This window comes from Coregonus lavaretus, assembly GCF_964263955.1.
Source record: "Coregonus lavaretus genome assembly, chromosome: 34".
In the NCBI taxonomy this organism is placed as follows: Eukaryota; Metazoa; Chordata; class Actinopteri; order Salmoniformes; family Salmonidae; genus Coregonus; species Coregonus lavaretus.
This window is the reverse complement of record NC_140021.1, coordinates 17,552,490-17,624,578: the sequence shown is the minus strand read 5'-3', so window position 1 is coordinate 17,624,578 and position 72,089 is coordinate 17,552,490. Positions and strand designations below refer to the sequence as shown.

At 44.7% G+C, this 72,089-nt stretch overlaps 2 protein-coding genes across 3 annotated transcripts; both read right to left on the bottom strand.

Annotated features, from left to right (window-relative positions):
• Positions 1–43,293: 43,293 nt before the first annotated feature.
• On the bottom strand, positions 43,294–49,083 carry hccsb (holocytochrome c synthase b). Of its 2 annotated transcripts, none has more exons than XM_084151786.1 (7): positions 49,007–49,083; positions 48,418–48,600; positions 47,398–47,576; positions 46,319–46,467; positions 44,756–44,875; positions 44,429–44,515; positions 43,294–44,309 (listed from the first exon to the last, which is right to left on the bottom strand). In XM_084151786.1, exons 2-7 carry the CDS (start codon positions 48,554–48,556, stop codon positions 44,111–44,113), a joined length of 873 nt encoding a protein of 290 aa, XP_084007912.1. In that variant the 5' UTR covers positions 48,557–48,600; positions 49,007–49,083; the 3' UTR covers positions 43,294–44,110. The 2 variants fall into 2 exon arrangements, with proteins under 2 accessions (XP_084007912.1, XP_084007913.1); XM_084151787.1 differs by having other exon boundaries at positions 47,398–47,573.
• Positions 49,084–58,341: 9,258 nt separating this feature from the next.
• Positions 58,342–66,011, bottom strand: tlcd4a (TLC domain containing 4a). Its single transcript, XM_084151790.1, has 7 exons — positions 65,908–66,011; positions 65,486–65,655; positions 64,207–64,296; positions 64,021–64,079; positions 63,716–63,810; positions 59,854–59,927; positions 58,342–59,133 (listed from the first exon to the last, which is right to left on the bottom strand). Exons 2-7 carry the CDS (start codon positions 65,638–65,640, stop codon positions 58,818–58,820), a joined length of 789 nt encoding a protein of 262 aa, XP_084007916.1. The 5' UTR covers positions 65,641–65,655; positions 65,908–66,011; the 3' UTR covers positions 58,342–58,817.
• Between the last annotated feature and the right edge of the window lie 6,078 nt (positions 66,012–72,089).

Sequence of the window (72,089 nt, the reverse complement as noted above, 5' to 3'; positions counted from 1 at the left end):
TGCGATTCTAAACACACAACATTTACCCAATGTCAGTTTTATCCTCAGAAGCTGAAATGACTTCCATTTCAGAGAGGGTGTGGACCAATCCTTTATTGCCTTGTCATATTTATTTGGGGGCCACCACACAGTTTGGTCTTTGATCCAGTGCTCTGGAATAACACCTACTTCCTTCTCATTTCCCATCCACACTGCTCTGGCCCACATCCTGAGATTAGAACCTGGAGAAATAGACAGACCAAATAATATAAACCATAATTGCAAACTAAACTATTCTAATAGATCTGCAACTGAGGGATCACTATGTATTGCCTATGACAGGGCATACAGCCTTGCTAATGAGGTCTTCCGGAAAATAATTTATTTTGCAGATATTTGAGATACTTGCGATGTTGTAGTCTTTGGAGGCACATGGAAGAATGTAGAAGATGCCAGTTTGAATATGGTGATTGACATCACAGACAAGGTTTCCATCATCTCATTTATTTGACAAATGCATATTTATCCTGGAGGAGGAAGCAACCATCTAGCATGTTATCTTTTATATATGGTTGGATGTTCTTGCCAATATATTTCACTTTGCTTGATTCAGACAATAGCCTCGTCACTTGTACCAATGGATTATGTGGGCTTTTGATGGCACGTTTAAGCCACTGCAAATGGTTCTCAAACAAAGCAATTAAGGTCATTGAGTGAGCAGTTGTGAAATGCAACATTTGCCATGTGAGTGAGACCATGTACATCGTACACTGTAAATGTATCAACATAGACACTCTTGCTCATCTCAACAAAGTACATCAGCAGCTGTTTGGCATAATCAAGGTAATGCCTCCTCCTGTCATCTGAATCTAGCAAAATTGACATGGCTTCACTGAGGGACATAAAGTGGTGGATCCTGGCGTCGACGAAGATGGCGGCCTCGCAACTAGCTCTTAGGAAACTTTGCGGTATTTTGTTTTTTTATGTATAACTTTTTAATTATTAGCTCCGAAAGTGTTTTGTATCATTACATACAGCCGGGAAAATCTATTAGGTATCAGAGCGACGGTAAATCACCAGCATTACGACCAGGAATACGACTTTCCCGAAGCAGATCCTTTGTTTGCTCTCCCCAGGGCAATTGAACTGATTCCAGCGGCTGACCCAAAACATGGCCGGCGGAGGAGAGGCACTCGGAGCGGCCTGCTGGTTCGACTTAGGAGGCGCGCCCAAAACTCACCATTTCCAAGTATACTACTCGCTAATGTTCAGTCTCTGGTTAACAAGGTCGACGAGCTCCGGGCAAGAATTTCTTTCCAGAGAGACATCGAGGCCTCTAACATACTTTGTTTCACAGAAACATGGCTCTCTGGGGATATTCTGTCGAAATTGGTCCTCAGATGGGTTCTCAGTTCATCGCGCAGATAGGAATAAATATCTCTCCGGGAAGCAGAAGGGCGGAGGTGTGTGTTTTGTGATTAACGACTCATGGTGTAATTGTAGTAACATACAGGAACTCAAGTCCTTTTGTTCACCTGACCTAGAATACCTCACAATCAAATGGCGACCGTATTATCTCCCAAGATAATTTTCTTTAGTTATAGTCACGGCCGTGTATATCCCCCCTCAAGTCGATACCACGACCGCCCTCAAAGAACTTCACTGGACTTTATGCAAACTGGAAACCAGTGACTGAGTTTATCAGGAAGTGTATAGGTGATGTTGTGACTATTAAAACCTACCCTAACCAGAAACCGTGGATAGATGGCAGCATTCGCGCAAAACTGAAAGCGCGAACCACCGCACTTAACCATGGCAAGGTGACTGGGAATATAGCAGAATACAAACAGTGTAGCTACTCAATCCGCAAGGCAATTAAACTGTCAAAACATCAGTATAGAGACAAAGTGGAGTTACAATTGAACGGCTCAGACATGAGACATATGTGGCAGGGTCTACAGACAATCATGGACTACAAAAGGAAAACCAGCCACGTCGCCGACACCGATGTCTCGCTTCCAGACAAGCTAAACACCTTCTTCGCCTGCTTTGAGGATAACACAGTTCCACCGACGAGGCCCACTACCAAGGACTGTGGTCTCTCCTTCTCCGTGGCCAACTTGAGTAAGACATTTAAGCATGTTAACCCCCGCAAGGCTGCCGGCCCAGACGGCATCCCTAGCCGCGTCCTCAGAGCATGCGCAGACCAGCTGGCTGGTGTGTTTACGGACATATTCAATCTCTCCCTTTCCCAGTCTGCTGTTCCCATATGCTTCAAGATGGCCACCATTGTTCCTGTACCCAAGAAAGCAAAGGTAACTGAACTAAATGACTATCGCCCCGTAGCACTCACCTCTGTCATCATGAAGTGCTTTGAGAGACAAGTCAAGGATCATATCACCTCTACCTTACCTGTCACCCTAGACCCACTTCAATTTGCTTACCGCCCAAATAGATCCACAGACGATGCAATCGCCATCACACTGCACACTGCCCTATCCCATCTGGACAAGAGGAATACCTATGTAAGAATGCTGTTCATTGACCATAGCTCAGCATTCAACACCATAGTACCCTCCAAGCTCATCATTAAGCTCGAGGCCCTGGGTCTGAACCCTGCCCTGTGCAACTGGGTCCTGGACTTCCTGACGGGCCGCCCCCAGGTGGTGAAGGTAGGAAACAACATCTACACTTCGCTGATCCTCAACACTGGGGCCCCAAAAGGGTGCGTGCTCAGCCTCCTCCTGTACTCCCTGTTCACCCATGACTGCGTGGCCAAGCACGCCTCCAACTCAATCATCAAGTTTGCAGACGACACAACAGTAGTAGGCTTGATTACCAACAATACCGAGACCGCCTACAGGGAGGAGGTGAGGGCTCTGGGAGTGTGGTGCCAGGAAAATATCCTCTCACTCAACGTCAACAAAACAAAGGAGATGTTCGTGGACTTCAGGAAACATTAGAGGTTGCACTCCCCCTGTCCACATCGACGGGACTGCAGTGGAGAAGGTGGAAAGCTTCAAGTTCCTTGGCGTACACATCACTGACAAACTGAAATGGTCCACCCACACAGACAGTGTGGTGAAGAAGGCGCAACAGAGCCTCTTCAACCTCAGGAGGCTGAAGAAATTTGGCTTGGCTTCTAAAACCCTCATAAACTTTTACAGATGCACAATTGAGAGCATCCTGTCGGGCTGTATCACCGCCTGGTATGGCAACTGCAATGCCCACAACCGCAGGGCTCTCCAAAGGGTGGTGCGGTCTGCCGAACGCATTACCGGGGGCAAACTACCCGCCCTCCAAGACACCTACTGCACCCGATGTCACAGGAAGGCCAAAAAGATCATCAAGGTCATCAACCAAACGAGCCACTGCCTGTTCACCCCGCTATCATCCAGAAGGCAAGGTCAGTACAGGTGCATCAAAGCTGGGACCGAGAGAATGAAAAACAGCTTCTATCTCAAGGCCATCAGACTGTTAAATAGCCATCACTAGCATGTTAGAGGCTGCTGCTGCCTGTTGAAATCACTGGCCACTTTAAGAAATGGAACACTAGTCACTTTAATAATGTTTACATATCTTGCACTACTCATCTCATATGTATATACTGTATTCTATCCTATAATATTCTACTGTATCTTAGTCCATGCTGCTCTGTCATTGCTTGTACATATATGTATATATTCTTAAATTCAATTCCTTACTAGATTTGTGTGTATTAGGTATATGTTGTGAAATTGTTAGATATTACTTGTTAGATATTACTGCACTATCGGAGCTTGAAGCAGGAGCATTTCACTACACCCGCAATAACATCTGCTAAACACGTGTATGTGACAAATAACATTCGATTTGATTTGATTTGGTGATAGAGATTTTTGGAAACAACATCCTTAAATACTATGTGACCCGTGTAGAGCAAAAACTGCCTGTACTCAGTGGCCTTCCATCGGTTAAGTTCTGCCAGTGACATTTTGGCAATAAGCCTCAAAAGAAGATCAGAATCTCTGACAAGGAAGACAGTCTGCATTTTCTAGGGTAGGGGTATTCAACTCTTACCCTACGAGGTCCGCAGCCTGCTGGTTTTCTGTTCTACCTGAAAATTTAAAAAAATTAACATCCTCCTCATGACACCCAAGCACACCACATGCATAAACCTGGAAATACAAGCAACTCCACCGTCTATCAATGGAGATCTACTTGATGGCTAGCTCTCAAATGCTAGGCGGCATTCTGCCTTCTCCCTACAGTTCTCAGCCATTAGCTGCCTCATGTGAACTTCAATCCCGACGCTGTGTTTTAACGTTTAGAAACGTCAATAAGTGTCGCTTGCGACAAAGCTTTCGATATGAAGGTCCTTATGCTTTCAAAACCATACCGCAAGCGATGCATGTTAATGTTCAGACCCAACGTCAGGGAACTTAACAAAACTCCCCACTACAGAAGACGCCGTTGTCCAATGACGTATGTGTAATGTAATGGAACAGAGTCATGTTCAGGAGCTATCTGATGGCTAGCCATGTACACTAACGTTCAAAAGTTTGGGGTCACTTAGAAATGTCCTTGTATTCGAAAGAAAAGCAATTTTGTTGTCCATTAAACTAACATCAAATTGATCAGAAATACAGTGTAGACATTATTAATGTTGTAAATGGCTATTGTAGCTGGAAACGGCTGATTGTTAATGGAATACAGTGGGGAAAAAAGGTATTTAGTCAACCACCAATTGTGCAAGTTCTCCCACTTAAAAAGATGAGAGAGGCCTGTAATTTTCATCATAGGTACACATCAACTATGACAGACAAAATGAGGAAAAAAAATCCAGAAAATCACATTGTAGGATTTTTAATGAATTTATTTGCAAATTATGGTGGAAAATAAGTATTTGGTCAATAACAAAAGTTTCTCAATACTTTGTTATATACCCTTTGTTGGCAATGACACAGGTCAAACGTTTTCTGTAAGTCTTCACAAGGTTTTCACACACTGTTGCTGGTATTTTGGCCCATTCCTCCATGCAGATCTCTTCTAGAGCAGTGATTTTTTGGGGCTGTCGCTGGGCAACACGGACTTTCAACTCCCTCCAAAGATTTTCTATGGGGTTGAGATCTGGAGACTGGCTAGGCCACTCCAGGACCTTGAAATGCTTCTTACGAAGCCACTCCTTCGTTGCCCGGGCGGTGTGTTTGGGATCATTGTCATGCTGAAAGACCCAGCCACGTTTCATCTTCAATGCCCTTGCTGATGGAAGGAGGTTTTCACTCAAAATCTCACGATACATGACCCCATTCATTCTTTCCTTTACACAGATCAGTCGTCCTGGTCCCTTTGCAGAAAAACAGCCCCAAAGCATGATGTTTCCACCCCCATGCTTCACAGTAGGTATGGTGTTCTTTGGATGCAACTCAGCATTCTTTGTCCACCAAACACGACGAGTTGAGTTTTTACCAAAAAGTTCTATTTTGGTTTCATCTGACCATATGATATTCTCCCAATCCTCTTCTGGATCATCTAAATGCACTCTAGCAAACTTCAGACAGGCCTGGACATGTACTGGCTTAAGCAGGGGGACACGTCTGGCACTGCAGGATTTGAGTCCCTGGCGGCGTAGTGTGTTACTGATGGTAGGCTTTGTTACTTTGGTCCCAGCTCTCTGCAGGTCATTCACTAGGTCCCCCCGTGTGGTTCTGGGATTTTTGCTCACCGTTCTTGTGATCATTTTGACCCCACGGGGTGAGATCTTGCGTGGAGCCCCAGATCGAGGGAGATTATCAGTGGTCTTGTATGTCTTCCATTTCCTAATAATTGCTCCCACAGTTGATTTCTTCAAACCAAGCTGCTTACCTATTGTAGATTCAGTCTTCCCAGCCTGGTGCAGGTCTACAATTTAGTTTCTGGTGTCCTTTGACAGCTCTTTGGTCTTGGCCATAGTGGAGTTTGGAGTGTGACTGTTTGAGGTTGTGGACAGGTGTCTTTTATACTGATAACAAGTTCAAACAGGTGCCATTAATACAGGTAACGAGTGGAGGACAGAGGAGCCTCTTAAAGAAGAAGTTACAGGTCTGTGAGAGCCAGAAATCTTGCTTGTTTGTAGGTGACCAAATACTTATTTTCCACCATTATTTGCAAATAAATTCATAAAAAATCCCACAATGTGATTTTCTGGATTTTCTCAATTTGTCTGTCATAGTTGACGTGTACCTATGATGAAAATTACAGGCCTCTCTCATCTTTTTAATTGGGAGAACTTGCACAATTGGTGGCTGACTAAATACTTTTTTCCCCCACTGTATCTACATAGGCATACAGAGGCCCATTATCAGCAACCATCAGTCCTGTGTTCCAATGGCACGTTGTGTTTGCTAATCCAAGTTTATCATTTTAAAAGGCTAATTGATCATTAGAAAACCCTTTTGCAATTATGTTAGCACAGCTGAAAACTGTTGTGCTGATTAAATAAGCAATAAAACTGGCCTTCTTGAGACTAGTTGAGTATTTGGAGCATCAGCAATTGTGGATTCAATTACAGGCTCAAAATGGCCAGAAACAAATAACTTTCTTCTGAAACTCGTCAGTCTATTCTTGTTCTGAGAAATGATGGCTATTCCATGTGAGAAATCGCCAATAAACTGAAGATCACGTGCAACGCTGTGTACTACTCCCTTCACAGAACAGCGCAAACTGGCTCTAACCAGAATAGAAAGAGGAGTGGGAGGCCCGGGTGCACAACTGAGCAAGAGGACAAATACATTAGGGTGTCTAGTTTGAGAAACAGGCGCCTCACAGGTCATCAACTGGTAGCTTCATTAAATAGTACCCGCAAAACACCAGTGTCAACGTCAACAGTGAAGAGGCGACTCCGGGATGCTGACCTTCTAGGCAGAGTTACAAAGAAAAAGCCAAATCTCAGACTGGCCAATAAAAAGAAAAGATTAAATGGGCAGTCTGAGATATAGCTTTTTCTTTGCAACTCAAGTCATTGTATTTAAGTTGAAGTTTTACCCTAATTTCAATGTTTGCAACGCTGGTTGAAATCAAATGAAAACAGTACTGGTTGATGACTTTTTGCAAATCCAAATGTGTTTCAAACGTAGATTCAACGTCACAATACGTTGACAAATTACATTGAAACAACGTTGTTCCAACCAGTTTGTGCCCAGTGGGAAGGGTGTATACTATAATTATAAGGGTGGCAGGTAGCCTAGCGGTTAAAGGAAAATTCCACCCCCAAATGTTTGTTTTATATTTGTTTCATTAGTCCATTGTTGGCATAGTCCCAAAATGTTTTGCTTATCATCTTATCAAATCTTCAAGATATTTCACTTCCAAAATACAGAAATCATCCCTGTATGATGCAATTATAATCATATGATGCAAAACTCTGCATCATATGATTGAAAACAACATCTAGCTCCAGTCCAGGGCCTGGTTTCCTGATAGCGATGGAACTTAGGCTTACGAGTGTTTTAACGATGCATCTTTCCTACAACGGCCGAAGGTGTAACATACGTTTCCCAAAACACCACGCAGAGAAAATTAACAGTGCGTTGTTGGAGCATGTGTCGATACTGATAGGATTGAGAGAAAAAAAAGGGATCACTGCTCTCAGATCAGCTTTCTCCATTAAAATCTTTCCTTAACATTAGAAGTATTTCACAATCCTGACGACGGATCTGCTCCTAAAGAGATATTGCCACCTACGGCTGAAAATACTGAGGTGGTTTATTCTAAAGCTTACCCAATAAAAATGCACTAAATCACCGATCTATTGTGCACATGTTTAGCTAGACATCATTCAATATATTGAGACAAATTAGACAGTAGCCTACAAGTAGCAAAACAGAACTCAATTGATTGAAGATTAATGTATTTCAATATGAATGAAATAGGCCTATAGCCTACTGTTTATGTTTTAACACAGTCATCTCGGTTTTCATTTAAAGCATATTTTTATATGTCACTTGTTTGTATCATTTGTAGTCAACTTTATTCTGAAGTTATCGGTGGTCACATAGAATCACATGATTTATCCATCTCTATGTTTAGCGGAGATCTTCTGTGTATAAAGTGACGCAGGAGGTTAAAAAGCATCCAACGATGCACTTAGCTGTTCTACGAGTGGTCTGAGGCAGCGTTAGACTACGAGCGTTTTCAAGTGCAACGAAAATAACGCTGGTTTTGGGAAACAGCTCGGAGATTTAACGATGCTCCTACGAAGGTTCTAACGATTAACTTAGCCTTAAGATGCTTTTGCGAAACCGGGACCAGGTTTCCATGTGAGGTACAGATGTAGGATCTTCATTTGAGCCAGTTAGCAACAGCGGGAAAATAATCCTGCAGCAACAGGAAAGTGAATTATTATGTGGATTATAATTTATGGAAATGTTTGAAGGGTATGATAGATTTGTCTGAAATTTCAAAGTGGAAATTACAAACTTCAGAAGCCTTTTTAAACCTCAAATACACTACATTTTAAATTCCCTGCAAAGTTATCTTGCAACAGGGTGATCAAATTAAGATCCTACATCTTTACTGCTGTAACACACAGTTCATAATAAGATGTTCAATGCTTCTCCACTGCTACCTATCCAGTCAGCCATGGCCTTGGGGACATGCAATTAAAAGGAGATCATCACATATATGAGAATGTAAATGATCTTGTCTACAAGGCATTTAAACTGTGTGCTCTATTGAAAATATTATTGATTGGTGAATTATTTAAATGCAGTCCTGATGGGGACTCTTTTTTACCACAGTAACACACAGACCCAATGAATTCATTAAAAACACTGGCAGACCGGGCTGGCTGGAGCATAGCATAGCGTATATCAATGTGAATGCTTTATTAGCCCCTGTCTGCATGTCAACTGAAGTGCCCGACCACCTTGTTCACAGAGAAAACTGAGCAATTCAACAAATCAAAGAGCAGCGAACAGAATAACCCATGTGGTCCAACTCACTCCGCAGGTCTGGAAATCAATATTCATCCACACACAGACCTGCTGCAAAGAGTCCTTAACTAATCAGGGAGTACAATTCACTGAGAAGAAACATGTTGGAGGCTAATTTACATGAAATAAGCGGCAGTGATTTCTATTTCACTAGTGGTATGTAGTCTTAACACTGCTCGAGATGAACGAGGAATGGAGGGATGGAGGGATGGAGTTCTAGTTTGCTCTTCTTTATCCACATTTTGTTAGGTTACAGCGTTATTCTAAAATGGATTCACTTGTTTTTCCTACACACAATACCCCATAATGACAAAGCAAAAACAGGTTTTTATAAATGTTTGCTAATTTATAAAAATAAAATATCATATTTACATAAGTATTCAGACCCTTTACTCAGTACTTTGTTGAAGCACTGTTTTGCAGCGATTACAGCCTTGAGTCTTCTTGGATATGACGCTACAAGCTTGGCACCTGTATTTCTCCCATTCTTCTCTGCAGATCCTCTCAAGCTATGTCAGGTTGGATGGGGAGCATTGCTGCACAGCTATTTTCAGGTCTCTCCAGAGACGTTTGATCGGGTTCAAGTCCGGGCTCTGGCTGGGCCACTCAAGGACATTCAGAGACTTGTCCCGAAGCCATTCCTGTGTTGTCTTGGCTGTGTGCTTAGGTTCATTGTCCAGTTGGAAGGTGAACCTTCGCCCAGTCTGAGGTCCTGAGCGCTCTGGAGCAGGTTTTCATCAAGGATCTCTCTGTACTTTGCTCCGTTCATCTTTCCCTCGATCCTGACTAGTCTCCCAGTCCCTGCTGCTGAAAAACATCCCCACAGCATGATGCTGCCACCACCATGCTTCACCATAGGGATGGTGACAGGTTTCCTCCAGACGTGACGCTTGGCATTCAGGCCAAAGAGTTCAAACTTGGTTTCATCAGACCAGAGAATCTTGTTTCTCATGGTCTGAGAGTCTTTAGGTGCCTTTTGGAAAACTCTAAGCGGGCTGTCATGTGCCTTTTACTGAGGAGTGGTTTCCGTCTGGTCACTCTACCATAAAGGCCTGATTGGTGGAGTGCTGCAGAGATGGTTGTCCTTCTGGAAGGTTCTCCCATCCCCACAGAGGAACTCTAGAGCTCTGTCAGAGTGACCATCGGGTTCTTGGTCACCTCCCTGACCAAGACCCTTCTCCCCCGATTGCTCAATTTAGCTGGTTGGCCAGCTCTAGGAAGAGTCTTGGTGGTTCCAAACTTCTTCCATTTAAGGATGATGGAGGCCACTGTGTTCTTGGGGACCTTCAATGCTGCTGAAATTTTTTGGTACCCTTCCCCAGATCTGTGCCTCGACACAATCCTGTCTCGGAGCTCTACGGACAATTCCTTCGACCTCATGGCTTGGTTTTTGCTCTGACATGCACTGTCAACTGTGGGACCTTATATAGACAGGTTTGTGCCTTTCCAAATCATGTCCAATCAATTGAATTTACCACAGGTGGACTCCAATGAAGTTGTAGAAACATCTCAAGGATGATCAATGGAAACAGGATGCACCTGACCTCAATTTCGAGTCTCATAGCAAAGGGTATAAATACTTATGTAAATAAAGTATTACTGTTTTTTTGTTTTTTTTTATACATTTGGCAAAAAAAATCTAAAAACCTGTTTTCGCGTTGCCATTATGGGGTATTGTGTGTAGATTGATGAGGATTTTTTTTGTTGTTGTCCATTTTAGAATAAGGCTGTAACGTAACAAATTGTGGAAAAGGTCAAGGGGTCTGAATACTTTCCGAAGGCACTGTATGTGATGAGTCAAAAAAGTTAGTGCAAAAAGGGTCAATGCAGACCGGGTAGCTGTTTGGGTAACTATTTAGCAGTCTTATGGCTTGGGGGTAGAAGCTGTTCAGGTTCCTGTTGGTTCCAGACTTGGTTCTTCAGTACCGCAAGAAGGCTTCAGCCTCACATAATGTCCTGGATTAGAGCTATGATTGGGTTAGCTAGTCAGGCAAGCTAAGTCAACTTGGAAGAGGTAAATAGACAGTGCCAAGTACTTATGTCAAATAAAAGCTTCACTTTCATTGAACTACAGGTAGCCTAGTTTAACAACTGACTTTGGTCAGTTTGTAGCCACTAGAGATTCACCCTTTTATTTCATATTGTATATATGTATGTGCAGTAGTAGGCTAGGACACAGGAGGAGAAAACCATGCCTTGAAAGAGCCCGCCTCTGTTGTTAAATCTCAAATGTCAGCCTGGCTCGTTTTTCAGACTATCAGGGTCACAGAGGCTATTCAGGTGGAGGGGGGAAATCTTTAAGTTTGTCATGTCTTTTCAGTTTTCATCATCCTATTATCTCCCAGGGTCAAAGGTGAGCTCCTCCTGATAGGTGCAGGAAGATTCCGTATGACAGGGGCAGTAATGACACGCGGGCTAAAGGCAACCCTGCACGCAGCAGGGAAGATGAAATTGCCAGAACAATTAACTTTTAATATCAACAATATGCCAAAAGCAAAACTAGTGGCACGGCTAGGCTATATCCTCTCTCCCTCTCTCTCTCTGTCTCGCACACAAGCACGCATGCACACACGGGCACGCACACACACACACGCTTATAATGTTTACATAGTGTTTAATGTTTGCATACTGTTTTACCCACTTCATCTGTACAGTGAGGGAAAAAAGTATTTGATCCCCTGCTGATTTTGTACGTTTGCCCACTGATAAAGACATGATCAGTCTATCATTTTAATGGTAGGTTTATTTGAACAGTGAGAGACAGAATAACAACAAAAAAATCCAGAAAAACGCATGTCAAAAATGTTAGAAATTGATTTGCATTTTAATTAGGGAAATAAGTATTTGACCCCTCTGCAAAACATGACTTAATACTTGGTGGCAAAACACTTGTTGGCATTCACAGACGTCAGACGTTTCTTGTAGTTGGCCACCAGGTTTGCACACATCTCAGGAGGCACTTTGTCCCACTCCTCTTTGCAGATCTTCTCCAAGTCATTAAGGTTTCGAGGCTAACGTTTGGCAACTCGAACCTTCAGCTCCCTCCACAGATTTTCTATGGGATTAAGGTCTGGAGACTGGCTAGGCCACTCCAGGACCTTAATGTTCTTCTTCTTGAGCCACTCCTTTGTTGCCTTGGCTGTGTGTTTTGGGTCATTGTCATGCTGGAATACCTACCCACGACCCATTTTCAATGCCCTGGATGAGGGAAGGAGGTTCTCACCCAAGATTTGACGGTACATGGCCCCGTCCATCCTCCCTTTGATGCGGTGAAGTTGTCCTGTCCCCTTAGCAGAAAAACACCCCCAAAGCATAATGTTTCCATCTCCATGTTTGACGGTGGGGATGGTGTTCTTGGGGCCTCCTCCTCCAAACACGGCGAGTTGAGTTGATGCCAAAGAGCTCGATTTTGGTCTCATCTGACCACAACACTTTCACCCAGTTCTCCTCTGAATCATTCAGATGTTCATTGGCAAACTTCAGACGGGCCTGTATATGTGCTTTCTTGAGCAGGGGGACCTTGCGGGCACTGCAGGATTTCAGTCCTTCACGGCGTAGTGTGTTACCAATTGTTTTCTTGGTGACTATGGTCCCAGCTGCCTTGAGATCATTGACAAGATCCTCCCATGTAGTTCTGGGCTGATTCTTCACCGTTCTCATGATCATTGCAACTCCACGAGGTGAGTACTTGCATGGAGCCCCAGGCCAAGGGAGATTGACAGTTCTTTTGTGTTTCTTCCATTTGCGAATAATCGCACCAACTGTTGTCACCTCACCAAGCTGCTTGGCGATGGTCTTGTAGCCCATTCCAGCCTTGTGTAGGTCTACAATTGTCACGCCCTGGCTCTGGGGACTTTTATATGTTGAGCCAGGGTGTTAGTTTCTATGTGTTAGTTTCTGGGTGTTAGGTTCTATGTTTCGTTTTCTATGTTCTTGTTCTAGTTTATGTGTTTCTATGTTGGCCGGGGTGGTTCCCAATTAGAGACAGCTGTGGCTCATTGTCTCTGATTGGGAACCATACTTAGGCAGCCTGTTGTGCACTTGTCTTTTGTGGGATCTTGTTCCGGAGAGGTTTGTGTTTGTTAACCTTAGGACTTCACGTATTCTTTTGTTGTTTTGTTATGGTTATGAAAAGTACTCATTAAAAGATGTACGCATATCACGCTGCGCCTTGGTCCGTTGCTTACGACGATCGTGACAGAAGATCACACCAAAACAGGACCAAGCAGCGTTTCCAGGAGCAAACGCCGGAGGTAACATTGGTAGATGTCCTCCTCGGTTGGGGGAGGATAACGGAGGAGGAGGCCGTCCGTTACCGGAGGGCGATGAAGGGGGAGACCCAGGCAGGAGAGGAGAAGCGGCGCCAACCGGGCCTTCGTCAGACAGGCGAGAGGCAACCCCAATACATTTTTTGGGGGGGGCACACGGCATGGACGACGGGGCTGCTGGAGGCAGCTACAGGGCGAGATTGTGGACTAGGAGAGAAGGCCACCAGGTTATGGGGGCCATTGGTCATTAGAGGGAAGGAGAGTGTAGAGGCACGGCGAGAGGTACTGGGGTGTGTTACCAGTCCGGTCCGGCCCGTTCCTGATCCCCGCACAAGGCCAGTGGTGTGTGTTCCCAGTACGGTCCGGCCTGTTCCTGCTCCCCGCACCAAGCCAGTGGTGCGCGTCGTCAGCCCGGTCCGGCCCGTCCTGCTCCCCGCACCAAGCCAGTGGTGCGCGTCGTCAGCCCGGTCCGGCCTGTTCCTGCTCCCCGCACCAAGCCAGTGGTGCGCGTCGTCAGCCCGGTCCGGCCTGTTCCTGCTCCCCGCACCAAGCCTGTGGTGCGCGTCGTCAGTCCGGCACAGCCCGTGCCTGTTTCACCGGTGCCTGGTCAGGTACCGGTCAGCTGCTCCACACCGGAGCCTAAGCAATCCGCTCCACTGATGTCCAGTCCAGCTCCAGCCAGCGGGGCCAGACCAGACCAGGGGCGCCAAGGGTGGTTAGTTAGAGGGTGGTGGTCACGCCCGGAGCCGGATCCACCTCCGAGGCGGAATGCCCACCCGGCCCCTCCCCTGTTGGGTTTAGTTGGCGCGGTCGCAGTCCGCGCCTTTGGGGGGGGGTACTCTCACGCCCTGGCTCTGGGGACTTTTATATGTTGAGCCAGGGTGTTAGTTTCTATGTGTTAGTTTCTGGGTGTTAGGTTCTATGTTTCGTTTTCTATGTTCTTGTTCTAGTTTATGTGTTTCTATGTTGGCCGGGGTGGTTCCCAATTAGAGACAGCTGTGGCTCGTTGTCTCTGATTGGGAACCATACTTAGGCAGCCTGTTGTGCACTTGTCTTTTGTGGGATCTTGTTCCGGAGAGGTTTGTGTTTGTTAACCTTAGGACTTCATTTATCGTTTTGTTATGGTTATGAAAAGTACTCATTAAAAGATGTACGCATATCACGCTGCGCCTTGGTCCGTTGCTTACGACGATCGTGACAACAATCTTGTCCCTGACATCCTTGGAGAGCTCTTTGGTCTTGGCCATGGTGGAGAGTTTGGAATCTGATTGATTGATTGCTTCTGTGGACAGGTGTCTTTTATACAGGTAACAAGCTGAGATTAGGAGCACTCCCTTTAAGAGTTACCTGTATAAAATACACCTGGGAGCCAGAAATCTTTCTGATTAAGAGGGGGTCAAATACTTATTTCCCTCATTAAAATGCAAATCAATTTATAACATTTTTGACATGCGTTTTTCTGGATTTTTTTGTTGTTATTCTGTCTCTCACTGTTCAAATAAACCTACCATAAAAATTATAGACTGATCATTTCTTTGTCAGTGGGCAAACGTACAAAATCAGCAGGGGATCAAATACTTTTTTCCCTCACTGTATATACTGTATTTTAGTCAAGGCTCATCCTATATAACTACTGTTGTACACACCTTTTCTATTCATACTGTATCATGTCCATACTGTCTATACACACCATCATATATGGACTCTGACATTGCTCGTTCTGATATTTCTTAATTCCTTTATTTAATTTTTTGGGATTTGTGTATATTGTTAGGTATTACTGCACTGTTGGAGCTAGAAACATGAGCATTTCGCTGCACCTGCGATAACATCTGAAAAAATGTGTATACGACCAATACAATTTGATTTTATTTAGTTTGTTTTACTATCCTTGTGGGGACCAAATAATTGATTCCCATTCAGAATCCTATTTTCCCTAAACCTTAATCTAACCCTGAACCTAACGCTTACCTTAACCCTAAAACTAAATCTAACCCTAACCCTAATTGTAACCCTAACCCTAATTTGAACCCTAACCCGTAAAAAAGCCTTTTTCCTTGTGGGCACTGGCAAAATGTCCCCACTTCCGAATGTTCCTTGTTTTACTATCCTTGTGAGAACTTCTGGTCTACACAAGGATAGTAAACCAAACCACACACATCTCTCTTGAAGGAGTCAAGCCAGTTCCATATAATAGTATTTTATGGCACTCACATCCTTGGTGCACAGTGTCATTGTATAGCCGAGCCATCTGTTCATCACAACCCAATCCATTCTGTATGGAAGAGACTCAATTGAGATGGAGCACAAGGCCAGTCAGGCCATTAAAAGCCATTATGTTCACTCTTGTGAACTGTTGTGTTGACTGCCACACAAACAGGAGGGATGTAGCCTTTGAGAGAGGTCATGTTGTGGCCGCGGCAAAATAAAGTTGCAGTACTCAGGTCTGTCCAGTTTGCAGGACACTGTCATAATGCTTTGCAATGATGAGCAGATTCTCCTTCGTACATTTATTCAGTATCTCCCAAGTGTGTGTGTGTGGGGGGGGGGGGGGGGGGGGGGGGGGGGTAGTGTTTATGCAACTTTCCACTGCTTCAGAATGATTTGAGCGCCTACCACAATCCTGGGACACAAGATCCCGGATGAGCCCCCATTTTGTTACGTTCCCCAATAAGAAACCAAAAATCATAGCTCAAAAGAAAACAGGAACAAATGAGCCACTGACAACTTAAAGGAAACAGGTGGGGTTTTAAAATGGGTTCTGAAAGGCATCCGTGGGGGGTGTCTACTGACTGGGTGCTGGGGTCTTAACACCCACCATGGACGCCCACTAGATTTGCCTGTTATCAGACAAATTAAAAGAAAAGAAAACCCCCACCAACTTAGGTTAGGGAGTAAAAACAAACGTGGAGCAAACTAAACAGGGGAGACCCAAGAGAAAAGGCTTTGTATTCACCAACTTAAAGCGGGAGAGCTAAACAGTGGTCTAGCTCTTCCAACATCTCTCATTCCAACAGGATTGTGTCGAGGCACAGATCTGGGGAAGGGTACCAAAAAATGTCTGCAGCATTGAAGGTCCACAAGAACACAGTGGCCTCCATCATTCTTAAATGGAATAAGTTTGGAACCACCAAGACTCTTCCTAAAGCTGGCCGCCCAGCCAAACTGAGCAATCGGGGGAGAAGAGCCTTGGTCAGGGAGGTGGGAATGGGAGAAACTTCGAGAAGGACAACCATCTCTGCAGCACTCCACCAATCAGGCCTTTATGGTAGCCAGACAGAAGCCACTCTTCAGTAAAAGGATGAGAGAAATTGATGATAAAAAGATTTTGGGGGCTGTTTTGTAGACTTCAGTGCAGCTTTTGACATTATCGATCATAGTCTGTTGCTGGCTAAAATTATGTGTTATGGCTTTATACCCCCTGCTATATTGTGGATAAAGAGTTACCTGTCTAACAGAACACAGATGGTGTTCTTTAATGGAAGCCTCTCCAACAAAATCCAGGTTGAATCAGGAATTCTCCAGGGCAGCTGTCTAGGCCCCTTTACTGTTTTTACTAACGACATGCCACTGGCTTTGAGTAAAGCCAGTGTGTCTATGTATGCGGATTACTTAACACTATACACGTCAGCTACCACAGCAACTGAAATGACAGCAACACTTAACAAAGAGCTGCAGTTAGTTTCAGAATGGGTGGGAAGGAATAAGTTAGTCCTAAATATTTCAAAAACTAAAAGCATTGTATTTGGGACAAATAATTTACTAAACCCTAAACATCAACTAAATCTTGTAATGAATAATGTGGAAATTGAGCAAGTAGAGGAGACTAAATTGCTTGGAGTAACCCTGGATTGTAAACTGTCATGGTCAAAACATATTGATACAACAGTAGCTAGGATGGGGTGAAGTCTGTCCATAATAAAGCACTGCTCTGCATTCTTAACAGCACTATCAACAAGGCAGGTCCTACAGGCCCTAGTTTTGTCGTACCTGGACGTGTGGTCAGGTGCCACAAAGAGGGACTTAGGAAAATTGCAATTTGCTCAGAACAGGGCAGCACGGCTGGCCCTTGGATGTACACAGAGAGCTAACATTAATAATGTGCATGTCAATCTCTCCTGGCTCAAAGTAGAGGAGAGATTTACTTTATCTGTGAGAGGTATTGACATGTTGAATGAACCAAGGTGTCTGTTTGAACTACTGGCACACATGCAAACCCCTAAAGTAATGCCACCAGAGGTCTCTTCACAGTCCCCAAGTCAAGAACAGACTATGGGAGGCGCACAGTACTACATAGAGCCATGACTACATGGAACTCTATTCCACATCAAGTAACCCATGCCAGCAGTAAAATTAGATTTAAAAAACAGATAAAAATACACCTAATCGAACAGCGGGGACTGTGAAGCAACACAAACATAGACACATGCATACAAACACACGATAACATACATACTATACACACATGTACACATGGATTTTGTGTTATAGATACAGTGGCATGCGAAAGTATTCACCCGCCTTGGCATTTTTCCTATTTTGTTTCCTTACAACCTGGAATTTAAATTGATTTTTTTTAGGTTTGTATCATTTGATTTACACAACATGCCTACCACTTTGAAGATGCTAAATATATTTTTTTGTGAAACAAACAAGAAATAAGACAAAAAAACTGAGAACTTGAGCGTGCATAACTATTCACCCCCCCCCAAAGTCAATACTTTGTAGAGCCACCTTTTGCAGCAATTACAGCTGCAAGTCTCTTGGGGTATGTCTCTATAAGCTTGGCACATCTAGCCACTGGGATTTTTGCCCATTCTTCAAGGCAAAACTGCTCCAGCTCCTTCAAGTTGGATGGGTTCCGCTGGGGTACAGCAATCTTTAAGTCATACCCCAGATTCTCAATTGGATTGAGGTCTGGGCTTTGAATAGGCCATTCCAAGATATTTAAATGTTTCCCCTTAAACCACTCAAGTGTTGCTTTAGCAGTATGCTTAGGGTCATTGTCTTGCTGGAAGGTGAACCTCCGTCCCAGTCTCAAATCTCTGGAAGACTGAAACAGGTTTCCCTCAAGAATTTCCCTGTATTTAGCGCCATCCATCATTCCTTGAATTCCAGTCCCTGCCGATGAAAAACATCCCCACAGCATGATGCTGCCACCACCATGCTTCACTGTGGGGATGGTGATCTCAGGGTTATGAGAGGTGTTGGGTTTGTGCCAGACATAGCGTTTTCCTTGATGGCCAAAAAGCTCAATTTTAGTCTCATCTGACCAGAGTACCTTCTTCCATATGTTTGGCGAGTCTCCCACATGGCTTTTGGCGAACACCAAACATGTTTAATTATTTATTTCTTTAAGCATTGGATTTTTTCTGGCAGCTCTTTGGAGTGTACGGCTTAAAGTGGTCCTATGGACAGATACTCCAATCTCCGCTGTGGAGCTTTGCAGCTCCTTCAGGGTTATCTTTAGTCTCTTTGTTGCCTCTCTGAATAATGCCCTCCTTGCCTGGTCCGTGAGTTTTGGTGGGCGGCCCTCTCTTGGCAGGTTTGTTGTGGTGCCATATTCTTTCCATTTTTCAATAATGGATTAAATGGAGCTCCGTGGGATGTTCAAAGTTTCTGATATTTTTTTATAACCCAACCCTTATCTGTACTTCTCCACAACTTTGTCCCTGACCTGTTTGGAGAGCTCTTTGGTCTTCATGGTGCCGCTTGATTGGTGCTGCCCCTTGCTTAGTGGTGTTGCAGACTCTGGGGCCTTTCAGAACAGGTGTATATATACTGAGATCATGTAACAGATCATGTGACACTTAGATTGCACACAGGTGGACTTTATTTAACTAATTATGTGACTTCTGAAGGTAATTGGTTGCACCAGATCTTATTTAGGGGCTTTAAAGCAAATGGGGTGAATACATATGCATGCACCACTTTTATGTTATTTATTTTTCATTTTACTTCACTAATTTGGACTATTTTGTGTATGTCCATTACATGAAATTCAAATAAAAATCCATTTAAATTACAGGATGTAATGCAACAAAATAGGAAAAACGCCAAGGGGATGAATACTTTTGCAAGGCACTGTATGTAGTAGTAGAGTAGAGGCCTGAGGGCACACACTTAATATAGTTCTGAAATCTGTTATGAAGGTATTGTAATGTTTTTAAAATGTATAACTGCCTTAATTTTGCTGGACCCCAGGAAGAGTTGCTGCTGCCTTGGCAGGGGGATCCATAATAAATACAAATACAAATACATGACCGCCCGCTTGGAATTTGCCAAAAGGCACCTAAAGGACTCTCTGTCACGACTTCCGCCGAGGCTGCCTCCCCTCCTTGTTCGGGCAGGTTTCGGCGTTCGGCGTCACCGGCTTACTAGCTACTGCCGATCCATTTATCATCACTCCATTTATCTTGTCTTCAATCACACACACCTGGTCCTTATTCCCTGATTAGTCATGGTATAAGTGTTCCCTCTGCTTCCTTGTCTGTGTGGGTGATTGTTTGTTTGTGGAGGTTAGTGAAGCTCGGTGGAGCTCGTGTATTGTGTATCGACGGGAGTATTTTTCCCGTGTGACTTGTATTTTCCAGTGCACCTGTTTTGTGCCCTGGAGTGTGTTTGACGCATTTCTGCGTAAACCTGTATTTTGCGGATTAAAGCCTGTATTCTGTGATTTACCCTCCTGCGCCTGACTCCTTCATCACCACCTCATCACAGATTCACCCACCCGCTATGGAGTCAGCGGGAGAGACGCACATGCCTGGAGTCGTGAAACGGGTCCAGGAGCATTCAACTATGCTAGCCAGCTTGGGTGAAGCGATGGGTCGGGTTCTTCAGGTCGTCCAACGCCTGGAGAGGAGAGAGCCCGATCCGTCAAGACCAGCTGGTCAACCGGATCCCGCCACCTACACCCCAGCACCCGGAGGAATCCAGATATCCCGACCAGGGGAGTTCGACGGGACAGCGGCGCTGTGCCAAGGATTCCTTCTCCAACTGGAGCTCTACTTCTCCAGCATCCGACCGGTTCCATCGGAGCGGGAGAAGGTGTCCGCCCTTGTCTCCTGCCTCTCGGGGAAAGCCCTGGAGTGGGCCAACGCGGTGTGGAACGAAGGAGGAGCCACGTTGGAGAACTACGGGGAGTTCGCTCGCCTTTTCCGGGCGGTCTTCGATCACCCGCCCGAGGGTCGAGAGGCGGGTGAGCGGCTGGTCCACCTGAGGCAGGGGACGAGGACTGCGCAGGACTTCGCATTGGAGTTTCGGACGCTGGCAGCGGGGTCCGGGTGGAACGAGCGGGCCCTGATCGACCATTTCCGGTGCCATCTGCGGGAGGACGTCCGACTGGAGCTAGCCTGCCGAGACTCCATGTTGTCCTTCAACAAACTGGTGGACATGGCCATTCGTTTGGACAACCTGCTGGCAGCCAGAGGACGTCCTGGTAGGGGTCTGTCCGTTTCCAGCCCGGACGACTCAGATCCCGAGCCAATGGAGCTGGGGTGGAGCCGCCGGCCGAGAGAGCGGAGGAGGACAGCAACAGTGCCACTCTGGTGGCATGAAGGGACAATACACCACACGTCGTAGTCAACGTTATTTTGGGCTGGGAGGCAGGCAGGGCACTCTCGCATCACCCCAGGTATCGAACACCCACACTCGTTCAGAGCCCTCTGCTGTGCACTGTAAAATACACATCTCCTTTCCTGAGCACATGGTAGTTCCCCAGTGTAAGGCGCTAGTCGATTCTGGCGCAGCTGGGAACTTTATGGACAGGGCATTTGAACACCGTATAGGCATTCCATTGATTCCCCTATCCATTCCACGCCCCATCAGAGCACTTGATAGTCGACCATTAGGGTCCGGGTTGGTTAAAGAAGTTACTGCACCAGTCACCATGATTACCCAGGAGACTCATTGTGAGCAGGTTACTTTTTCCATTATTGAGTCTCCTGCTTTCCCTGTGGTATTAGGTATCCCTTGGCTAGCACTCCACAACCCCACCTTCTCATGGCCGCAGAGGGTTCTCATGGGGTGGTCACAAGAGTGTCAGGGTAGGTGTCTAGGTGTTTCCGTTGGTGCAACCACGGTGGAAAGTCCAGACAGTACCTCCACCGTGCGCATTCCCCCTGAATACCTTGATCTTGCGCAAGCATTCTCTAAAACGCAGGCGACTAAATTACCACCTCATCGGGTCGGGGATTGCGCGATAAACCTCCGGGTAGACGCTGTACCTCCCAGGAGTCATATATACAGTGGGGCAAAAAAGTATTTAGTCAGCCACCAATTGAGCAAGTTCTCCCACTTAAAAAGATGAGAGAGGCCTGTAATTTTCATCACAGGTACACGTCAACTATGACAGACAAATTGAGAAAAAAAAATCCAGAAAATCACATTGTAGGATTTTTAATGAATTTATTTGCAAATTATGGTGGAAAATAAGTATTTGGTCACCGACAAACAAGCAAGATTTCTGGCTCTCACAGACCTGTAACTTCTTCTTTAAGAGGCTCCTCTGTCCTCCACTCGTTACCTGTATTAATGGCACCTGTTTGAACTTGTTATCAGTATAAAAGACACCTGTCCACAACCTCAAACAGTCACACTCCAAACTCCACTATGGCCAAGACCAAAGAGCTGTCAAAGGACACCAGAAACAAAATTGTAGACCTGCACCAGGCTGGGAAGACTGAATCTGCAATAGGTAAGCAGCTTGGTTTGAATAAATCAACTGTGGGAGCAATTATTAGGAAATGGAAGACATACAAGACCACTGATAATCTCCCTCGATCTGGGGCTCCACGCAAGATCACACCCCGTGGGGTCAAAATGATCACAAGAACGGTGAGCAAAAATCCCAGAACCACACGGGGGGACCTAGTGAATGACCTGCAGAGAGCTGGGACCAAAGTAACAAAGCCTACCATCAGTAACACACTACGCCGCCAGGGACTCAAATCCTGCAGTGCAAGACGTGTCCCCCTGCTTAAGCCAGTACATGTCCAGGCCCATCTGAAGTTTGCTAGAGTGCATTTGGATGATCCAGAAGAGGATTGGGAGAATGTCATATGGTCAGATGAAACCAAAATATAACTTTTTGGCAAAAACTCAACTTGTCGTGTTTGGAGGACAAAGAATGCTGAGTTGCATCCAAAGAACACCATACCTACTGTGAAGCATGGGGGTGGAAACATCATGCTTTGGGGCTGTTTTTCTGCAAAGGGACCAGGACGACTGATCCGTGTAAAGGAAAGAATGAATGGGGCCATGTATCGTAAGATTTTGAGTGAAAACCTCCTTCCATCAGCAAGGACATTGAAGATGAAACATGGCTGGGTCTTTCAGCATGACAATGATCCCAAACACACCGCCCGGGCAACGAAGGAGTGGCTTCGTAAGAAGCATTTCAAGGTCCTGGAGTGGCCTAGCCAGTCTCCAGATCTCAACCCCATAGAAAATATTTGGAGGGAGTTGAAAATCTGTGTTGCCCAGCGACAGCCCCAAAACATCACTGCTCTAGAGGAGATATGCATGGAGGAATGGGCCAAAATACCAGCAACAGTGTGTGAAAACCTTGTGAAGACTTACAGAAAACGTTTGACCTGTGTCATTGCCAACAAAGGGTATATAACAAAGTATTGAGAAACTTTTGTTATTGACCAAATACTTATTTTCCACCATAATTTGCAAATAAATTCATAAAAAATCCTACAATGTGATTTTCTGGATGTTTTTTCCTCATTTTGTCTGTCATAGTTGACGTGTACCTATGATGAAAATTACAGGCCTCTCTCATCTTTTTAAGTGGGAGAACTTGAAGAATTGGTGGCTGACTAAATACTTTTTTTCCCCACTGTACCCCCTGTCATAGGCTGAAATGGTGGCTATGGAAACATATGTCACTGAGTCCCTGCGCCAGGGGTATATACGTCCCTCCACTTCACCCGACTCCTCGAGTTTCTTCTTTGTGAAGAAGGACGGAGGTCTGCGCCCGTGCATTGATTATCGACCACTGAACAGGGAGATTTAGTTATCCTCTCCCCCTCATTCCTTCAGTGATTGAATTAATGCATGGTGCACGCTTCTTCACCAAATTAGATCTCAGGAGTGCGTACAACCTGGTGCGTATCCGAGAGGGAGATGAGTGGAAGACAGCATTCAGCACAACCATGGGGCATTATGAATACCTGGTGATGCCCTATGGTTTGATGAATGCTCCCTCAGTTTTCCAGTCCTTTGTGAACGAGGTGTTTCTGGACATGCTTGGTCATGGTGTAGTGGTCTACATCGATGACATCCTGGTGTATTCCGCTACGCGCGCCGAGCATGTGTCCCTGGTTCGCAAGGTGCTGGCCCGACTGTTGGAAAATGACCTTTATGCTAAGGCAGAGAAGTGTATGTTTTTCCAGCAGTCCATCTCCTTCCTTAGATACCGCATTTCCACCTCAGGTGTGTAGATGGAGGGAGATCGCATTTCAGCAGTGTGCGTAATTGGCCGACTCCAACCACGGTAAAGGAGGTGCAGCGCTTCCTTGGCTTTGCCAACTGCTATCGGAGGTTTATCCGGGGCTTTTGCAAGGTTGCAGCTCCCATTACCTCCCTGTTGAAGGGTGGGCCGTCCCGGCTCCGCTGGTCTGCTGAGGCTAACCTGGCCTTCAGCAAACTGCGGGGTCTGTTCACCTTAGCCCCCGTACTGGCCCACCCCGATTCATCACTACCGTTCGTAGTTGAGGTGGATGCGTCCGAGGTTGGGATAGGAGATGTCCTGTCTCAACGCTTGGGTACGCCACCCAAGCTCTGCCCCTGTGCGTTCTTCTCGAAGAAGCTCAGCCCGGCGGAGCAGAACTACGGCGTTGGTGATCGGGAGCTGTTGGCTGTTGTCTGAGCCTTGACCGTGTGGAGGCATTGGCTCGAGGGGGCAAAACACCCTTTCCTCGTCTGGACGGACCACCGTAACCTGGAGTACCTCCGGGCAGCGAGGAGGCTGAATCCTCGCCAGGCCAGGTGGGCCCTATTCTTCACCTGGTTTGATTTCACTCTATCATACATCCCGGGTATGAAGAACGTGAAGGCAGATGCGCTGTCCCGGCTGTATGACACAGAGGAGACAACACTCCCATTCTGCCGGCCTCCTGCATTGTGGCGCCGGTAGTATGGGCGATGGACGCGGATATAGAGCAGGCATTATGCACGGATCCCTCTCCACCTCAGTGTCCAGATGGGCTACAGTACGTGCCTGCTCTTATCCGTGATCGTCTGATCTACTGGGCACACACGTCACCCTCCTCTGGTCACCCAGGTATCGGACGTACAGTGCGCTGCCTGACCGGAAAATACTGGTGGCCTACCATGGCTAAGGACGTGAGGGTGTATGTCTCCTCCTGCTCAGTGTGCGCCCAGAATAAGGCACCTAGGCACCTCCCAGCTGGTAAGTTACAACCTTTACCCGTTCCACAACGACCATGGTCTCACCTAAGTGTTGATTTTCTAACTGATCTTCCCCTCTCCCAAGGTAACACCACCATCCTGGTCGTTGTGGACTGCTTTTCTAAAGCCTGCCGCCTCCTTCCTCTGCCCGGTCTCCCCATGGCTCTGCAAACTGCGGAGGCCCTGTTTACACACGTCTTCCGGCACTACGGGGTACCCGAGGATATAGTGTCTGACCAAGGTCCCCAGTTCACATCCAAGGTCTGGAAGGCTTTCATGGAACGTCTGGGGGTCTCGGTCAGCCTGGCAGGTGGAACGGGTAAATCAGGACGTGGGTAGGTTCCTGGGGGGGGGAGTGGTCGGTGTTCTTGCCATGGGCAGAATATGCCCAGAACTCTCTCCGCCACTCCTCCACTAACCTAATGCCTTTCCAGTGTATTCTAGGTTACCAACCGGTTCTGGCACCGTGGCACCAGAGCCAGACCGAGGCTCCTGTGGTGGATGACTGGTTTCGGCGCGCAGAGGAGACGTGGGATGCTGCCCACGTTCACCTCCAACGCGCCGTGTGTCGTCAGAAGGCCAACGCTGACCGCCACCGAAATGAGGCCCCCGTCTTTGTATCGGGGGATCGGGTCTGGCTCTCGACCCGGAATCTGCCCCTCCGCCTGCCCTGCCGGAAGCTGAGCCCGCGGTTTGTGGGGCCGTTCAAAGTCCAGAGGAGAGTCAACGAGGTCACTTATAGGTTATTACTTCCCCCGATTACCGTATTAACCCCTTGTTTCATGTGTCTCTCCTCAGGCCGGTGGTAGCTGGTCCACTCCAGGAGGCTAAGGTGCAGGAAGTCCCTCCACCTCCTCTGGACATTGAGGGGGCCCCGGTGTACTCTGTCCGTTCCATCCTGGATTCGAGGCGTCGGGTGGGGGGCCTTCAGTACCTCGTGGAGTGGGAGGGGTACGGTCCGGAGGAACGGTGCTGGGTCCCGGTGAGGGATATCCTCGATCCCTCCATCCGGCTCGCCCTGCTCCGCGTCCTCCTGGCTGTCCGTGAGGCCAGGGTCGGCGCGCAGCTGGAGCCGCGCGTCAAGGGGGGGGTATTGTCACGACTTCCGCCGAGGCTGCCTCCCCTCCTTGTTCGGGCAGGTTTCGGCGTTCGGCGTCACCAGCTTACTAGATACTGCCGATCCATTTATCATCACTCCATTTATCTTGTCTTCAATCACACACACCTGGTCCTTATTCCCTCATTAGTCATGGTATAAGTGTTCCCTCTGCTTCCTTGTCTGTGTGGGTGATTGTTTGTTTGTGAAGCTTAGTTAGTGGAGGTTAGTGAAGCTCGGTGGAGCTCGTGTATTGTGTATCGACGGGAGTATTTTTCCCGTGTGACTTGTATTTTCCAGGGCGCCTGTTTTGTGCCCTGGAGTGTGTTTGACGCATTTCTGCGTAAACCTGTATTTTGCGGATTAAAGCCTGTTATTCTGTGATTTACCCTCCTGCGCCTGACTCCTTCATCACCACCTCATCACACTCTCAGACCATGAAAAACAAGATTCTCTGGTCTGATGAAACCAAGATTGAACTCTTTGGCCTGAATGCCATGCGTCACGTCTGGAAGAAACCTTGCACCAACCCTACAGTTGTCACGCCCTGACTCAGGGGACTCTTATATGTTGAGTCATGGTGTGTATATTCCTTGTTGTTCTTTTTCTATGTGTGGGATCTAGTATGTATAGTTCTATGTTGGCCGGTGTGGTTCCCAATCAGAGGCAGCTGTCGCTCGTTGTCTCTGATTGGGGGCTATACTTAGGCAGCCTATTGGCACTGTCTAGTTGTGGGATCTTGTTCCGGTTAAGGTTTGTTGTATCTACCTTGGACTTGAAACCTTGCACGTTTCGTTTGTTGTTTTGTCGTTGTGTTGATAAGTTAATAAACATGTACGCATATCACGCTGCGCCTTGGTCTGACCCGTCCTTCAACGAACGTGACTGAAGATCCCACCAAACAAGGACCAAGCAGCGTGCCGAGAAGGAGCAAACGCCTGGGACTCAACAGGAGGTAACATTAGTAGATGTCCTCCTCGGTTGGGGGAGAATTACAGAGGAGGAGGCTGTCCTTTATCGGAAGGCGATGAAGGAGGAAGCCCGGGTAGGAGAGGAGAAACGGCACCAACAGTGCCGACAACGGAGACCCGAGAGGCAACCCCAAGAAAATTTAGGGGGGGGGGGGGGGGGGCACACGGTGTGGACGACGAGGCAGCAGGAGGCCGTGAAAATGCGGATCTGCAGGTTAGGAGGCCACCATGTTACGGGGGCTGTTGGCTCAGAGGGAGCAGGAGTTATTCGGAGGGAGGCGCTACAGGAGGCTAAAAGGGAGAAGGAAAAAGTAGAGGCACGACGAGAGGAGCTGGTTAGGCAGCAGAAGGAGCGGGGGTTAATAAAGGAACCCAGTCCTGCTCCTCGCACCAAGCAAGTGGTGCGTGTCGCCAGTCCGGTCCGGCCCATTCCTGCTCCCCGCACCGAGCCAGTGGTGTGCGTCGCCAGTCCGGCCCGGCCTGTTCCTGCTCCTCGCACCAAGCCAGTGGTGCGCGTCGCCAGTCCGGCCCGGCCTGTTCCTGCTCCTCGCACCAAGCCAGTGGTGCGCGTCGCCAGTCTGGCCTGGCCTGTTCCTGCTCCTCGCACCAAGCTAGTGATGCGCGTCGCCAGTCCGGCCCGGCCTGTTCCTGCTCCTCGCACCAAGCTAGTGGTGCGTATGTCCAGTCCGGCACGGCACGTGCCCGTTCCACCGGTGCCTGGTCCGGTACCGGTCTGCGGCTCCACTCCGGAGCCAGAGTAGTCCGCTCCACCGGGGTCCAGTCCAGCTCCGGCCAGTGGTTCCACTCCGGAGCCAGAGCTGTCCGCTCCACCGGTGCCTGATCCAGCTCCGGTCAACTGCTCCACTCCGGAGCCAGAGCAGTCTGCTCCACCGGTGCCTGATCCAGCTCCGGTCAGCTGCGCCACTTCGGAGCCAGAGCAGTCCGCTCCACCGGAGTCAAGTCCATCCCCGGTCAGCGGCTCCAGTCCAGACCATGACGTCAGCCCCTCTCCAGGTTCGGGGTCTCCCACACCAGGGTCCAGACAGGGCCTGGCATATCGTGGGAGGAAGGAAAGGGGAAGCAGCGCGCCGAGGTCCAGACCAGACCAGGGGCGCAACAGGGAGGCGGAGAGTGAGATGTCGTCACGCCCCGAGCCGGATCCGCCTCCGAGGCGGAATGCCCACCCAGCCCCTACCCTGTTATGTTTATGTTGTGCGGTCGGAGTCCGCACCTTTGGGGGGGGGGGGGGGGGGGGTACTGTCACGTCCTGACTCAAGGGACTCTTAAATGTTGAGTCAGGGTGTGTATATTCCTTGTTGTGCTTTTTCTATGTGTGGGATCTAGTATGTATAGTTCTATGTTGGCCGGTGTGGTTCCCAATCAGAGGCAGCTGTCGCTCGTTGTCTCTGATTGGGGACTATACTTAGGCAGCCTATTGGCACTGTCTAGTTGTGGGATCTTGTTCCGGTTAAGGTTTGTTGTATCTACCTTGGACTTCACGTTTCATTTGTTGTTTTGTCGTTGTGTTGATAAGTTAATAAACATGTACACATATCACGCTGCGCCTTGGTCTGACCCGTCCTTCAACGAACGTGACAACGGTGAAGCATGGTGGTGGCAGCATCATGCTGGGACTGGGAAACTACTCGGGATCGAGGGAAAGATGAACGGAGCAAAGTACAGATGAAAACCTGCTCCAGAGCGCTCAGGACCTCAGACTGGGGCGAAGGTTCACCTTCCAACAGGACAACGACCCTAACCACACAGCCAAGACAACGCAGGAGTGGCTTCGGGACAAGTCTCTGAGTGGCCCAGCCAGAGCCCGGACTTGAACCTGATCGAACATCTCTGGAGAGACCTGAAAATAGCTGTGCAGTGACGCTCCCCATACAAGCTGACAGAGCTTGAGAGGATATGCAGAGAAGAATGTGAGAAACTCCCCAAATACAGGTGTGCCAAGCTTGTAGCGTCATACCCAAGAAGACTCTAGGCTGTAATCGCTGCCAAAGGTGCTTCAACAAAGTACTGAGTAAAGGGTCTGAATACTTATGTAAATGTGATATTTCAGTTTTTTATTTGTAATACATTTGCAAACATTTCTAAAAACCAGTTTTTGCTTTGTCATTATGGGGTATTGTGTGTAGATTGATGAGGGGGAAAAAACGATATAATCGATTTTAGAATAAGGCTGTAACGTAACAAAATGTGGAAAAAGTCAAGGGGTCCGAATACTTTCGAATGCACTGTAAATAGAACCGAAACTGAAAACCAAAACCTTTTAACAGTGTGTCAGTGTTCATATGTGTGTGGGTTCATATGTAGCTCAGCTGGTAGAGCACGGCGCTTGGAACGCCAAGGTAGTGGGTTCGATCCCCGGGACCACCCATACACAAAAATAAAATGTATGCACGCATGACTGTAAGTCGCTTTGGATTAAAGCGTCTGCTAAATGGCATATTATATTATATTATATATATGTATGTGCACTCGTGTGATAATAGTCAGGCCATGAAATAGAAGGATGTATTGTAAAAGGAAATAGTAAAATGGTACTGGGAAAGATGGGTTAGTCTGGGGACATCTGAGGGTTTGAATTAAGATTGGAGTGATTGATTGATTGGCCGATACAGTCCAGTGCGATTAGAAAATAAACGTTATATATATGAACAGCACTGTGTATGGCGCCTTCTCCTACCACTGAGGAGGCAGTGGGCTCCTTAGAAGTCTAAATGCCCAGGCTAGACACTGGACCCAGGTGCTAGGGCACTAGAGACAGGAGCTAGAGCACTGGATCTAGGGCACTAGAGACTGGAGCTAGGGCACTAGAGACAGGAGTTAGGGCACTGGAGCTAGGGCACTAGAGGCTGGAGCTAGGGCACTAGAGACAGGAGTTAGGGCACTGGAGCTAGGGCACTAGAGGCTGGAGCTAGAGACAGGAGCTAGGGCACTAGAGACTGGAGCTAGAGACACGAGCTAGGGCACTAGAGACTGGAGCTATGGCACTAGAGACTGGAGCTAGGGCACTAGAGACTGGAGTTAGGGCACTGGAGCTAGGGCACTAGAGGCTGGAGCTAGGGCACTAGAGACTGGATCTAGGGCACTAGAGACTGGAGCTAGAGACAGGAGCTAGAGCACGAGCTAGGGCACTAGAGACTGGAGCTATGGCACTAGAGACTGGAGCTAGGGCACTAGAGACTGGAGTTAGGGCACTGGAGCTAGGGCACTAGAGGCTGGAGCTAGGGCACTAGAGACTGGAGCTAGGGCACTAGAGACTGGAGCTAGGGCACTAGAGACTGGAGCTAGGGCACTAGAGACAGGAGCTGTCTCCCAAATAGCACCCTATGTAGTACACTACTTTTGACGAGGGCCCATAGGGAATAAGGTGCCATTTGGGACACAATTAGGAGGCAAGGAGCAGCAGCCAGCAGGCAGGTGGGGGCCACAGGCTGAGTGCTATTCAGCCTGGCAAAAACCTGGCTCCCCAAAGCCTGCTTTCACAAACGGCCTGTGTGTGCTTTCAGAAATAGCTTATAATACTTTGCGTCGGAAATTGAAAAAGTGCTGTAATCCCCTACTACACCCCTTTCTGGCACTGTGTTGGGCACACACACACACACACACGCACACACACGCACAGAGAAGAAAAGGGAAAGGACTATGCTATGGAGTAATCCACATCCCCCAAATACACACATGCTATACACTGTACACACATCTGAAAATGGAAGTGTGTAAACAGTCAGGAGATCCTTGTGCGAGATGACCTGCTAGTTAGGAGCAGGGAGATGGAAATCATCCCCCATCCCCTGATCAGTCTGTTTGGCAGGCTTATAATAAGAGGAGTGAATTCCAAACCATCCCTGGTTCCTTGTTCATCTGATTCTCTCCCGGCCCTGAGCCAGCGCCAGCCCCAATTTCAGCCTCAGACTCCCTGTCTGTCCCAAATGGCACACTATTCCCTCTATAGTGCACTATGAGCCCTGGTCATAAGTAGTGCACTATATAGGGAATAGGGTGCCATTTGAGACGCATCCCCAGACTGCACAGTGCATGGAACACTAATCTGTGTGGAAGGAGGTGTTTAGTCCAGTCACCCTCAGAGACCACAGAGAGTCCATCGGCACAGGACGGACCAGATATCACTTAGCCCCACCTGTCATATCAAACACTGACTAATGGTGTTGGTTAGGGATTCAAACAGCACAACTCAGTCTCCAGACAGACCACTACACTGAATGGAACTAGAGAGCATTTTATTCACTCTAATGGTGGAAAGCTGTGTTGTTGTGCACTGTAAAAAGAAATCCTGTTATTTTTACAGTAACTTACTGGCAGCCAGTTACCTGTAATTACAAAAAAAACTAAAAAGACAATAGAGTATGGTACTGTAAATTTTGTACTTTTTTTTTTACAGTAACTTACAGGTAACTGGCTGCAAGTAAGTTACCATAAAAACAACAGGATCTTTTTTTTTTACAATGTGGCCAATTTCCCTGGTCAGGTTGGGGTTGTTCTAATGGTATGATGGTAGGATGTTTGTAGGATTCGCTAAGTCTGGGGTGATTCAAGTTTAGCCAGAGACTGCATGGTCCACACACAGGTGTTACAATATGGTATATTCAAGGAGTGCTTCAAGGTATGGAAAAATTATATTCTACTAAAGATATGACACATTTCTCTAAAGTGATTTACCGTACAAATGTTATAAAATGCATGAATTGATTCCAGCTGTGCTGACAACATATTCATTTTCTCCCCCACCTCAGTTTCAAAATGTATGCAAATAGCTGCATTGCATAGGAAATGTATATGGTAAATGATATTCACATGAATATTCAGATACATCCCATGTTTTCTATTGTCTGTTTGCATTATACAGTATCTAGAGAGATCCCCAGTTTCTCACACACACACACACACACACACACACACGTCACACTGCAGTATGTCAGAGTGAGACTTGCAATTTAGGCTTGCAATTTCAACTCAAGGGTTTTCCTGTAATTTGGGGTCAGAATGGATTCAATCCTATTCCCCATTGACAAAAAAATAAGAATAGGAGAGTGCCTTTTCGCCATGCACAGTATATGTTGTGAAATTGGTTGTTTTACTGAGCTGGGATAGTAGTGGTTTTATTTACATGTAAATGTTTCGTTGCATCGTTGGTGGTATCACTGTTTGCTTTTCTGTACGACATGATTTGCTGTGGTAGAGTACTGCCTATTGTGTTGTGACAATCATTCCATGTCATGTTCAGCTACGTGCGTCATGCTGTGGAACATTGCTCTGAAGAATTTTGTTATGATCAGGCACTTGTTGTGTGTGGTTGTAAAGGGAAGCGGTGGGAAGTGGGAAAGGAAGTGGTGTTGTGTTGTGGGTTTGTCCTCTCCATGGCCCCAGTACCGCTGCCTCCCCTCCCATCTATGATTGAGCTAGCATAGTGCCCCCAGCACCACCTCCAGCCTTTCCCTGGTCAGGCCCACTGCGTGGGGGGCTAGGCTGTATAATCACCAGGCTCTGGTGGGTGGAGAGGAGAGCGGTACGTAGAGCTCTTTGTGTGAGCAGAGCGACCTCTCAGAGTTACAGCCCAGCCGGGCCCAGTCTCTGATTACTGCCTAAGGAGAGGGGGGAGCGGTCGGGCACACACACTGACACACACATGCACGCATACAGAGAAACGAACGCACCTACACACACACAGTTACACACTCAGAGAAATATACACTCACAGGCGAACACACACACCAAACACACACACACACACACAGCCCATAGGGGAACATATTGCTCTGCCCACTCTCTGTTTCTCTGTGTTTTATCTGTGCATCAGAAGTGGTCAGCTTGAGGGAAACTGTAAAACATTTAGGCTAGGTCTACAGACGTAGAGATAGTGTGTATTGCATGTAAGGAATCTGTTTGCTTATCTCTACAAAATGGTAATGCAGCCACAACATACAGCAATGTTCCATTCATCCAGTATATGAGTGGTATGGTTGCAAAATGTCTGTAACTTTCCCAAAATGCCCAGGTTTTCTAGAAATCCTGGTTGGAATATTCCCGGTATTTCGGTAATCTGGAATCATCCAACCAGGATTTCTGGAAAACTTGGGCATTTTGGGAAAGTTACCAGATTTTTGCAACCCTATAAGAGTGTAAAGAATTACTCTGTTTTTTTTAACATCCCATCCTCAAGGTCTACAGGTAGTGAAGTTGAGCCGTGGGAGAAGAGAAAGGTTTCAGTTTGATGGTGTATGTGCCAGGGCAGGGTCAGAATGCAAACCCTGGGAAAGATATACCTTGTTTTAATTTTAGGTTTTGACCTAGAGCTCAACAAAAGCATCGCAGGACAAGAATCAAAATGTCAACAGGCTAGGGTAGCCTCCAGATATTCACCTCTTATGCTGCATATCAACAACTTTCAACCATACTTCCAAGAAAAATCTAAACTAGACTTTTCATCTCCACATTTAAATGAGACCTCTGTAACAAGAGAGACAAACAGAGAAGTGAACTGTAGACAGAGACAGAGAAGTGAACTGTAGACAGAGAGACAGAGAAGTGAACTGTAGACGGAGAGACAGACAGAGAACTGAACTGTAGACATAGAGACAGAGAAGTGAACTGTAGATGGAGAGACAGACAGAGAACTGAACTTTAGACAGAGAGACAGAGAAGTGAGGTGCACGGGTGTGACTGCTGCAAACAGAAGCCTGTGAGGTGGAGGGGGGAGGCAAAGTTGCTGATGAAGAGATGTGTTGTTCGTTCTGGAATTAAAGATGTGCTATTCAGAATAAGCTTGTAAGCTCGATAATGTAAGGGCCAGGAAATAAAATAGTTATCCTAGTCGCTGGTGGTAATAGGAGCTATAGGACCAGTTCACAACCTGCTGGCTGATTTAATCAGACTGTGTAGTGTTATTCCTGAGACACTACCGTCTCTCTCTCTCTTTAGCTCTCTCTCTCCAGCTCTCTCTCACTTTCTTCAGCTCTCTCTCTCTCTTTCTCTCCCTCTGTCTCTCTCTCTCTTCAGTTGTCTCTCTTTCTCTCTTCAGCTCTCTCTCTCTACCTCACTTTTTTCAGCTCTCTCTCTATCTCTCCCTCTGTCTCTCTCTCTCTTCAGCTCTCTCACTCTCCCTCACTTTCTTCAGCTCTCTCTCTCTCTCTCTCCCTCACTTTCTTCAGCTCTCTATCTCTTTCTCTCCCTCTTTCTCTCTTCAGGTCTCTCTCTCTTCAGCTCTCTCTCCCTCCAGCTCTCTCACTCTCCCTCAATTTCTTCAGCTCTCTCTCTATCTCTCCCTGTCTCTCTATCTCTCCCTGTCTCTCTCTCTCTCTCTTCAGCTCTCTCTCTCTCCCTCACTTTCTTCAGCTGTCTCTCTATCTCTTTCTCTCCCTCTGTCTCTCTTTCTCTATCTCTTTCTCTCCCTCTGTCTCTCTCTCTCTTCAGCTCTCTCTCTCGCTCTTTCTTTCTCTTCCTCTCTTTCCTTAAATCTCACTCTCTGGTGCTTTGTTCTGCAAGCTGCAGGCACGATCGACAATAAACCACACCACTCAGTGTGGGGGAAGGTGGAAAGGAGCGTGCACTTTTTTGGGGAGGAGGGTGGATATTGGAGAAAGAGGGTGGATTTATTAAGCTTAGACTGCAATTCAAAGTATGCCAGAAACAAGTAATGAATCTCAAACAAGAAATAAATAACTTGTGTATTTGAGGGCGAAGGACGAAATAAGATGGGTGGGAAGTGGGAAGTGAGAGAGCAGGGTAGGGTGAAGGCAAGCTTTTTACCCGACGTTGTAATAATTCTTCAGAGTGTTTGTTTATTTTGAAGGATATACATCTCTATTGTGATGTAAATTCACACATGACGGCCCCTGCTGGGGACTTACAGGGCCAGGGCGAGTTATAGAAATGTGTAGATGTGTGTGTGTGTGTGTGTGTGTGTGAGAGTGTGTGGTTGGGCTTTTACAACAGAATACAGCAGCCATATTATGTGAAAGCTAAAAGGCTACAGTCTGGCAGTAAGGGAGAAGGGAGATAGTCAAATGAAGCTGGGCTTAATTGGATAGTCATTGATTGTTTCAAGAGCCGCTGTCCGGTTGCTGATGCATGATGGGTAAGGGCGCTGACCCCCCAGACACAGGCCATCTATCAGAGGTAATGAACGCAGGGTGTGTGTGTGTGTCCGTCAGAGGTAATGAACGCAGGTTGCTGGGGCCACATCACAGAATCCCTGTCTGTGTGAAAGCAGCTCTATTGAGTGACCAGACCAGACCAAACTAGACCATGCACGTGGCACCATTATGCCTTTTTGATGGCCATTACCACATCTGTTTGGTATTCAAAGCACATGCATGCAGGCAGCAGATTGTTCATGCCTTAAGGTGCTAGCTATGTATGCTGCCATTTTTTTTTTTACTTCTCAAAGAGATTCTAGAAGAAGAAGAAGTGGAAGAAAACCAGTGACAATCCCCCCCCCCGCAAGTTTAAAACAGCATCAGAGCAGACCTAGTATTCGTGCCTTGGCTCGTGTGGTGGAAACAGTTGGAGACATCCGAGGGAGTCTTGTGTATTCTAATGAATAGGAAACAGAATGGGCTGTATTTATTCACCTCTCACTATCCCTTCACTAGATTCCAATGCCTTGCACATCTCTCTGTGTGTGCATCTATGCAGCAGACCCCTGCAGCAAACTGCTGAGATGAATAAACAGCCTTCCAAATGGTGCCGTCTAGAAAGACAAACAGAACAGACAGACAGAGATATAGACAGGGGTACTAAGGGCTTCCCTATGCCCAGTCCTAGTGCATGCTACCTGGGTAAAACTTTCCAGGAGGAGGGGATGGTCCCCTGGGAGTCAGTCGGTGGGGTTAGCTGGAGGCTGTTGGTTTATGAACGCAGATCTCTGCCCCCAGGGCAGCTGAGTTGGTGTGGGCAGAGCTGGGCATTCAGCGCAGCGCATCATGCATGGCACAGAGCCAGAGAAGTGGAGAACCAGGGGGCATTAGCCAAGCGAGCCAGCAAGGGGTGGAATGAAAAAGGAGATAAAGGTAGAAATGAGATCGACAAACCGAGAGAGAGGGGAAGGGAGAGCGAGAGGGGAAAGGAGAGAGAGAGAGAGAGAGAGAGAGAGAGAGAGAGAGAGAGAGAGAGAGAGAGGAAGGGAGAGAGAGAGGAAGGGCGAGAGAGAGGGGGGAAGGGAGAGAGAGAGAGGGGAAGGGAGAGAGAGAGTGGAGAAGGGAGAGAGAGAGAGAGAGGGGGGGGGGGGAGAGAGAGAGAGGGGGAAGGGAGAGAGAGAGAGAGAGAGAGAGAGAGAGAGAGAGAGAGAGGGGGGGGGGGAGAGATTGTGGAAGAGAGAGAGAGAGGAAGGGAGAGCGAGAGAGGTAAAGGGAGAGAGAGAGGGAGAGAGAGAGAGAGAGGAAGGGAGAGCGAGAGAGATTAATGCTAAGATCGTCAATGTCTGGATGTGAAAGCAATTAGACAGCAGGCTTTTGTTCATTTAGAGGAGAGAGAATTGATCTGATCCTCTATCTAAAACCACAAGAACTTACAACATGCCACAACACACACAAATGATTAACTGTAAGGCAATACTGCTTCAATCACTTGTGTTGCATTGTGTTTGAAATGTGCTATACAAATAAAATGCATTATTATACTATTAATGCTTCTCTTATATACCTGTATATGACCCAATTGAGTTGTGGTCTGCCACATGTGCTCAATGAATACAGTTTATTCATATATTATATTATTAAACATAAAGAAACCATGTTCACATTTCACAAAATAGCCCTGTTTCCATTATGTATGATATTTGAAGAGCATAAACTGTAGTGATAGACAGCCAACTAATACTATGAAAGTATTTTTCTGAGTCGCACAGCAAGCACTTTGCATTGATGCTGGAATAGAATGCACTGGTGGCTCTGCCTCTTTCTCTCGCACGTGCGCGCACGCACGCACGCACACACACACACACACATACGCAGACACACACACCGTAAAATATGTAAACACGTGTGCAGGCGCATGCACACACGCACACACACCCCCCCCCCTACTCACTTGTGTTATTTAAAGAAGTCCAATTAAGCGTAATTCTGAACATAATCAGTCTTTCATTAACTTGCATTTATATCTAAAATAAGTGTAGATCAGTTATGATGAGGCCCTCCCACGTGTTGCACCAACCGTGTTGCACCAACCGTGTTGCACCAACCGTGAAGGAAGGGCTATTTTCTTCTTCTCTCACAGTGCAACACCACCATCTGCTGTACTCACATGTCATCATGTAACACAGACGTCTATTGCCTGTCTCTGATTGGGGCTCTCAAAGCTGTATAGAAGCTTATCATATAGGTGTAATATACTGGTATATCATAACGTATCCAGAAAGCCATTCCATTGCTAAGATAAATATACATATTGTAGTGAGCATAGTCTACAGCTTTCTGCATTCTCTAACATGCTCGTGCATGGTAAAAATGAGGTGTGTCAATACCATGAATATCTCTACTGTCTCTGTTTTTCAACTAATATTTTATGTGAATATAAAAGCGATTCATCAAAAATGAATTACAGAAAAAACTTGCTGATGGCTTCATTGAAATGAGGATTGCATATTTATAGATGGACAACAATAGGAGGGAAGCGGTCGCCTGGCAGAGCTCAGAAGAAGAACAGAAACATCAGAGGACTCTCTCTGAGCTTCCTGTTGACCTCAGATGCGTCCCAAATGGCTCCCGATTTCCTTTATAGTGCACTACTTTTGACCAGAGCCCTTAAAGGCAGTGCACTATAAAGGGGAATAGGGTGCCATTTGGGATGTAACCCTCATGTCCACTGACTTTGACTGACCTTGGATGCATTTTTAAATGCTGATGCATTCTGAAGCATCACTCACGTCACAAAGACATCAGTCATGTATAGGAAGTTATGTTGTTTTAAAATTCAATTTGACTCATAATACTAGCTATCCTCCATTCAACTTAATGCGTTGGAGTTTCATGACAAAGTGGTCAGGTCTCATTGACCCAACCTCCGAATACAAAATGAACTATCATGTATACCGTAATTTACATAGACTGTCATACTGGTCGCCCCTATTCTGATTGGCTTCAATTTGGCTACATGGCTTTTCCTTAATGACCAACACATTCCCAACATCAGAGTGTCTTAGCGAAAGCTTTCAGCCCACCCTGTGTTAATTGCGATGCCATACTTATTTGTCACGTAGAAAGCAGCTAGTGTAGTGTAATTACGGGAGGCCTGTGTACCTCTGATACATTATTCCTGAGTGCGTGTCACAGCATGCTAATGAGCTAATGTATTCTTGCTGTTATTGCAATTAGGAGCCCATGCTCAGTAATGGAGGATGGAGGGCTAGTATCAGGGCTAGGCTGCATCCCAAATGGCACCCCATTCCCTATATAGTGCACTACTTTTGACTGGAGCCCTCTGGTTAGTAGTAGTGCACTATAAAGGGAATAGGGTGCCATGTTGGACGCAGCCAAAGACAAGCAGGTGCCTCTGATTCTGTGGGTCACAGTAAAGAGAGGCTCGTTACAGACATAAAGGGATTATGAGATCTGCAGGGTTAAGTGTTACATTTTCTAAGGGAAGACTGTAGTGACTTCATCTTGTAAATCAAACAATAATTTAAACACTAAGGCCTTTACAACTTAACGCCTTACAATACGGCATACAATAATATTAATATGACAAAATATTAACGTTTTGCTCAGAAATGAAAAATAATAATACAATATCCAGATTTGCATAGCTTTGTGCTCTACATGCAGTGGTGTTGCATGTGGCCTATCATAGTAATGCCCTGTTTTTATCCCAATTCCCCCAAAATTACATTTTAATGAATTCTACAATGAATAACCAACCAAGAAATTATTTTTCAATATCCTCTAATCATATTCAGCCATCCCACTATATTAGAAGATGTAATAGGAGAACGTGCAAAGAACGAAGCATAAATTGATGCTGGATTTCATTAACAGTTAATATTTTCAACAAAAAGGTGTAGGATGCGTTTTTCAATCTAGAATAGTCCCTCAAGTATCCGTCTCATTTATTAACATATTTCGCAAAAAAACGTTCCATTTTCCTCAGAAATAAAAACAATTAGAAGGCCACATATCTTGTCTTTCTCTGATTCTTATGGTTGTTTTTAATGTATAACAGATCAACTGTTTCTATAGCGGTTCTGATATGGCTCTAAAGGGGCATTACACCTACACAGTTAGAGGAACAGAACAAATGTAATGTCATCCCTGATGACGTGTTAGTACAAATGACAACAACAATGTTCACTCACTTCTATAGCTGGGGCACCTCCTAACCATGGGTTATGTCCCAAATAGCACCCTATTCCCTATATAGTGCTCTACTTTTGACCAGAGCCCTATGGGTCCTGGTCAAAATTAGTGCACTAAATAGGAAATAGGGTGCCATTTGGGATGCATGCATGATGTCCTTCACATCACCCTTACAGGTCAAGCCCCCAGCCATGCAGGCTCTGAGTCTGGCTGATTGGCTGATCTGATGACTTCAGGCTTTCTGTTCTCTTTATGTCCATATTCATACGTAATGATGCTCCCCTAAAACTATAATCAATCCCTAAGTCATAGACCCACGTTCCATAGGACGATGTTCAAGAAGATGTTCTCTTGTTAGAGAATTTCTTATGCAATGGAAAAGGAATTAGTGGCAGTGTTTTGATTTGATATCTAGATGTGCCACAGTGTAGTTTACACCCTACTGTTACACAGAATCTCCCTGTGTTGCCATACCGCAGGGTGTCCATTTATCTACCTCATAATTGCCATCATTTAAACAACACACACAGAACCTGTGAGAATCATGCAGAGAGCTGGTTATGTGCTTTGATCCTCCTGTGATTCTATGCTAAACTTGGTACCAACTTTCTCACAGCAGGGGCCACAGTGAGAGAAAAGCAACACAGAGAGACAGAGAGAGACACAGCGAGAGATAGAGGAAGAGACAAGGAGACACAAATACAGATCAGATATAAAGGAGACGAGGGAGTGAGAGGTTTATACAGAGGCTACGAGAAAGAGAATGTACAAAACACCTATCTGGCTCGAAGGACCGTAAATAGAAGAGCACCACCTAGTGGGTGGAATCTTCTTTATGGTCTTTCCAGACGGATAAGGTTTTTGTACAAAGACAAGGGACAGACAGATAGATAGAGAGCCAGAGACACAGGAAGACAGACAAGGAGACAACCAGTAGTGAGTGTCCTTATATCATCCAGAGACAGAGTCAGTCTGTTAGTCTTCCTTTATCCCTCTCCTCTCTGAGGGTGATATATTCAAAAGGGAGTCAGGTCAGATTAAGTATAGATTTTGTAAGTCGTAAGGGGCTGGACTGTGCTATTGATCCAATTTAGGGGCAGAGAAATGGGGTGATCATTGTACAAGTAATTATTTGCACAAACTTCTACCCCCCCTTTGCCCATCTGTCTCCTGTTTCCATCAGATCTCATTAAAAAACAATGGTTGAGCCCAGCCCATCTCTGTGTTTGCCAGTTGACTACACCATAAAAGTCAGTCTCATTGCTCCCTGTTGTGCGATAAGCTGAGTGCACAAATTGGAAACCGGACTGATTACGTCTCAATAGAGGCATGAAACCCTGACACTCATTTCACATTCACTCTCCCAATCTCCCTCTCAACCTAAAAACAACTTGTCTCTCTTCACACACAAAATGTCTGTCTTCAGTGTCTCCTTTCCTCCATCTCAGTTGTATTCCCTATCTTTATGTCCCTCATGTGAAGTAAAAAAACATGACAGAATGAGTAGCGAGAGAGGTAGAGAAAGAAAGAAAGAGTGTGTGAAAGAGGAGATGGACAGAGACAGAGCGAAAGTAAGAGAGAGAGTTAGTGTCACAATAAGGACTAATTGAACTGGACAATGCCAGAGGTTGAAAACTCACAGACTTCCCCTCTAAACACAGCCTTTGAAACTGAGTATTAGGTCAAAGCAAAAATGCTTAAGTATTTAAATGCCTTCAGGCGGTTTTAGAGAATGCATAAATTAAACAAGGTAGGGGAATTCAGGGCCTTTGTAGCTGGGTGTTAACATATTGCAGATCACCTTTATGAAAAACTAGAGATTTGACTACCAATATCGCAACTGGGACAGACACTAGTGAACATGTTACTGACCCTGTCTACATCACAGAACATCAGGCCTCCTACAGAGTGGACAACAGAGGTAGTTACCCAAACGGCACCCTATTCCCTGTGTAGTGCACTGCTTTTGACAAGGGCCCATGGGGAATAGGGTGCCATTTAGGACGAAGCAGGACACATTTTAGAAATTTAGCAGACGCTCTTATCCAGAGCGACTTACAGTTAGTGAGTGTATACATATTTTTTTCTCTTCAGATTATTATTATTTCTTTTTTCATACTGGCCCCCGTGGGAATCGAACCCACAACCCTGGCATTGCACGCGCCATGCTCTACCAACTGAGCTACACAGGATAACCACTACTATGCTGTTTCACAGCACCTTTGCGCTACACAGATTGGATGGGGTCCTAAGCATTGAACTCCATGACAGCTATATGCTCCTCAATCAATTCATTTGGCATTCTTAACATGTAAGTATACATTCACAATTCTGGAAAGAGTACTACGTTTTGCTGCCTCAGTAAAGGCATGAATTCTAGCCTACAACACACCAACTATTTTTCACCGGCAAAATTTATTTTATTTTGTTAGTTAACAGGAGGGGAAATAGCTGACCAAATTTCACTGTAATTTGCAGTGAGTTCCATGCAGAGAATTCCTTGGAGATTAGGCCTCCCACTGTGCATGGCTTTATCCTCATAAGTGCTTTGTTGAAGCTAATGTACGCAGTGTGCTACGATTATCAGCCAACATCATGTTTCTCATTTAGCATTCATGGTGCTTTTGGACAAGGTATGATCGCAATCCATTCTTTGGTTTTATTTCCCTGGTACCGTTTCCAAATGCTAACATTTTAGCATTTGTGCCACAAATCCCATTCAAGTTATGGTACCAATAGTAGCATTTTTTCACGCATCATATCCAAATCATCCGGAAGTATCTACAATTGATTGTGAAGCTCAACAAAGTCACTTATAACTGATTTGAACATGATAAAAAATGCTAATATCTGTACCATGACATTAATGGGATTTGTGCCACAAATGCAAAAACGCATGGATTGCTGTCATACCTTGTCCATAGACTGCTTTCAGGGTAAGGAAACCAATTTGTCATTTTGTCATTTGGTTGAACTAGTTATGAAACACAATGTACATACATTTCCATCAATGTTACAGGATGGGATCAATACCACTGTAAGACATTAGTAAGCAGTTCAAAACTGTTTTTAACATGGACCCCTTTATATTTCTCCTCTACCTATTGCCCACTCGCTCTCATGCTCATACATAGACCCACACCAGAACAACATGATCAGCAGACACAAATAATGATATAGTAGCAACATGTGGACAAAGATGCATTATCATGTAGCGCACGCACACAAACCCACCAGAACAAGCATTCTTTGCTATGTAAATACAGACTGGAGGGACCAGATAGGATGAAAAAAAGTCCTCCATTTACTAAAATGCCACGGGCTGTTTGTACGTCTGTCTGCTACATACAGCAGGAATTATCTGGTGCCCTGCCAAGCAGCAGCCCTGGTGGAAATGTTAGGAAATCATGCACATTCCATTTTGCAGATGCACTCGTGGTGGAGCATTTAGGGTCCACATGCTGTGGTGGGATTCTGGTGTGTGTGATGGGTGGAGGGAGGGAAAGGGCAGGTCATTCCAGAGCATTGGGATTCAAGCAGTAGAACATCCCTGACAATTGTTAAGGCCAGGTCCCAGTAGGTAACACACACAGTGAAATGTTCTCTCTCTCTTTCTCTCTGGCTGACATGTGAAACACAGCAAACAGACAATAAACAAAAACACACCCCGTCTTTATCAGGTAGAGTAGTTGAAAACAAAGCAGAAAGCTCAGGAGTATAGAGCTAACCAGGGTGTGATCTTAGATCCCTTTCCCACACCCACTCAGCACCAGCAGTTACTCCTTCTCTTTATCCATCTCGCCTTCTCTTCATCTGTCCATCTCTATTCACCCCTCTTCAAAGGCAAGGGAAAAATTCTCTGCTGAACAGACACAATACTGTATCAGGATATGAATCTATCTTCAGACTGTGGAGTGGTTGGTTCTCTTTACAGGTTCCCATTTACTCTCCTTTCCATAAGGTTTAGGCCTACAAGTTTTGAATGTGAAAAAAAAGGTTTCAGGTGAGATTACTGAATTAATGTAGCTTTCCTTTTTAAAAACATGTGCCTTTCTTTCATGTTCATCACACTGTGACCCGCACTTAAATTCACCGACCTATGGGCTGGCTCGCAATGAGCCCTGGCATGCAATGTGAGTACTCGAGCAACAGGGGTGATATGGAAGGATAAATATCCTGGAGATATTGCGCCATCTGCTGTTGATTTAGCCCAACTACACTTTTATCCCTAAACCAGAAGATGGTGCTGAAAATCCAATGCATCTGACACAAGATAAAGAGACCAAATGATTTCAGAGCCAACAGTACCACGTTTAATGGTAGTTTGGATAATCAGGAATAAAATCGTTTTAGAAAACAAGCAGCAATACACACAGAAATTAACCTCACAGACAATAAATAAAATCAATCAGCATAGCTTCCCACAGTAGCTGACTGGGAAATACGACATGGCTCTCTAACTAGTCAGAACAGAAAGAAAACTAGCTACAATTCTGAATAGAACTATGTGTAACTGTGCAATGCAAAACCAGGAAGGGTAGTTTAAGACAAAAGCTAAATGAGTACATTCAAAGGTTTGACAACAGAATAGAGTCTAAAAGCATATTTTAAAAAGACTTGGCTGACTACGGTTTTACTTTCACTATAATAGACAGCAAGAGACAAACGCAACTGAATAGTATGAGTTTTGACAGCATGATCCAAATAAAACAGGCCACTATGTAGCAAAGCTCGACAGTATATTAAGTCCAGACAGATGCACTGAGTGGTCTTGTCATCTTGTTTTTTTTATAAATACTCAACGGAAGTGTTACGATCTTTACCACCAAAACGAACAGGGCATATTGTCTAAAATAAAAAGGCTGTAAGAAGGGGGGGGGGGGAATCCCACAGTTAGCACCTCAAACACATCAAACTGTGAAATCAAATGTGAAATCAATATGATTATGATGATGGAAAATCTGGTATATTACAGTCATGTGTTGACGCATTTACTGCAGACAGTTTTGAATGGGTCTTCTTGGTTGATGTCGTTTTTATAACATCTCAGTATCGAAATGAAGAATGGAAAACCTTGTTTTACAATGTTTTGCTTGTTTGCTGCTTACGAGGTCCAGCGCCACCAAGCCACCTTCATCCTGTCCCAGACTGCATCTATAGAGTCAAAAGCTGGGCGGACATCCAGGATGGAGAATTCATAGGTGTCCTTGTTGATCTCTCCGTCGTAGTAGTCGATCACGTAGCGGACTTCCTTCCCACAGCGGTCCACGATCCAGTCATGCCGGTCAAATGGCAATTCATATCTGTAGACAGATTGGAAAAAATGTACTTCATACATTATACTGTGAAATGAACTGTGTAAGCATATCAAGGCACCTCCACCTTCAAAGCACACAAACATTTTAAAGTAGAAAACTCTCACCCCATCCAGTGACGCATTCGAGCCCTTGGGGAGAACTCCTTAGCTTTGCCACCAAACCGTTTCAGGGACGGACCGCATGGACATTCCCTAACAAGTAACATGTCAGTGGGGAACAGGTGGATTTTTTTACAACAAAGTAAAAGGGGTGCTAGATCTGGGGGTCAGGTGGGTTATTGATATGTCAGTCTGGAAGTCTTCTAAAAGGATGTAATACATGATTAGCTTAAGTATTATTAACTATGACTAACTATGAATAACTAAATCCATGATTAACTAAACTACTTGATATACTGGCTCTGAAACCATTTTGTCTCTTTTTCTACTCACCCGGCATGGAGGGCCTCCCACTTAAGAATCTCCTGCCATGCTTGCTCGTTGTTGGTGTTGTGGATCTTGATGATGTTGGACATGTCCTGCTGACCCAGTTCATCTTCCTTCCAGCGCCACCTGGTGGTGAAGAGGTAAACATGTCTGGTGAGAAATATAACTTTCTGCTGTTTTAATGCTGCAATATGTAATGTTTTGGGTGACCAACCAAATTCACATAGAAATGTGAGTTATAGATCTGTCATTCTCATTGAAAGCAAGTCTAAGAAGCGGTATATCTGTTCGATGTGCGCTATTTCTATGTTTCCCGTACTCAGGTTTAGTTTTTGTGTCTTTTACTTTCTGTTTTATACACCAGCTTCAAAAAGCCGAAAATACAATAATTTTGGTTATGGAAAATATATTTCACAGCAGTTTAGATGGTACAATGATTCTCTACACCATACTTGCTTGTTTTGTCACAAACTGAAATGATGCGAACTATTAGAATTTTAGCAACCAGGAAATGAAATGGTGCGATTTCTGCATAGTGCATCTTTTAGGACAGTAGTGATTAACCAAAATGTCGGTTATTTTTCGGTTTTTAAACTCATTCGTTTTTTTCCCTGTGAGCTCAATGCGCACATCACAGTTTCTCTAGAGATAAATCAGATCCAGCCTGAACTGTGCGATGTAGTAGGGAGTTGTAGTTTCCAACAGGCCAATATTCGACATAGTTTAGTGAATAAAACGTGGTAATTAACTACAATGACCATAATCCATTGCGCATCTACTTGTCTGGTCTGTGTTTCTTTTACACCTGCTATGGAAGAGAGAAGAATGTGCAATCGTGAGGTGATATAGAGAGCAGCTGTTGCTTCGCAAGGTATCTCTACCTGAAAATACATAATCTAAGTGATTGATAGTTGGTATTCAGCAGTCATAAAAGTATGCCTTATTTACTTTGAAGAACTACAAACGTGTTTTTGTCACAGCATAGGCAGCAGCTCTATAGAGATATGATGAGTTGGATTAAATGACAGACATCAAATGGAATATACACAACAACTGAAATATTTATTAAAGTAAAGTAATATGAATAAATGATTGTTAATAAGTTATAAATAATAATGGGCTACCATCATGGGTCTTTTATTATTTGTTTTATTCTGTGTTGTTACAGCATTCAACCCACATAATGCATAGTGCATTTAATATTACAAAATAATAATCGAAACCGAAATCTGTGATGATATTTTTTTATAATTGAACCGAAACAACTTTAAAAAGCACTAACCGCTCAGCACTAAAGGACAGTGCTGTACAGCGTCGCCTCCTGCTTCTGGAAAGCAGTGTTTTGTATAACAAGTATTTGCATGTCTACTAAATAAAACTAAATAAAAAGTCTGACACCAAAACACTTCACAATTACAATTTGTGTTCGCAGATAGTCAAGACACAGCACTTCGATAGCCAAGGGTATATTTTACAGCTTACTATTCCACCATTTTCAGGAAACAAGATCTGTTCAATTGTATCCTTTGTAAAACTACATTATTGTAGCAAAAGTTAGGGTATCCTTACCCCTTCCTGAGCATGGCGTTCCAGAACATCTGCTCCGAGGGATAGACCCAGTTCTTGCCTGTTCCGGCCCGGGGGATCTTAGACTCCTCTCTGTTCACTGGCAGAGGGAAGGGCTGGTCTGGGGCAGGGAGCTGGTTGGGTGGAGGCATCTGGACAGAACAGGATGACAATAACGTTAGCCAACATGTTTAACCTTTGTCTCTTTATCAACTTAGTGACTTTCCCCACATCAAGCCTTTCCCTTCAATACTCTTGTTGAGCACCTACCAACCAAGCAAATCAGCTGAAATCATGGTGAGGGAAAACCATAATCATATGATCTACAGCAGCCATACTCAACAGGAATACTGCCCCAGAACGGGGTGACCGTGGGTCCAGACCAAAAAATGTAATTCAACTCAGTTGGGCTTTCAACTTACTGCTGTTGAGAGTTGTAATAGTAGCATGCATAAGGTGCAATTTCTAAATTTGGTAGTGAATGGCAGTTTTCCTCTTAGAGAGCTACACTTCAAAAGTATGTGGACACCCCTTCAAATTAGTGGATTCGGCTATTTCAGCCACATCCGTTGCTGACAGGTGTACAAAATCGCACACACAGTCATGCAATCTCTATAGACAAACATTGGCAGTAGAATGGCCCATACTGAAGAGCTCAGAGATTTCAACGTGGCACAATCATAGGATGGCACCTTTCCAACAAGTCAGTTCGTCAAATTTCTGCCCTGATAGAGCTGCCCCGGTCAACTGTAAGTGATGTTATTGTGAAGTGGAAATGTCTAGGAACAACAACAGCTCAGCAGCGAAGTGGTAGGCCACACAAGCTCACAGAACGGGACCGCCAAGTGCTGAAGCACGTAGCGCCAACAAGAGGGGTGTAGCATTTTGAACCATTTGGGGTTATGAGGTGGGGGTTTGTTACTACTCCGATAAATGACTATATCCATCCGGACCTTTGCCACCTTGGAAATTTGCCTGACCGTACATTCTGAAATAGAAGTTGAGTACCCCTGCTCTACAGTTCCACAGGTAGCAGCAGTGAACAGTTAACAGGGATTTGCATGCTAAATCATCATACTGACCATGTTAGCGGGGTCAATGTCAGTCTGGCCCTGTCCAGCTGCTGCTGCCTTCATAGGACACTCCACAAACTCATATGCCCGGTCCTGGTGCACTGGCCCTGCTGCAGCAGCAAGCTTCTCTTCTGTAGGGGCAGCAGCAGTGGCCTGGTGCATGGGGCACTCTGATGGAGGGGCAACTGCTGAGGGCATTGATGGCAAAACCAAAGTTAGAACACAGATCCAGGGAATAGGGACAGGAGTTTTTCCTAGTCAAGTAGGTCACAAGGTCGGGAATAACGCCTTCCCCAAAGAGAAAAGCTCCACACGATAGATAGAGGATGTATAGTCCTCAGAGAGGGAAATTGTTAGCACAACCTGTCAGACACAAGAAAGAAAATATTTACATCATTTAGCAGACTCTCTTATCCAGAGCGACTTACAAATGTATATGACGTAAGAATAGACTAAATGGCATAACCAAGCCACTGACAGAGAGAACAAAGGATGAAGCTACGATGGACTGAAGATGTTAGCGATCTTATTAGTCTGTGATTGTACAATAATCATCACGATCAACCACTACATTATTTCCAACATGGTTTTCTTTCATCCGGTAGATTTCTTGGAAATGCATCGATCTCTCTCTCCCAATCTCTAAGGCAAATGCTGTTGGATGTTACAGATAAAGGCCTGTAGAACAAAGTCTCTTAAATCAGTTCTGAGAAGGTGTTTAGTATAGAACTCTGATCAACCAACACATCAATCACTACACAGAATACAAATTGTACACTATATACTTTGAGCACCTTTATCTCTTGAAGGTTTTGGCATTCAGGTCCAAAAAGTAACCTCTGGGCACTTCTACAATGGGCAAATATATATGGAAGTTTTCGTTCAAATCAAGAGGTGCTGTCAAAATGTGTTTGAATTCAAATTGATTTACCTTACTAACAATAGTACAAATAGTAAGCAAAGTTCATGAAAAACTCAATAAAAAACGATATAGACCGGCGAGCTATTGGTCCTGGTGATGAAGCCTACCTTTGACTGGTTCCTGTGCCTGGTGCATAGGACAGCCCTGTGGTGGGGCCACGCCAACACCAAACGCAGGAGGGGGTGAGGCCATCATAGCTTCGGCCTTCACTGTGGGTGGAGCAGGACTGGACATAGTGGCACCCATCCTGACTGACCTGTCCTTCTCCAGAAAGATTGGCTAGTCTAGAGCTAGAGGACAGAAGTGGTCAGATGTTAGCTAGCTGAATCAGTCTAGTCTAGTTAGCCAAAATACAGCTTAACTTCTTGATAGTACAGTAACGTTAGTTTACTAGCAGCTCTTGTTCTGTCTCATAAATGCCAGCTAGTCTGGACAAAGGCTCTAACTACGCCAGAAAAGGCAGTTATGTCGCTAAATAGAAAAAACAGAACTTGTTACAAAATAAATTGTGTAACTCAGCCACATAACAAGCTAGCATTAGCTGCTATCTAGCAATATTTCAATGATGTGTTTAGAAACAGAGATGTACTGAAAACAAAGCGTATCACACCATCGGATGTTTCCTCACTGTATATTTTTACCAATCTGATCAACATAAACCATCATAAGAACAATTTTCAACATCAAATCACCTACCTTGGTCCTTGAAATCGCTGGCGCTGTATCCCCAATGTCAACGTGCGGACACGTTTCCCACAATGCAATGCGTTTGGCACGTTGGTTGTTCAAGAGGTTGCTGTGTAGTTGCAAAACAGTAGACCTACCAAAGATGGTATAGTATGTGGTCCCGTCCTACTGTAAATTATAATTAAAGACTAAGGAGGTGTGGTATATGGCCAATATACCACGGCTAAGGGCTATTCTTATGCACAATGCAACGCGGAATGCCTGGATACAGCCCTTAGCAGTGGTATATTGGCCATATAGCATACACCGCCAAGGTGCCTTATTGTTATTATAAACTGGTTACCAACATAATAAGAGCAGTAAACATGTAATTTTGCTCATACCCTGTGGTATTGACTGATATACCACTGCTTTCAGCCAATCAGCATCCGGTACCCAAACTACCTGGTTTGTAATAAAATCAATCATTCTCTTTCGTGTTTGTAACGGGTAGCCAAATGACCTATGGGAACTCCTTTCCCCTTCACATTATGTGATTGAGTTGCTTAATATCCAAGATGTTTACAGTCACGGCACACCCTTACTGTACCCACGTGACCTGTCACTATAAAAGGTGTGTGGCGTGACATACTGTCTTTTCTTCACTCTCATATTTATGTGTTTTACATTACGAGATTGCTATTAATCCCCTTCGGATTGCTTTCTTACGGAATTGCGCTTCTTCAACGACACGAGGAGGTGCCGTGAGTAGTTGGTTTTTATCGAATCTACTCCCCCTCTCTGTCGTTATTGTGCCGGCCCATACTAGCTAACTTTTATTGCTTTTTGTCAGGCATTTAGACTGCTTCCAAGTGGCGCAGCGGTCTAAGGCACTGCATCTCAGTGCTTGAGGCGTCACTACAGACCCCCTGGTTCGATTCCAAGCTGTCTCACAACCGGCCATGATTGGGAGTCCCATAGGGCAGTGCACAATTGGCCCAGCGTCGTCTGGGTTTGGCCGGTGTAGGCCGTCATTGTAAATAAGAATTTGTTCTTAACTGACTTGCCTAGTTAAATAAAGGTAGAAATAAAAATGTCCATCCTTGTGCGTTAGCTAGCTAGTTAGCTTCGGGTCTATCCCGTTTCCTCAGAAGTTAGCTACTAGCTAGCTAAGTTCGCTAGCCTAGCTTGTTGGCGCATGTTGACCTGTGGTGTCATGCCAGTCCCCGCTTGACTGCCACACCAGCCTGTTGATCCAGCATTATCGCTCCCTCGCTTGGAGTTTTGCTGTGATCACAGAGCTCAGGGGTGCTGTAGGCTACCGGCAGTGGAGGCTGCTGAGGGGAGGATGGCTCATAATAATGGCTGGAACGGAGCACATGGAATGGGATCAAACACGTAGAAACCATGTGTTTGATGTATTTGATACCATTCCATAGATTCCGCTCCAGCCATTACCACAAGCCCATTCTCCCCCAATGAAGGTACCACCAACCTCCTGTGGCTACTGGTCCTCACTTGACCGAGTCCACCAAAACTGAGACTGACAGTCCACGCTTGACTGTGCCAGTCAGATAGCTTCATATAGGTGGGAGTTTCAAGCCCGGACCTTGATACATATTTAGGAGGGAGTCTCAACCTCAAAGCACGACGGGTCGGAGCCAACGGTAAGTATAACTTTCTCTTGAAGCATCTGAAACCTTTACAGAGGCAATCAAAGCATACACGAGACACACCGAAACAAACAAGCTATTTTTTGTTACCTTTTTCTTGGAGCACACTTCTCATATGTGAAAATCCGTTCTTCGCACACTGATTCAGTGCTGTACACAGGATGACGTTCCACCCATGTCAACAGTGTGAAAAACAACTCCCTGCCTTAGATGAGCACACACGTTGCATTCTTTGCTTGGGTGCTGAACATGCTCAAGCGGCTGCACAGAGTAGCATCGTTTGCACTCACTGTCAGAAATTCTAACCAAGAGCACTGAAATCTCGACTTGCGCGCTTTGTGGGCGAAGCCTCCAGATTCTCATCAGATGAGTCTCCTACACAGATCAATGATTATTCGAAAACGTTCCAGGTCTAATGACAGGTCTCACTCCCCTTGTGATCCACTGCTCAATAAACGCCATCGCTCATCCTCGCCTGGGCACAAATCTCAACGCACTGAGATTAAGTCACTGGACAGTCATATGGCAACCATTGAGTCTGCCCTCGAGCACATCCTGGCCAGGCTTCCCCCGCCGGTACTTAACCCAACCCTACCTCTGAACGGAGTGTGGTTGTTGAATCTTATGACACAGACTATGAGCACTCTGATGATGATGCTATGTACCACAGCTCTAGCATCATCCAGTCTCAGCCTACCGGCCTGGCAGTGATGGTCAACCAGAAAATATCCTTGTCTGAGATCTTTGAGAGGGCAAGCACGAACCTCATTGTGGGACATGCACCTACTGCCATGGTGTCCACATCCTCTTTGATTAATTAAGTTCTTCAAAGACCAACATCCATCCTGTTGTTCAAAGACTTTGTGCGTGAGCTCCAACGCACTTGCCAAATGACAGAACCCCTGCCATGCCAAGCATATGCACTCGCTTAGCTTCAGTTCATGGTGCAGATGAGAATGGTTTTGGCCATTTCCCCTGGAATGGACAAATCATTTGCTTCGCTTGTTCTGAACGCTTCTCTCTGTCACAGTTCAGATCAAGAGCTGCCTAACAAACGATGCAGGGCATCTGATCGCTTCCTACGCATGACACATGACAGCACTGCTTCAGCTGCAAGGCTTAGCAATTCAGCAACGATACTGGCCTTCCATCAGAAGGAGCTTCAGAAACGCCTCTCCGCAAACTATGATGCTGAGACCTGAAAGAACTGTCTACAGTTACAGACCTGCTCATCCAGTGCCTTCAGGGCAATGCTCAGATGATTGGGAAATATTTGGCAACACTGTGTGGTGCACGGCACCACCTATGGTTAGAGCAGTCCAAGCTCCCTGACAAAGAGACGTTTCCAGTCCTAGGTGTACTCATATCATCTGGCCAGACATTTGGCCCAGCAGCAGCCCACCTCCTCCAAGTGTCTAAGGAGGACAGATGGAGATTCAGTGCCTCATTCCAAAGCCTAGAATGCATCATCCAGCAAACCATTACTCCCATCCCAGTGCCCCAACTGGGATACCAAGAAACCAGGCTGAGAATCACACTGCACCTGCTCAGGAGTGGAGGAACAGACACTCTCAGCCCTACCGAAGAGGTGGAGCGCAGCATCGCATAAGAGGCAGAGACGCATCATATGCAGACCGCATCCCCTCTGCACCACAGCACACAGAGCCTTGGTTCTGATGGGACCGACTCTCTAGCGCAACACAGTTTCCTCGAGCACCACCTTTCCAGCTGGAAAAGGTCAATGGCCAACAAATGGGTGTTACGCACTCTAACACTACTTACTTCAATTTTATCAGCGACCCCCATGCTTCAGGGGTGTGTTGAAAACAACAGCTCGCAACCCTGCTCAAAGCAAACACTCTGCTCAGAAATATCCTTGCTCCTGGAAAAGCATGCAATCGAAGAGGTAGAACCAGCACAACAAAACTGCGGGTTCTACTCAATCTATTTTCTGGTGCCAAAAAAGGGCGGAGGCCTCCGTCCGATCCTGGACCTAAGGTGTCTGAATCGTCATCTTTCAGCACTTCCCTTTAAAATGCTGACAATCAAAACCATCCTTCAGTCAGTACAACCAGGTGATTGGCCTTCGAAAAATGTGTTTTTCAGTTTCGTTTTCTACCCTTCGGCCTTTCGCTCGCCCCTCGCACTTTCACAAAATGCATAAGCACAGTGCCAGCCCCCCTTCTCCAAGCAGGAGTCAGGCTCCTGAACTACTTAGAAGATTGGCTAATATGTGCAGGGTCACAAAGCAAAGCTTTGGCACACACATCCATGGTCTCACATCACCTCTACGAGTTGGGACTAACAATGAATTTGGAAAAGAGTTCTAAGCCAACCCTGTCTGTTTTGCCCCATAGTTGCGCACGTCGGTTTTGTTGCTAAACAACCAACCCGTCTTAATGTAATCTGGATAGGATTCCAATGTTTATTATGGAAACAGTACCATAGCAGACATGTAGGTGTCAGTATAACCCTATAGTTTTCCACAGAGCAATAGCAAAAATGGTTTAGGATGAAGATAATCCCCAATCACGCTTGTATGCGATGTCATGGCGACGTTGGCTAGCTAAACTCATGCACAGAAACACGTAATCGGGTCTAAAGGTCTCGCGCTGAACTGCGCATGTGCATGCAGTCAAATCAAAGGCACATATAAAGTTGTTTTTGACTAAAATGAAAATGTGTAAGTGTCACTTTCACAAAGTTGGAGTCATAACATGTTCAGCTACTTAAGACATTGGCTCGAATCTAGGTTGTGCCTTTAGACTTAGAGAAAATTAACAACTAAGGACGAATTTTCCACTTCTCTCATCGACTTCTAACCCCAAACCTGGTCTGGTCTGCCGAGTCTGCTTTGCAAGCATTCCTGGAAATCATGGGATGTTGGGCCTCTGGGTTTAGAAACGCTTTGGCAATAGCCTTGTATGTTCATTTGTAATATTTGATGTCCCAAATCCCCTTCATAAAGTAGAACACACAAACAGACAGTAAGCAAACGATTTAATTCGGAATATTTATTGACACTTAAAATGCTGCATATTGCTTTACTCAGGCAAATGGCATCAGGTGTGTAAAATTAAGACCAACAAGTGTGAATTCAATTTAAAAACTGCTCATGTTCTGGCCAATATGTAAACTTTCCCTTTCCACAAACAGGTCAGGGGTGCTGCTGAATGTTTTTTAGTATATCTTTCTCTTTGGGTGAACATTGGACCCTATATATCCTCATTACATTTGGACATTTTTAATAAAAACCTAAAAATCATGAAAAGGAACACATATCGTCACAGAAGTACTGTAAAAGATCAACAACAAAAGTAAACAATGGCCATCACCCAAACATTTTTTTGAACAACTTGAATACATTTATAGGATTCAGCGCTCAGTTCACTGTATCATCTCTGTAGGCTGTATATCCCCCCTCTTTCATTCACTAAACACTTGCAGAATGAGAGAACTAGTATTTTGAAAGCCGGACTAATATTTTGAAAGCCTATCTTGTACAATCACCAGTGGTGTGTACTTTCTATTGGTTACAATGAAATGCAAGACGTAAGGTATTCATGTTTATTTGCACTGCCCATATTGCAACTGTGCTGATTATTATCAAGTATAATTTTCCTAATTGGATATTTCTGTGCTGGGTGTTAGCCACAGTTTTTTCACATGTTCACAATCATCATCGCTGGATAAAATAATGAACAACAAGTACAGAAGAATACTAATGAGGTTAGACATCATGTACATATCAAGGATAAAAAAGAAACAAAATACAGCTTGCAATAAAATTGCTATTTGTTTACAGTGATCTCCATGCAATATCACATGCAGTTATACAGGGTGTGTGAAGAGACCATACTGCCACAACCATAGACTGACTGTATGGCCACAACACACACAGTACTGAGGGCTGATGTTGTCATTATGACTATGTACCACAAATCTACCATAGCTTCATTTCCATAATCCTTCCCTTCGTAACCATATTTCCACCCATCCTTTCAGATCAGTGAACATCGAGGAGAGTTGATAAGGAGAGGAGAGTATAATAGAACACTGTCAGGGTTTGTACAGTTTTGTTCAACGGAAATGTATAGAGCTTCAATTAATACTGCTCTATACTGGCACACGTTTCACGGAGAAATGTGAAATAGTTTATTACTCTACATTCATTGCCATAATCCACTCCACACACACACTTGTATAGAATTGTGCTATCCTTTTCAGAATGAACATGACATGTTAAAATTATATTGAGGCGGGCTTATAGTCCCCTGTAGCTCAGTTGGTAGAGCATGGCGCTTGCAACGCCAGGGTTGTGGGTTCGTTTCCCACGGGGTTGCCAGTATGAAAATGTATGCACTCACTAACTGTAAGTCGCTCTGGATAAGAGCGTCTGCTAAATGACTAAAATGTAAAAATGTAAACGCTTATGAAAACAAACAAAGTACTGTAGAAAGACCACATTTTGAACATTCCATGGGAAACGCCGTAAAACAATCACTGTGCAATTAAAATCAGATTTTTAAAAGGCAACCATCACAAAAGAAGACTGGAGAACATGACAATGCCAAATATGATGACTTGAGTTCCCTATTTTGTTTCACAGACCATTAAAAAAATGCTTTTTTGTGTCCACCAATCAAAATTCAAAGTACCCATTTTATTCCAACGTTTTTGAAAAGTTAGCTTTTCATTTGGGATGAGGACAATGCTAGTAGTTCCTTATCCTCACAAACATTTGTCATATCTACTTTGTGTTAAATTGTCATTCAGTCAGTAAAATACTAATGTAGTATGACACACCCTCTTTTCCAAAGACTGGACACGTAAATCGTGTGTGTGTGTGTGTGTGTGTGTGTGTGTGTGTACTCTAGACTTAACCGCTCAGTGAGAAAGCCGGCATATATAACATTCATTATAAATGCATGTCACTGTATTGTGAAAGCTTTTCCTCATACATTTGCATAATGAATACCTCTAATATGCCATAAAACTCATTAAATAATATATGTAGGTACAAACATTGACGTGCTGCTTCAGTACATAACTGGTAGAAAATAAATTACATTTGATACAGTTCAGAAGAAGTTCCTTACCCCAAGATCCTAGAACAAGGTGGGTGTTAATAGCCATTGATCTAGCTCAGAAGGGACATACTCATCCAATAACATTGTCTCAATGCCCCCTCATCCAAACATGGAGGAAACTCTAGTTTCATATTGATCTGATTCCCAGTACTTAAAGTTAATTGCAGCATGCCCCAGTTGACTGTACATGTATGTTGATAGACAGTATGTGTGTAAAGTAGAAAGAGAAAAACAACTTGTAACCATACATGTTCTGAGATTATGGCATTTAAACTCTCAAATTATTGAAATGTTGGAGGACAAAAAGCTCACATTTATTATATCTGAGCAAATAAAATCTGAGAAGAATGTCATAATCCAGCTAATACCTCTCACGATGCATTTCCCTATCGCTTCAACTAACACATTCTCAAAGTTCTCTTTCAACATCCTCTTTCACAGGCAAGCAGCGCGACATCTCATATGGCAATACCAGCAAAGTGCACCGACCACCGTCCCGTTTTTGATTAAAACAAATTATCAACATAAATATTTAAACTCAAAATCCACCAAAATCTGTAACCCGGCTGGGCAAATGAAATGCATGAATCGATTCCTTACCTCTTTAACTTTCCCTTTTTCACATGGCGTGAGAGGCCTTACTCCATTTGAACCAGGGTTGTATCTGTCTTCTTCAGCATTGGCTCAGTTTCAGAGTGACTCCTTGAAAGTCAATGAGATTGATTCCTTTCAGCTCAGCTCTTGGCTCTAGGTTTAATTGCACTAGATGTCCATCCAGTTTTCTGACAGACACTCTGTTTGGGTTTAAAGGGGAAGATGCTACACCCTGCCCTCCCTCAGCAGACAGACAGCAGCATGGGCTTTTTAATGACACAGACCATTACTGAAATATTTCCTGCATTGGTTCCTCTGTGTTCAAAATGTAAATATTCAACCTCTGTGATTCAGGCAACCAGAATATACAGTACCAGTCACAAGTTTGGACACACATACTCATTCAAGGGTTTTTCTTTATTTTTACTATTTTCTACATTGTAGAATAATAGTGAAGACATCAAAACTATTCAATAACACATATGGAATCATGTAGTAACCAAAACCGTGTTAAACAAATCAAAATAGTCCTCTGTAGCTCAGCTGGTAGAGCATGGCGCTTGTAACGCCAAGGTAGTGGGTTCGATCCCCGGGACCACCCGTATACATTTTTTTTTTTATACACGCATGACTGTAAGTCGCTTTGGATAAAAGCGTCTGCTAAATGGCATATTATTAAAATATATTTTATATTTGAGATTATTCAAAGTAGCCACCCTTTGCCTTGATGACAGCTTTGCACACTCTTGGCATTCTCTCAACCAGCTTCACCAGGAATGCTTTTCCAACAGTCTTGAAGGAGTTCCCACATATGCTGAGCACTTGTTGGCTGCTTTTCCTTCACTCTGCGGTCCAACTCATTCCAAACCATCTCAATTGGGTTGATGTCAGGTGATTGTGGAGGCCAGGTCATCTGATGCAGCACTCCATCACTCTACTTCTTGGTCAAATAGCCCTTACACAGCCTGGAGGTGTGTTGGGTCATTGCCCTGTTGAAAAACAAATGAAAGTCCCACTAAGCGCAAACCAGATGGGATGGCGTAGCACTGCAGAATGCTGTGGTAGCCATGCTGGTTAAGTGTGCCTTGAATTCTAAATAAATCACTGACAGTGTCACCAGCAAAGCACCCCCACAACTCCTCCTCCATGCTTCATGGTGGGAACCACACATGCGGAGATCATCCGTTCACCTACTCTGCGTCTCACAAAGACACGGCGGTTGGAATAAAAAATCTCATATTTGGACTCATCAGACCAAAAGGACAAATTTCCACTGGTCTAATGTCCATTGCTCGTGTTTCTTGGCCCAAGCAAGTCTCTTCTTTTTATTGGTGTACTTTAGTAGTGGTTTCTTTGCAGCAATTCGACCATGAAGGCCTGATTCACACAGTCTCCTCTGAAGAGTTGATGTTGAGATGTGTCTGTTACTTGAACTCTGTGAAGCATTTATTTGGGCTGCAATCTGAGGTGCAGTTAACTCTAATGAACTTGTCCTCTGCAGCACAGGTAACTCTGGGTCTTCCTTTCCTGTGGTGGTCCTCATGAGAGCCAGTTTCATCATAGTGCTTGATGGTTTTTGCAACTGCACTTGAAGAAACTTTCAAAGTTCTTGACATTTTCCAGATTGACTGACCTTCATGTCTTAAAGTAATGATGGACTGTCATTTCTCTTTGCTTATTTGAGCTGTTCTTGCCCTAATATGGACTTGGTCTTTTACCAAATAGGGCTATCTTCTGTATAACTTTTAACAAGGCACACCTGTTAATTGAAATGCATTCCAGGTGACTACCTCATGAAGCTGGTTGAGAGAATGCCAAGAGTGTGCAAAGCTGTCATAAAGGCAAAGGGTGGCTACTTTGAAGAATCTCAAATATAAAATATATTTTGATTTAATTGTTAACACTTTTTTGGTTACTACATGATTCCATATGTGTTATTTCATAGTTTTGATGTCTTCACTATTATTCTACAATGTAGAAAATAGTAAAAATAAAGAAAAACCCTGGAATGAGTAGGTGTGTCCAAACTTTTGACTGGTACTGTATATATATAAAAAAGCTAAATGAAAGGGAGGTGCTTCAAGTTGTTTTGGGGAGCACATAAGCATTCACACATTGAGTCTATGGTCTGGAACAAGCAGTAAACGTTTGACTTGGTGAAGCGTTTGGGAAAGACGGACGTCATCCCAGACATGCTATTTTGTGATAAAATGCAACAGAAAAATTATTTGCCATGCACAGAAAGTATTGCTAAGAGGCAGTTATACCCATCAATGCCCAAGTTATTGTCCCTTTGGCCACATCAATGTCCTGCGTCCACTACCATAAAGTTCAGTCAGTGCAAGACTTGGCTTTTTGTGTGAGTTAGTTTACACTGAAACAGTAGTCCCAGTCAGGTAACGTTACTAATCCAAATTGTGCACTAACAGGGACAGTGGTTCAATGGGCTCCCCCTACCCATAACATCAACCATCCTCTTGTTTTTTAGTCAGTCTTTCCATTCTCCTGTGTCCCCACTTTGTGTCGTCGGGCAGAGCGCATGACCTTGTAGCAGCCGCGGGCGATCTTGTGCATCCACATGACGTTCATGACATCCAGACAGATGCTGGAGATGATCCAGGCAGCGCGGCCTCCCGGTGGGACGCGGTAGAAGGCGTCGGTGTCATACACGGACCACATGCGGCTGTAGTAGAGGGGCATGACGGCAATGCGAACCAGGAAGAAGACCACAGCCATGGCCATCCCGTTAGCAATGTTGGGCCTGGAGGACTTGGGGTAACCTAACACTTCAAAGAACCAGCTGGAAGAAAGACAGTCAGTGATGTAAAGGAGGAGAAAAACTGAAGTTAACACAACTCTGGGCCTAACGGGATTCAAACAAGATAAAAGGGTAATCTCTCACACGTGGACATAAAAAAAAAAACATCCAGTAAAATCAATATATGAAAGAACTGTCCAGTGTTTCCAGATTTGTATGAAATATGACCTATAATGAATTACAATATGAGTGAAATAGTTTTACTTCCAAAAATGTTTAAGTATGTTAAAAAGCAGCTTTTCTGTGTTGGAATGGTGTGGGCGTACACCAACAACAGAATGTTGTGGGCGTATACCGGTCATTAAAAATATTAACGCGAGACGACCGCTGATTGGCCAGCTCATCCTAATCAGGAGGATGACATCATCCTCTATGAGGAAAAAGCAAGCATTTTTAAACAGTCTGTTTGAGATACAAGTTAGAGGTGGGGTTTTTGAAGTTTTTTTTTCTCCATTTTATGCTTTGGCCACATACGAGTATAGGATGAGTCAACAACATTATTTGGTTATGAGTTAACTTTTAAAAGTTTAACTGGACAGTTACTTTAAAGAAATTAATAGGGTTTATTTTTTCAGCAGCTGCTTTGCAGGGCTTCTGAGCTAATTGGTTATGAGTGTCACTGTCCTGTCTAAGCTCAGGCCTTAGTGTGGGTGGTACCTACCACAGACATATTCAATGGGTTTATATACATCTGCTACCTACCGCTGGTTCACACACGGCGTGGAGAACTCTGCAAGCAGACGGAAGTTAGCAAAATAAGGCAACATTCCTTGTCCCTGGAAGAACATGGTAAAAAGAAGAGAATGGAGAGAAACAATGAAACAGGAAAGAAAGGGACTCAAAATGCTTTCATTTGAGCAAACATCACATCAGTATAGTCAAAGTGAGGCCTTCACACCGTTTGTGTACAGAAAGATATGAATCAATCATCATTAACAAAAGAACACAAGTGGTGTGGGGGGGGGGACAAGTTAAGATCTCACTTTTACCATACTGAACTTTTCAGTGCATAAATGTCAATTTCATCACTCGATATTAAGATACAAGACAAATGGTTTTTCCAACACCAATAACGGCAGGAAAAAGTACTCTCAGACTATATATTATATACTGCATGTAAGGGTTATAATTCCGCTACTGATCTCTTGGTGAAGAGACTTTTTGATATATCACACGTCATCGTGCTGAACCAAAGCTGAGATTAAGGAGACATTTTGGAGGGGTTCGGATCTAAAATTAAATCATTTAAATCACTTTCTGATTATAGGTCTGCTCTGTGGCTATTTTTCAGATCAAACAGTAAAGTCTCATCCCTCAGGAGACTCAGCTAACGTCTTAAGGCTTTTTAAGGGTCCACATTTAGTCTGTGTTCTTATTTCATCTTCAGTAGACCCCTATATACTGAGTGCTCATTCATATCATTGAGGGTATATTTACGATGACAGCAATGAGGCTCCAGGACTAAAAGAACACATGAAGTTAGTGACTCAGTAAAAAAGGGTGTTAGTGAAACAGCTAAATTACAATCCCTTCACACACACACAACATGAATAGGTTAACAGCATTTCTAACAGCATTGTGTTAAGTAAAGCTCAACATAGTGTGCACATACAGCCAGGGTTTGACATGTAGACATTCAGCTACTAGCCAAATGAGCAATGATTAGCCATGCATATAAGAGCGATGCTTATAATCACAAGCTGTTATAGGAAGGTATCGACCCTATATTGTCACCCTCGGACATGAGGGCTGGTATCATCTCGCTCTCTGCCGGGTGGTATACAAATCAGCTCATAAAACAAGTCTAATTTCCATATCCTATTTGTACTTCAGGCTTAACACAGGGCAAGATTATCCAAATAGCACACACCAAAAAGGGGAAACTTACCTTGTAAGACTGAAACAAAAGTTCATACGTGGCATATACTTACTCTCAAGATATGGTCATACAGGACAAAAGGTATCCGGTTCACGTTATACCAGAGAGGATATGAACTTTCCCAGCATCTCCATGCTAGTACCTCTAGGTACTGGTAAATCTATACTGATACTGGACAGATGGGTCATATCTGCTCAGTGTAGCGCAATAGCAATAACAGCAGACAAGACAGGAAGGATTCAGTCTAGAGGAGTCAGGCCTGGTCTTAAGCTTTTACATTTTACACAACCTAATTTGAATTGGGTAGTTTCTGCATTAATGTTTTGCTGGTAATTGTGGGACTATATTATTTTAAGAAACCGTATTAGCAAAGGATAGAGAAAGTTAGAGGTTGCAAAATTGTAGCTGTCCCATTATGGCGTATGTGAGAGAATATGGGCAGCGACATTGAGGCCATCTCCATTTTGAAGTAGTCCATTTTCCTCTTCAACTATGTCTATGAGTTGGTAAATAAATGGAAAGGGTGCATACTGCCACCTGGAGTGTGTTGTTTGAACAGGTATAAAGCCCAGGTTGGCGATTTACTGCCACCTGCAGTTACAGAATGTTTGCTCATGAGTATAATTCATTGGCTGATCCCCTAACCCATAGGAAGTCCCACCCAGTTGACTACTTAAAAATGTTGAAAGTCCTCAATGGCGCTGCCCATGCTTAAACAGGCTTTTGGGCACTAGAGTCCTCTTATCTATCTCTATGAGACAGACAAATTAGAGAAAAAGGTGCAACTATAGTTAGAAGCAAAAAATGAAGCAACAACAGCATTGATAGTTTAACATGCATTTTAGAAATCAAACAGTAATAAAACATTAGCCTATTAATTAGTTTGCTTGTTCTGGGTATAGCCTTATTGTTTTTACAATGATCTAATATGCCATAATAACAACATAACAACAAAATCTACATAAAACAGCTGGTTCAATTAATAATAGTCACTGAATTAACAACATACTGACATAACAGCTTTGATACAAAGCCACACAAAAAAAGTAAGTAAATCAATTAGTAAGTTATAAAGGGCTTTTTTGTTGAACAGATTGTAGCAAATGTGTACAATATGTCCCGAAGTTAGTTGGTTTATGTATTTTGCTAAGTAATATCAAGCATGACTGTACTAAGCAGTCATGAGTGTCCAGTGACAGTATGGCTTACACCCGTATTGCCTTTCACATTTTCTCTTAAATGTACACAGAAATGCATTGTACCACAGAGTAGTTTTGCAAGGCATACACTGTACATTATTGTCCTTCAAGTTGGATATGAATACAATTAGCATACAATGCTAAGGGATAAACTCAGCTAAGCTTATTGTAGAAAGATTTAAGGTTATGGATTGGTTTGAACCAAGGACTTATCTTTGTCACTCTTAAAAACAGAGACTCTTGAGGCTTGAAGTTAAGTAGGCAAGTCCTCACAGAGCTAAAGCATTAAAGTGAGGACACATTCATAGACCAGACACATTTAAGCATCATTCATCATTCAGTGTTATTATTATCATCAACATTTCAGTTACTCTCAAGGGCCCTCTGCCATGACAGTCTAGGGAGACGCAGCTTTGGAAATAGTGGGGCAGAGGAGGAGAGTTTGAGAGAAAGGAGGCAGAACTCAGCTCTGGCACAAAACAGTAAGAGGCAGTAAGTAATACGTTGTTTTGGCATGCACATACAGTACTGTTGGAGAGCCCTCCACCAACACTGAGAAAGACCGGACGAATGGAGGCATGCACAGCTTAGCTCAGTACAGCTCAGTCCAGCTCCATACAAGACTGAGGGGTCAGTGAAATAAAAGCAGGACTTAAGGGCAAGGTGAGGAGGGAGGGAGGGGAAGGGAAGGAGGGCGTCGGCCATTACCACCATTAAGCATTCCATGCAAAAAATACCAACATTGTTATGAGCTACAGAACCTGGTGATCTGGATGGCTACAGACCAAGGGTGAACAGCAGTGTCCTGGATGACTGGGCTTACAACCTGTTTCACCATTATAACCAGTGGTTATAACCAGGTCCATTGTCACTGTCCAGACAAACAAGCATGTTCCTTGACTAGACAGTGCCGATTAAGCATGGTAATACCCGAAAATCAACAAACCTATCAGTCATTCTTTCAATCCAAACTATCCCTAATGATCATCCTAACCAAAAAGTATGCATACTTCTTGTATCATAACCGCAACCCTTTTCACACAGTCAATCACAATCCCTAACATGAGACAAAACGTTACCAACGAAAGCAATTCCCAATAACTTCCAGAACATAGGCTATCTAATTTCACGAGAACATAAGAGTCCTGCTCCTGGATGAATGATACAAAATCATACTATCAAGCCAACAGTATGGCCCTATACTATTCTAATGATTCCCAGATACATATTTTCAACTGCTGAGGATTAGCTAATGAGATGCATTAGAAGAACGTGAAAATGGTGCCAGCAGGCTAGCGTTCTCACTAGCAGAGTCCTAGCAGAGCTAATAGGAACAGAACTGTTAACATGTTAGCACTCTCCTCACACCCAATCTCCCAGCCCTGTCATCACCATCACCCAGCATGACATGGCACAGCTGTTCACCTTTAGTTGTCTCTTTCCCATCTTGCCTGCATGTTCTGCTATTGGACAATAAGGAACTCACCAGTACATAGTAGTAAGCATACAGCGCTGCTAGGTGGTGCACTACAAAAAACTTGTCGCCTATCGCCTTCCAATAGTAAAATATTAGCAGCAGATCTGGCAAACAGACGAAAAGAACAACACAGGAGTAAACAGAACATATTACAGCAGCTGAACAAAAGTGGTTATAAATGCAATGCAACAACAACAAAATACATTGTCTGGTAATGTCCAATGTTGCCGAAGTGTGGCTAGGGATGGCCAAGATGTCCGGTAGGGAACGAGGACCTTTACAAGTGTGTATGCGACTAAAGTGTCTGTTCTCACCAGATATGAGGTAGCCTGTTGTCACGCCAACATTTATCTTCACAAGTGTGGGATCTCCCCTGTTGGCAGGAAAAGACAGGAAAATACACAGATGAGTAACTTTCAACACATTACAACATACAGTAATAGTTTGTACACAACACAGTGGTCCCATCATGCCCTACAACAAAGCGACAGAGTCCTCACCAGACGGGGTCTTCATTGATGGCGTCATCAAAGAGCAGGATGTAGAGGCAGAAGAGTCCCACCACCAGGGCATGAAGCGTGGACACCGTCCTAAAAAACAACACACACATATACACACACCCCTTGTCAAATCTGTGATAAAACACTTTAATAACTGATGCAGATTAAGCGTTCCTGTGCACAGCGCAGGGTGAATTAATTGATTGGTTGCACGGCCACCGGCAGACAGATTCAGCCCAATTAGAACAGGAGATTAAACACTGTTCAGGGGTCACTCAGACAGGCATGCCATCAGGCAGTCAGACAGGCAAGCGGGCAGTCAGACAGGCAGAAAGCCAGTAAGCCAGTCACTCAGACAAGCAGGTAGACAGGTTGTCAAGTAAATCAGGCGCTCAGGCAGATATTCAGTCAGGCTGTATCTACTGGAAGCCATCTCTGCGCTCCTCCTGTAACTACCCACGTCAACATCTCCCTGCCAGTCTGCCAGAGCAAGACCAGACCACTACAGAACCTTCCCAGACGGGGTCATCTGAGGGTAATCTGTAATCTTCAAGACAGCTGTGGCTTTGCAGTATACAGTACACTCTGCTATGGACAGACAAGTCAATAGTCTATAGATAATAAATGGGCGGTTGTAATAACTGAGAATGTGTGGGGTGATCATGACACCAAAAGGATTTTATATCATAATTGTACATGGTACACAGTGTACCATATGGTGTGATAAGAGTGTATTTAAGTCAGATATTTTGATTAGTGCATCTGGTGAGATAAGGAGCCACATTAAGTCATGAACTGTGTAAAACAACTGGATGACTTGAGGAGTTGACAAATTAACAACTTTATTTTATTATTTAACCTTTATTTAACTAGACAAGTCAGTTAAGAACAAATTATTATATACAATGATGGCCTACCCCGGCCAAACCCGGACGACGCTGGGCCAATTGTCCGCCACCCTTCGGGACTCCCAATCACGGCCGGTTGTGATACAGCCTGGAATCCAACCAGGGTCTGTAGTGACGCCTCAAGCACTGAGATGCAGTGTCTTAGACCGCTCGCTGCGCCACTCGGGAGCCCCTTAGCAGACATTTACGGTAAATATTCTGACCCACAATTTCGTGGATACGTTTGAAAACATTAACCAAGTGTGAACCTGCCCATTATGGAAATATGGAAGATGCCTCTATTCTATATCCACTAAAATGTAACTACTAATGTACTGAAACATGAAGCATATTATCAGTGTGTGTTGCAGCCAGTAGCCAGTGATCTATACCTTGAGTTCCACTCCACCTTCTGCTTGTCTGCGAGGCGTAGGAAGCCAGGGCTGACGCGGGTGGAGACCCAGGGACTGACCCGGTGGAAGAGCCACTGGAAGGAGAGGAAACTGGTGACTGAGATGACCAGGATCAGCTGGTTGAACAGGTCCATGGCCGCCTAAGCCCACTGGAGAGAGGGAGGGAGTGGGAGGAGAGAGAGAGAGAGTGAGAGGTGAACCGTCAGTTGGATAGATTCAACAAAACACATTTAGGTTGCATTGAGACAACATATAGGCAAAAAAAGAACTACTGTGGATACAACTAGGTAGACAGGCAGTATACTAGGTTTGAGGTTACAGGCAGTAAGGAACACAAACATTTTTGGGCCAACCTCAAGCTTATCACTTATAAACCCAAATCAACCCTGATCTTCACTCACCTACTATTTATCCTAGAATAGTTATTTTCTACAGCCTGTGTTTATCCATTTGAATTGCACCAGACATTTCCCTTCTTGCAAATCCATGGCATGACTGTGGTATGACTGTCTCAGTGTGATGGGGGTGAATGTGTGTTAGTCAGTGAAAACTCAAGCAAGTCAGTCAATGTTTAACAGAACCCAACTTTGGCTTGGCTGAACTAAGGGACTGGAGAAGCTGGGTGCTTTAGGCTAATGAACCAACTTACTGGTCCAAAGAGACATATTGACACCAACAGAGGAAGTGCTGTGGAGAATATACGGTTTGTGGCTATCCTGACATACTTTATGGCCAGGGACAGGGTACAGGCAAAGCATAAACTAAATACTTCACCTAGAATGTCACCCAGGCATTGCGCCAGAGTCACTGTAGTAGATCAATATGGGTAGTAAATATGGACTGACAGTAGGGTATAGCACAGAGTAGGTTAAATATTAAAAGTGAAGGCATGTATACACTGAGTATACCAAACATTTACATTTTAGTCATTTAGCAGACGCTCTTATCCAGAGCGACTTACAGTTAGTGAATACATATTTTTTTATACTGGCCCCCCGTGGGAATCAAACCCACAACCCTGGTGTTGCAAACGCCATGCTCTATCAACTGAGCTACATTCCCTCCCCTACCCTGCCGGCCATTCCCTCCCCTACCCTGGACGACGCTGGGCCAATTGTGCGCCGCCCATGAGTCTCCCGGTCGCGGCCGGCTGCGACAGAGCCTGGATTCGAACCAGGATCTCTAGTGGCACAGTTAGCACTGCGATGCAGTGCCTTAGACCACTGCGCCACTCAGGAGTCAATATTAGGAACACCTTCCTAATATTGAGTTGCACCCCCTTTGCCCTCAGAACAGCCTACATTTGTCTGGGCATGGACTCTAAAAGGTGTTGTAAGCGTTCTACAGGGATGCTGGCCCATGTTGACTCAAATGCTTCCCACAGTTGTGTCAAGTTGGCTGGATGGTCTTTTGGTGGTGGTCAACTCTTGATACAAACGGGAAAAAGTTGAGTGTGAAAAACCCAGCAGCGTTGCAGTTCTTGACACACTCAAACCAGTGCGCCTGGCACCTACTACCATACCCCGTTCAAAGGAACTTTTATCTTGCCCATTCACCCTCTAAAATGGCACACACATGCAATCCATGTCTCAATTGTCTTAAGGCTTAAAATTCTCTCTTTAATCTGTCTCCTTCCCTTCATCTACACTGATTGTAGTGGATATAACAAGTGACATCAATAAGGGATCATAGCTTTCACCTGGATTCACCTGGTCAGTCTCATGGAAAGAGCAGGTGTTCTTAATGTTTTGTATACTCAGTGTAGATATGGTTTGTGTAAATGGGGCAAAATGTTAATACATCTCACCATATAGGCCTATGCATCAAACAAACAAAAATCGTGCATGTTTCTATTGACCTTGAGACAAAATGTCAGGATTCTAGAAGGCAAACCTTAGCACACAACAGTGATGTCTGGAGTTCTACAGTAAGTCACCATCCAGTAGAGACATGGACTCATTCTGCTGTAGAATCTTCCTTTCTGACCCATGCAGAGTAGAGAAAGCACTGATCCATACAGATAAGCCTTTGGCTCAAACATCACCAGCCAACCAAGCACCAGCTCAGACCAGCAGAAGCCATTACACACACAGTGCACTGTGGAGATTGTCATGCTGCCCTGGGTGCTGCTGCTGATGCGATTGGACACCCTTGAATGTCACGTCCTGATGTTCTGGCTCTTATTTCCTACTGTACCATGTTGCCACATTATGAATGCCAATGCATGCAGCCAGTAACCTTTCATGCAGTAAAATGCAGCTACTAAAATTAGGCCTACATTTTCTACTCAGCAACACAGCATGTTAGCTCTGATCTCCAAAGACGATTCTACTGTGTCACTTCAGGTAATAACACTTATGTACTGTATTATTATTGCCTATACCAGTCGATAGGCTAATGGGCTAGTACACTGTGAATCCATGACCGTAAGGGGCTTTTATTGTGTACAACAGGCTCAGATCCCAGCCCCAGCTGTAAGCCTTCATCCAGCAGCAGCAGCAGTAGAGCAGAGCGTCGGTTGGGGCTATGACCCAGGAGACAGCCTGTCTCTGCCTCGGCAGTGGTGTGGGGCAGTAAACCAGCCCGATCCTGCCAGGCCTGCCACTCAGAAATACACTGATCAGCACTGCAGAAAGCAAAGCAAACACACGCGCACATACACACACACACAGGACATCTCCTGTTAGCTTCTTTATACTCTCCCAGTGAGCCAGTTCAATCACTGTAGTTTACAATCAAACGGGAACAGGAAGGCATCTGCAGCAGCACTCGGATCTGTGCATCTGGGAGTAGTAGTGGTGTGTGTGTGTGTGTGTGTGTGTGTATGCATATTCATATCATATAGGCTATGAACACTTGGACACTTCTTGGAATGGAATGGAAATGGTTCTATGTGGGCCTAGTACCAAGAAAACGTCAACAACAGCAGAGGCTCCACTTTTGAATCTGTAAACATGACTATGCTATTGCTACACTTAGGCCTACTTGTATAACCTATGCATAAATGCACCACTGGGGGTCTACTCACTATACAAAACAAGGATGACGGAATATGTTCAATGTGATACTTTGGGATGGGCCTACACAAAGTTTCACAAATATACCTAGTCAGTCAGTGCACCTAGATTTGGTCTAATTCCAGCTTACTCAACCACAACAAAGGTCCCAGCCAACAAAGCAGTGTCATGGCTGATGTTCACAAGTGCATGTCAGCTACAGCAAGCTACTGCAATTGGTGTGGGAGTCATGGATCCCACTGCACTCTGTGCCTGTTTGTCGCACCAGAATCATTTGCATAAAGGGCTGATTTGACTGGCTTTTGGATAAGTCGACCACCCTCCATGTCCATGTACATCTTTGAAACAGTTAGGCTAGCCTATGCCTCATCTTCCTGAACAAAGCACTCCATCTGTAGTTATCTCTCTGGCCTAGGTTCCATTTTAGAGCACTCCAGTGTTTTATTATCCGCTATTACCATAGTGAGGGAGGTCAAACCACTCGACCTAAAGAAAAGTACAAATAAAAGAATTCATCCACCTGACATGTGTGGCATACCAAGAAGCTCATTAAAAGCATGATCATTACACAGGTGCACCTTGTGCTGGGGACAAAAAGCAACTAAAAATGTGCAGTTTTGACACACAACACAATGCTACAGACGTCTCAAGTGTTGAGGGAGCGCGCAATTGGCATGCTGAGTGCAGGAATGTCCACCAGAGCTGTTGCTAGAGAATCGAATGTTCATTTCTCTAACATAAGCCGTCTCTAAAATTGTTTTAGAGAATTTGGCGGTACGTCTAAACGGCCTCACAACCGCAGACCATGTGTAACCACGCCAGCCTAGGACCTCCACATCCGGCTTCTTCTCCTGTGGGATCGTCTGAGACCAGCCACCCGGACAGCTGATGAAACTGTTGGTTTGCACAACCAAATAATTACTGCACAAATTGTCAGAAACCGTCTCAGGGAAGCTCATCTGCGTTCTCATCGTCCTCACCAGGCTCTTGACCTGACTGTAGTTCAGCTTCATAATCGACTTCAGAGGGCAAATGCTCACCTTTGTTGGCCACTGGCACGCTAGAGAAGTGTGCTCTTCATGGATGAATCCCGGTTTCAACTGTACCGGGCAGATGGAAGACTGTGTGTGTATGGTGTCGTGTAGGCGAGTGGTTTGCTGATGTCAACGTTGTGAACAGAGTGCCCCATGGTGGCGGTGGGGTTATGGCATGGGCAGGCATAAGCTACGGACAACGAACAGAATTGCATTTTATCGATGGCAATTTGAATGCACAGAGATAGCGTGACGAGATCCTAAGGCCCATTGCTGTGCCATTCATCTGGCACCATCACATGTTTAACCATGATAAATGCAGAAGCTGAAAATGTCCCAGTTCTTCCATGGCCTGCATACTCACCAGACATGTCACCCATTGAGCATGTTTGGGACAATATTCCACAGGCCACAATCAACAGCCTGATCAACTCTATGCGAAGGAGATGTGTCGCGCTGCATGAGGCAAATGGTGGTCACACCAGATACTGACTGGTTGTCTGATACAAAAAAGATAGGGGAGTGTAAGGTGTCTGTGACCAACAGATGCACATCTGTATTCCCAGTCATGTGAAATCCATAGATAAGGACCTAATGAATTTATTTCAATTGACTGATTTCCTTATATGAACTGTAAAATCAGGAAAATCGTTGAAATTGTTGCATGTTGCGTTTAAATTTTTGTTCAGTATATCGTACCAGTCAAAAGTTTGGACACACCTACTCATTCCAGGGTTTTTCTTTATTTTTGATATTTTCTACATTGTAGAATAATAGTGAAGACATCAAAACTATGAAATAACACATACGGAATCATGTTGTAACCAGAAGAAAAGTGTTAAACAAATCAAAATATATGTTATATTTCAGATTCTTCAAAGTAGCCACCCTTTGCCTTGACAGCTTTGCACACTTGGCATTCTCTCAACCAGCTTCATGAGGTAGTCACCTGGAATGCATTTCAATTAACAGGTGTGCCTTCTTAAAAATTAATTTGTGGAATTTCTTTCCTTCTTAATGCGTTTGAGCCCATCAGTTGTGTTGTGACAAGGTAGGGTGGGTATACAGAAGATAGCCCTATTTGGTAAAAGACCAAGTCATATTATGGCAAGAACAGCTCAAATAAGCAAAGAGAAATGACAGTCAATCATTACTTTAAGACATGAAGGTCAGTCAATCCGGAAAAAGAAGAAGAGACTTGCTTGGGCCAAGAAACACGAGCAATGGACATTAGACCGGTGGAAATCTGTCCTTTGGTCTGATGAGTCCAAATTTGAGAGTTTTGGTTCCAACCGCCGTGTCTTTGTGAGACGCAGAGTAGGTGAACGGATGATCTCTGCATGTGTGGTTCCCTCCGTGAAGCATGGAGGTTTGATGGTGTGGGGGTGCTTTGCTGGTGACACTGTCTGTGATTTATTTAGAATTCAAGGCACACTTACCCAGCATGGCTACCACAGCATTCTGCAGCGATATGCCATCCCATCTGGATTCCGCTTACTGGGACTATCATTTGTTTTTCAACAGGACAATGACCCATACCTTGTCACAACACAACTGATTGGCTGAAACGCATTAAAGAAGGAAAGAAATTCCACAAATTAACTTTTAACAAGGCACACCTGTTAATTGAAATGCATTCCAGGTGACTACCTCATGAAGTTGGTTGAGTGAATGCCAAGAGTGTGCAAAGCTGTCATCAAGGCAAAGGGTGGCAACTTTGAAGAATCTCAAATATAAAAATATGTTGATTTGTTTAACACTTTTTTGGTTACTACATGATTCCATATGTGTTATTTCATAGTTTTGATGTCTTCACTATTATTCTACAATGTTGAAAATAGTAAAAATAAAGAAAAACCCTGGAATGAGTAGGTGTGTCCAAACTTTTGACTGGCAGTGTGTGTGTGTATATATATATATATATATATATACACACACACACAGTGGGGAAAAAAAGTATTTAGTCAGCCACCAATTGTGCAAGTTCTCCCACTTAAAAAGATGAGAGAGGCCTGTAATTTTCATCATAGGTACACGTCAACTATGACAGACAAAATGAGAAAAAAAAATCCCGAAAATCACATTGTAGGATTTTTAATGAATTTATTTGCAAATGATGGTGGAAAATAAGTATTTGGTCAATAACAAAAGTTTCTCAATACTTTGTTATATACCCTTTGTTGGCAATGACACAGGTCAAACGTTTTCTGTAAGTCTTCACAAGGTTTTCACACACTGTTGCTGGTATTTTGGCCCATTCCTCCATGCAGATCTCCTCTAGAGCAGTGATGTTTTGGGGCTGTCGCTGGGCAACTCCCTCCAAAGATTTTCTATGGGGTTGAGATCTGGAGACTGGCTAGGCCACTCCAGGACCTTGAAATGCTTCTTACGAAGCCACTCCTTCGTTGCCCGGGCGGTGTGTTTGGGATCATTGTCATGCTGAAAGACCCAGCCACGTTTCATCTTCAATGCCCTTGCTGATGGAAGGAGGTTTTCACTCAAAATCTCACAATACATGGCCCCATTCATTCT

Bases quoted from the DNA above. Each gene is read 5' to 3' on its own strand.
- hccsb (XM_084151786.1), bottom strand. From the start codon at position 48,556: ATGGGTGCCACTATGTCCAGTCCTGCTCCACCCACAGTGAAGGCCGAA. The intron at 44,876-46,318 runs GTAAGGATACCC...CTTCACCACCAG, and splicing joins AACGCCATGCTCAGGAAGGG to GTGGCGCTGGAAGGAAGATG. The intron at 44,310-44,428 runs GTGAGAGTTTTC...ATCTGTCTACAG, and splicing joins CGAATGCGTCACTGGATGGG to ATATGAATTGCCATTTGACC.
- tlcd4a (XM_084151790.1), bottom strand. From the start codon at position 65,640: ATGGACCTGTTCAACCAGCTGATCCTGGTCATCTCAGTCACCAGTTTC. The intron at 64,297-65,485 runs GTATAGATCACT...GTTGTTTTTTAG, and splicing joins AAGGTGGAGTGGAACTCAAG to GACGGTGTCCACGCTTCATG. The intron at 59,134-59,853 runs GTAGGTAGCAGA...TCTTTCTTCCAG, and splicing joins ACGCCGTGTGTGAACCAGCG to CTGGTTCTTTGAAGTGTTAG.